At 45.1% G+C, this 72,089-nt stretch overlaps 1 long non-coding RNA gene and 2 gene segments (V, D, J or C); 2 read left to right on the top strand and 1 right to left on the bottom strand.

Moving 5' to 3' along the window:
• The first annotated feature begins 9,290 nt into the window (after positions 1–9,290).
• Positions 9,291–11,336, top strand: LOC140588269 (Ig lambda chain C region-like). The segment is given in 2 exon segments: positions 9,291–9,862; positions 10,790–11,336. Coding segments are annotated over 2 exon segments (375 nt in total).
• Positions 11,337–20,050: 8,714 nt separating this feature from the next.
• On the bottom strand, positions 20,051–24,508 carry LOC140588383 (uncharacterized). Its single transcript, XR_011989731.1, has 5 exons — positions 23,816–24,508; positions 23,589–23,717; positions 21,212–21,318; positions 20,869–21,047; positions 20,051–20,070 (listed from the first exon to the last, which is right to left on the bottom strand). It is a non-coding gene; the product is annotated as an uncharacterized lncRNA (long non-coding RNA).
• A 7,906-nt stretch (positions 24,509–32,414) lies between these two features.
• Positions 32,415–63,082, top strand: LOC140588268 (immunoglobulin kappa light chain-like). The segment is given in 3 exon segments: positions 32,415–32,737; positions 38,787–38,818; positions 62,534–63,082. Coding segments are annotated over 3 exon segments (555 nt in total).
• Positions 63,083–72,089: the final 9,007 nt, after the last annotated feature.

Here is a 72,089-nt window from a genome sequence, read left to right as displayed (position 1 = left end):
GTGACTGCACTGCTGCAGCTGGGACTCACTGCAGCTGCTGAGGGGGAAGTTAAACCAGAGCTCTATAAATTTCACTTTTCAGTGAGTGTAGCAGGGTTAAAATATACCTATAAAAGACATACAGTGATGGGAAAATCAAGCAGATTGCCAGGTATTTTTAGAAAAGCATCCAAAGATTTTTTAAAATTTTGTTTTTAGATTCAAACCCAAGAAGAAGGATCGAAAACCGGAGCATACCCTGCCCCTCCATCCTGTCCACTTAAGTTACAGTTTTAGAACTTAACTGAACACGACGACTGTTGCATAAGCACACATGTTCATCACTCGTCCATTACATAAGCACACATGTTCATCACTCGTCCATTACATAAGCACACATGTTTAAAAATATCAATCCATATTTTATAGCTGCTGATCCAGTGTAGGCACAAGGTCCTATTATTTTTTTTTAACAAAGCCCTGTGTATGTCTTGTATAGAGGCTGCTGGGATTGCTGCACTGTGAGGGAGTGGAGTAGACTCTGTGTGCACTTCTGTTGTGCGCCTGTAGAAGCGGTTGATAGGAATTATTTGGAAGTATATTTGAGTGTTTGTGTGCCAGTAGGGTTACGTGGGTGGTTGTTGTTACATTTTTCTTCTCGGTCGGTGTGAGTGCTTGTCTGTGTTTGTTAGTAAACAGTGCGAGTGTTACCGACAGCTGTGGGTGTCGCGTGAGCGGCGTTTCTGTCGCGTACCTTCGCATCAGACCCCCGCAGGGGTAATATCTAATATCGTTAACGTTAACTCGGAAAAGAACAGCTGCTCCTGAGCTTTGCTCAGTCGCCAGTCGGGACCCGAAGGACGTTTTCCACTTTTTCTCCCCAGTCCAGCAGTACCCTGCTATGAGAGGGTTTTTTGTGGTTTTTTTGGACTCCAAAAGAGCAACTTCGCTTTATTTTATTTACACATGATTCAGTAGGAAGTTATTCTTGGGTAAGTAATTATTCATTTGGTTATTTTAAAAGTTTAATTTCTAAGGTTATCTCTGACCCTATCGGATACTTTAAAAAGTTCAGTTTTAACGCAAGTTTAAATTTAGTGTTTTATTGTACTCTGCATTTTATTATATTAACTATATGTTAATTAAATCATGTAAAAGTTAAATACGCTATATGAAGATACTGGGCTGAGAATGAAGGTCAGAGAGGTCGAGAGAGCTGGGTGCTCTGCAAAATAAATTTATAGAAGTCGCAGATAAGCTTAGAAGCAGAACGGCTATGGAAGGAAAATTGGACATTGGTAGGCCTGAGAGGGGAGGCATTTTGGGTCTGTTATGTCTTAGGCTTTAGGCAAGAAGAGATTGTTTTAAATACTGTGTGACCTCGCTTCGTGATAGCTGCCTGCGGTTAGTTCCGCAGACCCAGAAGAGAGATCAGACCTTGGAGAGGCAGACAGCTGAGTAAAGGGGGGGAGAAACCACCTGCAGGAAGAGACTGGAAGCTGCCCCAACTGGTGCACAAAGAATTATAGCTTAATAAAATAGTTGCAGCAGACAATATACAATATGTTACGTGGTAGTGCAAATGTATAAGTAGTTGTTACATTAATCATATTAATAATATGTTAACCATGTATTTGCAGTAATTCAATGAAAATACATCAATGTATTAGTCATTAATCAATGGAACACCCAAACATTAACAGTGATTCAATGTCACATAATCAATATCTATATAAATATCTCAAGTAGAGTCTAGAAGTCGACACAGATTCCGGTAAACTGAGCAATACGGCTGGATTTTACCTTGCTACCAAGGTGAACCAATAGAGCAGGAGAATTGTGTTTGTTATACGTTTGAGCTTGGTTTGTGGGTGTTTTGTGACCAATCAGGTCTTAGAAACCATTATACGGAATTGGGAGTTATGGTTTATCAACTGTTTGCTCTTTGTGCTTGGGGTTACTTGGTACCGAGTGCCAGAATATGATGGGAGCGCTTTGCTGGATGGCTTGAATAAAAGAGATAACTTTGCTCACCAAACTGAGAGATCCAGATTTTTATTCAAAGTGGCTGAACTAGAGTTACCAGAGAGGTTGATTTATAATTTTTCTACCACAGTGTATTATACAGTACAGCTTGCACTGCTCTGCACTATTTTACTCCTGTATTCTATTACTTTATTTCTACTTACCTACACTGTAAAAAAAAAATCCGTCAAAAAACAGAAAATTACCAGCACATTTTCCGTTAACGGACTCTTCCTTCAAGTCTCAAGGAAAATACTGTAAATTCAGTTTTCCACAGTTTGTTGTTCCAAGGAATATTTCTTAACTAATAGTTTTACATTCTGCCAATGCAAAATTGTTTGTTTAATAAACGGTGTTGTTCACAAAACTACAAAAGTAATTTGAGAGTATAGTAATTCACTTTAGTCATTATTTTTCATGGCTCAAGAGCCCATAAACATGCAGTTATCTAGCAAAAGCTGGATTTGAACCAGCAACCTGTGGATTACAGGACCAAATACTTAGGCTACTGAGCCACACACTTATACTGACACTGTTCAAGTTGTAACTTTTCAAGTGGAATGAATTGCAACATATTTTAGCAGGACTGAAGGAAGGAGAGAGCTCCCCTAGTGGCTATGGGAGGGCACTTCCATAGAGCAGATATTATGGGTGGCAGCCTCATTTCTTTTAGAACACAAATTGGGATAGAAGAACAAATCAAATCAATTTGCTCATTTAATGTTTAATTTTTTTATTAGGCTTGATTTTTGGAAGCCCATATTTTGAAACCCACCACAACTGAAAATGGAATGCCACAGATATTAGTCTCTCCTATCGTATTATTAAATATGTAGTAGCCTGGAGTGATAGCTCTTAGGCTGGGGATCTGTATCAGTAATCATAATGTTGCTGGTTCAAATCCTGTGAATGCCAAAAGTAATCCTGCTCCGTTTGGTCCTTGAGCAATTTCTCTATCTTGGGTGTGATGTCAATCATCATCCAGCCTAGTAGGGAAGTTCAACATACAGAGAAAAATGAGGGACGGTAGCAGGATTAACACTCCAGCCATTAGAAATAAACCCACACTCATCCATAGGGAAGAGTATAGTTCTTGTGCCTGAGACTGTTTGTTACTGGGAGAGTGCAGAAATATTGATTTTTATTTTTCGTTTTACTCCATTCATATCCATCTTTAGAACTGCCACCCAACAAGTCCTCTCCAAGGAACACAAACCAATGGATCCTACTAAGATCCACTACTGTGGCAGCAGCCCCAATGTGTTGTCTCTGGGGTATTTATACTGTTGCCCTATTCAACACCATCAGGGTTAAAAGTGTCTCCTCTATGCAAATTACCATCCTGGGCCATCAGGCCCATAGAGTGAAGGTTAATGGGCCACCCTGGTCCCAGTCTGATGTATATATATGCAGTTAATCACCCTAGAGATAATCACTAAGTGATGCTGACTTAAGAAAACAGCTAAAATAGGCGAGATGCATGTCCTCACAAATATTAGTGCTTTAAATACCTGGGGGTCCACATGAACAGCAGCCTGGACTGGGTAGACACACAGAGAGCAGACCCTACTGTCTGAGGAAGCTCTGATCTTTCAGTGTGTGCAGCAAGCTGTTGGGGATGTTTTATCAGTCCTGAGTGACCAGCGTGATTTCCTACATCTACTTCCTGGGGGAAAGGATCTGATAGCCGTGTGTCTCTCTGTGTTACACAGACCCCCCCAAAGAGGCTGCCTGCGAAAGGACCCCTGTTACTGCCCCCCCCCCCCCCTCAGGCTGACTGGGACACCAGGGCCCCGTCCCAAGTCCAGCACTGTCCTCAAGCAGCCTGCCTTCAGTTAGAGCACCACACTCTTCTATATTGTTAATAAAGCCCCTCATTCCCAAGCTTCAATACATAAACATGTCACTCTAAAAGAAACCATTCAAAGATCACAAAAGATTAGCCTTTCTCTAGGGCATAGAGAAGTTTAAAAAAAAATAAAACTGTCAGTCAGGAGATACTTTGCATTTTCAGCTCATGCCTCAGTGCTCTGGGAGGGTTTATATTCCAGGAGGTTTAACACTTCATGACTGACAGCTGCCCTTCATCACAACAGACTCCAAACAAACATGACTTTGATCAGCCTCAGCATCTTGCTCTTCATCCTCACTCATGGTAAAATAGAACATGATGATTTACAACATATTGCTTAATGAACTTTGCTAGATATTTCAAATAGACAGATAGAAACCTGGAGCTTCCTTGTGTGACTTAAATTTAACTTTTGATTCTGTGTTAAATTTGTTTTTATTTTATTTTTCATTTCAGAATCCAGAGGACAGGTGACTGTTACTCAGACTCCTGAGGTGAAATCAGCTTCCTCAGGACAGACAGTCACTATAAACTGTAAAACCAACAGCCCAGTATATGATGCTGGATACTCTTATCCTCGCATGGCCTGGTACCAGCAGAAACCTGGAGAAGCTCCTAAACTCTTAATTTATGGTGCAACACACCGTAGCTCTGGGACTCCGTCTCGATTCAGTGGCAGCGGATCCAGTACTGACTTCACTCTGACCATCAATGGAGTCCAGGCTGAAGATGCAGGAGATTATTACTGTCAGAGTGAACATAACATTGGTAGTAATTGGCCGTCCACACAGTGATACAGAGCCGTACAAAAACCTCCCTCAGTCAGGCTGCACAATGACTGCACTGCTGCAGCCGGGACTCACTGCAGGTGCTGAGGGGGAAGAAAATGACTTTAGCCCTTTGCTAAATAGTCAATACATTTCGCAGAACCAGTTGCACCAGTAAAATAAGTTTTTACACCCTGATAGTGCTGCTGATGGTTAGAATAGAATCACCTGGTATTTGGTATATTTAAATATAGTATATATCTTAGCCTTGGGGCCATAGCTTCCACGAGAGGCTCCGGACCCCCCACAGCCCTGAATAGGCAAGTGGGCACAGAAAATAGATGAATGGAGGGAAAATATTTTATATTTGAAAAATCTATTGTGTGAAGGCGGGGGGCAGCTCAGTGTGTAGCACTGTTACCTCACACCTGCAGGGTTGGGGTTCCTATCCTGCCTCATGTCTTTGTGGGGGGAGTTTGCTTGCTCCCCCCATGCTGTGTGAGTTTCCTCTGGGGGCTGCAGCTTCCTCAGCCACCCAAAGACATGCAGCTCAGCTCCTCTGCTTCTGTAACCTGCATGTAGTGTTTCAGTGAGAGTGTGTATGCGGCCTGTGCAGGTTGTACCCCCCCGGGTCCATTAATGCCTGGGATAGCCTCCAAACCCACCAAACCCCGCTCCCCCCACCCCTGTCAGTGACCCTTTCCTGATAAGATGGACTGAAAGACGGACGGACGGATATTATGGGGAAGACGGAACAGATTAAGGACGTATACCGAGGTACCACTGTAATATTACTTTAACCATTTTCCCAGTTGTTAAAGGAGAAAGCCAAAGCTACATTTATATAACCACAGCAAAAAGCTAATGTAGGCTATAATTATACTCGGTCAATAAGTTAACAGAACATTAGGTGAAGTGCAATAGTTTTCTGGTGCGCAGAAATTATTTTATTACTATGATTACAGTTATTACTACTACTACAATTGAGCATGTGCTTCTTAACCTTTGTCTGAACTAAATGTGAATTACATTCATAATGAATTGAAATCAAACATTCTGTTACTGATGGCTGTTTTCAAAGGTAAACTCAATGTAGAAGGTGTAGGAATTATTAGCTCAGGCAATTTTAATATCTCCACCAATATGTTTGAAATTAATTAAAGTTTAATTAATTATTATTTAATGCTGATTATTAACCAATCGTTATGCCGAATGGTCGGCTCCTCCAAACTCAATTGCGGTATCCCTGTGAGTCTGTTAATGTGAGACTTAAATGGGATTCACTAATTACCAGTATCGCTTAGTAACCTGGGTTAGAGGGCTCGTCCAGCGAGCTGCGTCACCAGGTAATGTAAACGATTGGTAGCGAAGCTCCCCTCACGGCCAATGAGAGAGAGTCTCGCGATGTTTCAGGCGAGTTTGAGGTTCAGAGCGTGTAGCAAGATCGCACAGAGGCAGGGACTTTATTGTGAGACACTCAATGACGGAGGCTAAAGTTGTGTAAAAGACATGCATTTATTCCTAGCTAACACTACAACTAACATAAGACAGACATTACACCTAACACAAACAACAAACACGAAGTAACGGAATAAAACAAACGATGTAATTATGAAAATGCAATGACCGGATTTAAATGAGTAACCTTAAATGGGAAATACTGTTCTGCAAAGCAAGCATAGTTTGTGGAAACACGACCCTAAAGTCTTATAGCAGGTTAACAGAACAGCTTAAGTTGTTAGAATGAAAGGAAGTTGGTTTACTTGGTTGAAGAGTGGGGGGGGGGGGGGGGGTCTTGGCAGCTGATGGCAGAGCTGCTGAGCCGATGGCACTCAGGAAGGCGCGGCGTTTGGAGCAGTGGAGTGGAGTCCCTTTAGATTCTCTCTCCTGGTGAAGCTTTGTCTTGGGTGCTGTTCTCTGTTCAGCTGGGCCTTCACCGGAGGGTTTCTGGTGGGCTTCTCGTCTCCCGGGCTGATGGTCTTTCCTCGGGCTGATGGTTGTTCTCAGCGCACCTTTGTTCTGAGGTCCAGGTTTTTATGGTGTAAAGTTCATGAATAGGGGCCCAATGGCTGGCCATCCATTTGGCGGGCTTTTGGAAGGGGGTCTGTATCAGTCCTTTTGGGATTTATGACTTGACTGATTCTCCCTTTACTGATGATTTTCATTAAGCTGTTATAACTTTTGATACATCCACTTTTATGGTAATCACTGATTTGGAATCAGGGGTGATTAACAATCAGTTTGACACCAAACATGCCATACCAGCTTCACAGGTACATACCTCATACCATCTGCATTAATTGATTAAACAATTAATTATTTTATCTATGTGACTGATTCACATCAGTATGGGATACAGGTGTTTTGGGTTGCACCTCAACAGATGTTACACTTTGTGCAGATATTACATCAAATATTCATATTCCAAACAGCACATCTTATCCATAGATAAGCGTGGCCGTTAGTTTGTGGTAATATCAATATAAGTTGCACATCTGGAAACAACATATTTTGTTTGGTGTGGCTTATGCCAATTCATCTTCTCCAGAATGGATAAGATACACCTTAATTCAGTTCTTTTTACATAGTATGTTAGAACAAAGAAACTTGGTAACGGTCCACCAAGATCAGATAAGGACCACAAAGGAATGTTGGAAGAGAAGGGGGGTTGTTAACAAAGAAGACTCTCTAAAAGTTAGGACACATTGGTTACACTAATTTTCCAGATTCTTCTGGTATACCATGAGAACATATATACAATGGTAGCTATACCTATCTATTTATTTAAATTTATATGTGTTCAAGTGCAAAGGAGTAAAATAGGTGATACTCCGTGAACATGGTTATAAGGGTGGCACACAAAACACTAAGATTGTCTAAGGACACATACAAACATAACCTATCTGTATATTGAGACTAGTAGTCATGAGTAAATCAATATACAGGGTATACAAAAGCCAAACTTAAATGAAACTTCCTTTAGGGTGTTCGTCTGTTGAATGAGTGATATGTGAGGCAGAATGTATGGGGAGGGGGTTGTGTGCCAAGTCGAGGGACCCCTGTCCATTAGGTCCACTCTGCTTGTCTGTAGGTCCCTAAATCTTTGGGCAATCAAAGTTGGAGTGCTGGCCTCCCCTGTTATCTGTGTGTGTGTGTTTATGTGTGTAACCCCCCTTTGGTGCCTCTCGTACCAGGCTCGGCCTTGTCTCAGGCCACCTGGAATTTAGGCCCTGTGATATGTGCATGTGTGATCCTACAAAGGATAGGGTTTGCAATATCACAGCTGTGTGTGCGTTTCCCAATCGCACGTATAGTATGATGCATCGTTAATGCTAACTTCCGTCATTGTTTGGGAAACGCACCCCGTAGCAACAACGCAGGAAGTGTGAACAAATGCGTGGCTTTGCACCGCAGCGGCTCCGTACCGCACATACCACGCATGCAGTGTGACGCTGGTCTGACTGCGCCTCTCGTGGTTCACTTCGAACTCTTAGCTGCTCACGGCCTGGATCCTGTGATTTCTGCATTACGAGTGGATTCTAGGCAGAAGATACAGAAGATCATTATTATGAGGAGTGATTTGTTCAGACATTGTTAGTGAGCTGGAAGGGGAATATCAGATTTCACCATTAAGACGGCAGATAAATGCTGTGATACATTAACTCCTGAAGTGTTACATTTGGCAGAAAGAGGCGACCCAGGGAGCTTAAGGTCGGTACAGGCAGGTGTGTCAATGAGCCGGCGGTCAGCAGCAGCGTGTGGGAGTTTCTGCGCGACGGCAGCCAGTGGCCGGGGCTGGCGCCCCCCCCCCCCCCCCCCCTTTGAGATTGCTTGATTGGCTGACAGATTTTTTACCTGTCACCCAGGTGGAAAGATACATTTTAAGAGTGACAGGTGTATCTTAGTAGTTTATAATTATTATTCCAAATGTTTTTTTATCCAAATGCAAAATACAGCAATTACAGTTTTAAATGTATATCAGGGTATAAACACAAATAAAAAACATGTTGTTGTGGGCGCGGTTTTTAGCATTATGAGCGCGTGCCCCCGAGTACTGCGCAATTGCGCAAACGCGGAGCTTAAAGGGAACATTGATCACAAACCATAACAAGGAAAACCTCAAGGCTGCTGGCTGAGCCACTCAAACACGTGATTCCATTACAATACAATATCGTTTCTATGCAAATACTCCGTCTGGTTACAGTAGGTTCCTGTACATAGTTTCTCATTATGAAGACGATGCTGTGATCTTAATTGACATTTGGGAACCCTGTAATTCTAAAGCTTTGCAGTTTCTGTCATCTGGGTCGAAATTCACACATTATGTTTACAACACACTGGATCATTCTGAAGGACATTATGAAGAAATACCGGAAAACCTGGAACTTCGCAAAACTACGGCATTTAACAGAATCACAGGCAGAATTTACTGTTATTTCTGCAGAGCGATGCTGCATTTTACAGCCAGAATGATATAAATTGAAGTGATTCTTTATCTTATCAATTGTTGGTGTAATTAGCTAGGAATTAACCGTCCATTAATGTATTTACTACAACAAGAAACGCTGCTGTAGCGCTGGGAGGTTTTTGTACGGCGTGTCAACCGGTTTCAATCACTGTGGAGAACTTTCGGCGGCGGGACCAGACTGGATGTTGGTAGTAAGTATCCAGCTTTTAATCTATAATATGCACGTAGAAATATTTAATACACACTTCAGTTTCGTTATTACTGCAAAATACAGTGAAGATCCATTCCTTCAATAAGAAGAAGGATCTCAAGTTTCATCCAAAGTTTGGCGTGAGATCACGTCTGTTACGGGCGAAACGTGTCTCACGATCAATGCGTCAGACTTGGGAGCCCTGATAAGAATATGAATTGGATGAGTCAATGCAAGATATAGATATTTAAACCATCCATTTTATATCCAATTAGGTCAAATAATATATAAATTGTAATTTGTTAGCCTAATCGTTAATAATATAAAATAGTCGCCAAATTGAAGGCTATAGATTTGATTAGATTGTGTAGATATCAAACAGCACATTTCTACTTTAAGCGACAGAAAATACTATTTTTGACTTATTAGTTTTATACCCATAAACAAATGTTAGGTATATATACTTAAAGCTGTTTGCTAGTTGCCTGTACTGCGCTGCTGTGAGGTTTTTGTACGGCTGTTGATGCGCCGTGAATCACTGTGGTACACTTTCGGCGGCGGTACCAGGCTGGACGTTGGAAGTAAGTGCGTCTCTCTGTGTTATATTCTGATCTTGTTCGGGGGGAAAAAAGCAATCAACTCATTATACCGGTAACACTTTATTTGACGGGGCACAAATAAATAGTATTATGATTTTACTTATGTATTATTTAACCACTAAGTCTTAGTTACATACTGATCTCATGCTTGTTCGTCATTAAAGAATCATGACGCATCTTTTACCTCAAGCAGTTACTATATTTCGTACTATATCTATTAATTCTCCAAATCTTTCTTAACTACTGAAGGAATAAATAATGACTAACAGAAGTGAAATACTGATGGCATGTTTGTTATCATTTCTGAATCGTGACATTTCTTTTATTTAAAGTAGCAATTATTATATTTGTTAATAATTTGTTCACAATTTGTAATGCAGTAGTAACAGAGTTATTACTAAGTATTTGTGTAAGTGTTACCATTGTTATTCATAACGATGATCATTGTTCTGTAGACACAGCTTTGTAGTTTAACATTTGCGATGCATTTTTCATAGCGTATAGGACTTTGTTCAGTAGGAACTTCACATTATTTCACCCTGTTTTTAAGTGAGTAAATAAAGGATCCTACATGGAAAATAGATCTTAATCTTTATAAACAATTTGGTTATTATATAAAGTTGGATTATTATAACCAGTTGAACATAATAATCAGTGATACACATTTACATACCTCACATGTGTTTAAAACGTTCATTTGAAAGACCCACGTAAAGATGAATACACTGTGATACAGTAGGAAGGCAAGATTATTTACTTTAGATTTTATGGAAATGTCTGTCTTATCATATGAAGAAATATTAATGAAGTCATAGACTCAGTCAACTATGTCATACTGCAGTTAGTATATGTTGTTATACTTAAAGTTTGCCTTGGACTCTGACCTAACGTCCTTTTGGTGTCTTCTAGGTAACAAAGCCCCCACCCTGACGGTCCTGCCCCCCTCCAGTGTGGAGGTGTCCAGCAAGAACTCGGCCACCCTGATGTGCCTGGCCAACAAGGGCTTCCCCTCCGACTGGAAGCTGAGCTGGAAGGTGGACGGTAACAGCAAAGCCGCGGAGATGAGCCGCGGGCTCCTGGAGAAGGACGGCCTGTACAGCTGGAGCAGCAGCCTGAGCCTCACTGCGGACGAGTGGAAGAAGGCGGGCTCAGTGGTCTGTGAGGCCCATCAGGGCTCCCAGGCTGCTGTCACTCAAACGCTGAAGAGGGCCGACTGTTCAGAGTAGATGAACTCAGCGTCACCTGTGATGAGCGGCTGATTACTGTGTTTTTACTGTGCTGTGCTACACGCTTCTGATTTACTGATTACATAGAGATAATAATGTGCTTTGCTTGATCCAAGAGTGAAAATCATTACTAATGTTTTATAGGCTTTTGTGTCTCCTTGTATTATCTTGTGTGTTTTATTCCTGAATGCTGCAGAGATAAATAAATATTTCATTCTGTCTGACAAACATACTGCCATCAATGCTGGTTATTTTAACAAGCACACAGTGATGCCATCATGACACTGTTGTGAGGACATGATCCTGAACCTTTCAATGCCTTTAATGATTTTTAAAGTCTGAATATAAACACAGTTCTGTTTTTATAACAAAGGTACAAAATTATCCCATTGAGGTTTAGGTTTGAAAAGGTTCATACTGAGCAGTTCCTCTATATTAAGTTTATAAACCACATCATCGCCTCATTCTTCACAAAATGGAGGAAAACCTATTCTAATTAAACTCATTTAATCAATCATCATTATGTTAAATGGACAGAATATTGTCTCGTGAAATACATCATTGTCACAATGTAACTAAAATACATGAAACTGTTAACCCCATTTAATACAGTCAGTTATCATATGAGACAATCTGCTGCTCTCTGACACAGGGTGAGCCCCCACCTCACTCTAACCCCAGGGGGACTGGGGGACATTTGCCTGCTCTATTCTGGGGGCAGCAGAACCATCCTGCTCAGTTCATGCAAATATGGGTTTCGCTCCAACGGCTGAGAGTTTAGTTTCAGGTCTTAAAACAGGCTGGACTGGGGCAGCTGTGGGGGGGAGGGACTGAACCCATTTCTGATCAGGGGACAGGAAGCTGAAGTGTCAGGTACTCACTGGGTACATCAGTACTTTTTAAATTCAATAGGAACAAATATTTTTTGTAAGATCAGTCCCAGAATGCAGTTCACCTGCAGTAGTCCCCCTCCCCACCATGGACACGCCCACCTCCAGAGGATACTATTGTTTAATTATGCACACCTGAAATCAGTGTATTTTTTAAGCTAAGCCAAACCCTAATGCTGTCTATGCTTTCTGGGTTTTATATCTATTTATCATTAGTCGGTTCACTCCTTCTGTGATCTTTGGCCTGTACTACTAAACGGGGTTACTGGCTTATCGGGGTAACTTGTCGGATTTGAGGTACTGTACCACGGTTTAAATGGACTTCGTATTCATTCACTTACATTTTGCCCAGACTACCTTAAATCCCACAAGTTACCCCGATAAGCCAGCAACCCTGCTTTGTAGTACAGGCCACTGGATTTGTTTGATCAGCTCTGGTTTCCACTAGGGGTGCAAGTATCAAATATTTTGATATTCGATTCAACTAATAGTAGTTTCAGGAAGTGCATTGTTGAAAAAAGGCTTCTTTTCAAGACAATACAACAGCATTGAAAAGTAGGTACTCTTACTGTGCAAACATGACTTTCAATTAAGCTAACCGAAATAATCTCACAGAATTCGCCGATGCACCTGGACATTTCTGTTTCAAACACTCTTTCATGCACATCCTGCTGTTATGTCACGCCGGTTTATTTTTGCACTGTCTGCCATTCCTAACCGCCTTAATTTCCCTGCCTTTTCCTCTCCGTTTGAGGTGACTTGCCACTAGGTGACACCCCGTGTTCAGGGACGGATTGTGGGTTGTGTGGGCCCCTGGGCAAAACGTTCGCGAGGCCCCCCCCCCCCCCCCCAAAAAAAAAACAAAAAACAAAAAAAAGGCCAGCATTGTCTGGGATGGCTAGTTGCTACGGCATCATGCCACTTGTGGGTCCAAACTAGTGCGGCGTACCATGTTGTAAAAGCAGAATGATGTTGACAAAACTATCTTTTGCCGCTTTTTACCTCGGAAAAAGTGAAAAGAAGGTGGCTTAAGTTGATACAGTAAATTGGATCTCAAATTATAATCAGTACAGCCTAATCAATGCCATTACCTCACGTTAATGTTAGCACCAGGTTACCCATCTCTGTTTATAGAGACAGGTAGCAACGTAGCACAACCAGATCGTACCATAACAAACATTATTTGTTTGAATAATCCAGAATGTGCTAGTTCGAAATAGAAAAGGAAATGTCTATAAAAGTGAACCAAAATGCCATGTACCTGTTATAATCTGCAATTGTTGCTTTGCAGCTTTCCCAAAGAAGACAATTACATCCTCGTAGCTAGGGGGCAGTCATATCATGCGCAGGGCCAGGCATGCACCCATTTCCCTTTAAAGTTCCTATAGCAGGGCCGGGGGCCCCCTGAAAGCACTGATCCCCCCCCTCCCCCCCCCCCACCACCACCACCACCACCACCACAATTCAAGGGCCCCTGGCAGCCAAACGCCCTCCCTCCATGTTTCCATCAGAGGCCCTATAGGGTCAGGGGCCCTTGTAGGCAGAGGATCAAAGAATGTAGGCCCTCTAAAATAGACAAACGAAAATACATTGTTGATAAGCGTTGCAAATTGTTTTGGGCTAGGGGCCCCACGGGCCCCCTGCACCCCAAGGGCCCCTGGGCAGCGGCCCCGCTGGCCCGGTCCGTAATCCGTCCCTGCCCGTGTTAAAAGTACAGTCTGTTCAAGTCACCATTAAACATTACTGTAATTCATTTTCATTTTTAAATTTATCAAAATTATGAATATTTGCTGCAGCCCAAGTTTTCACCTTTAGTTCATTTTGTATTTCATATTAAATTGTTTTTTTTTATTATTCTAAATATATTGTATATAAGTATTATAAATACCTACGATGGGTTTGACACCCCACCCTGGGTTGCTCCCTGCCTTAATTGTGCCCATAGCCTCTGGGATAGGCTCCGGACCCCCCGCAACCGTAAATAGGACAAGTGGATGGATGGTATTACAAATACTATGGTTTTGTGTGTTTGTACAAAATTTTCAAAAAAAATTTAACTATGTCCTTCTACTGTCACAAAGCCTCAGAAATATCTCTTTCCACCAAATATTTGGATATAAAGTAGTCAGTCTCACTGTCACACTAGTTGAGTGAGGTAAAATGAGATTTACTTACCCAGTGCACATTGGGGGAACCTGGCACAGTGCCAGTTGCAAATATGTGTAAATGTGTAATAATTACAGTAGAGTCTGGCTTATCCGACATAAACGGACGGGAAGAACGTCGGATAAGTGAAAATGTTGGATAATGGGACGTGTTAAGACAAAGCCTATTAAACGTCAAACTATGTTATAATTTTACACATTACGAACCTAATAATCATGTTTCACAACAAAATAACAACGTTTGTCAAAATAACACACACAGACACATACGCATGTAACAGACGATAATCCGATCCGCATACAATGATAAACTGCCCTGCACTGAGTAGTGAGTAGTGACAGTGAGAGAATGAGGTTTGGGCGAATGACAGACACATGAGTCAGTCTAGACGGACGTGCCACTGTACAGTCGGGGTAAGTAATTAGCTGCGGTAGAGTCGGGAGCAACAAAAAATAGACTACACTCACGCTCGCAACTTGCTGTTCTTGTTGCCGGTTGATGCGTTTTTTTGTTTTTGTTTTTTTTTTCGCGGTGGGACGTTGGATTATATGGAATGTCGGATAAGGGAAGGTCGTATAAGCGAGACTCTACTGTAGTTTTAAATAGTGTGTATTGTGCTGTACTTATAATGTCATGTGTGTGAACTTGTTGTGCTTCATAATTATTGTGCTTGATGGGTGTGTTTACATGTCTACCGTATATGTGGGGCTAAGGGGGCTAACCCAGTAGGACTGTTGGTTACTGTCACCGGCAAGAGGGTGAAATTCTGGCTTCACTTGCAGCTGATCTCCAGTGCTATGTGTAGCATTGATACCCCAAGTATGCCTGCAGAAATCAACCATACTGACCGTGGTGGTGGAGCAAGCAGAAGATGCAGAGGGAATCCTGGCTGTGTCACACTGTGCACCATGGAGTCATGCTTGCATCAGGGAGTGTCCAGAAGTGGAAGACAGGGAGACCGTGGGCACTGCAATCCCAGCAGCTGGACAACGGTGCCACCCCCAGTGGGCACCCTCTGCTATTGCTATGGAGAACCAGAACACACACTCCTTGACTGTCCCATCCTGCTCCACGGCCATGCCCTGCACAGCAGTCAGGAAACACAAGTGGGAGGTGCTGTGAGGGGGGCGTCACCCATACCACACGCTATCTCAGCCCCTGTGTGGACACACCAGGTGGGCCGACTGGGAGAGAACCATGGGTTATACATCAACTGCCGCAGTGAGGACCTGATGGGGGAGCATAGAACCAGCTCAAAGCCTCCTGAGCTCTTATCAGGACATCATCTCTGCCAGGGACAAAGGTTGCTGTCCCACCTCACTCATGCAGCACAGCATCGACATGGGAGGGGCCCTGCCCATCTGCCTGTGACCTCATCGACAAGGACTAGAGCATTGGATCAAAAAGAGGCTGCAGCGATAGGAGCGATTAAGCCTTCTGACAGCCCATGGGCAGAACCCGCAGTCATCGTCAGGAAGAAGGATGTCCTGGCATTTGTGTGTCGACTACAGGAAGCTAAACCCTGTCACTCAGAAGGACTCCTACCCATGCTGTGAATAGATGACGAGGTGGATTACATGACCGGGGCAAAATGGTTCAGCTCCTTGTACCTCTGGATTGGGTACTGGCAGGTCGAAATGGCCCTGAATGCCCGGCCCAAGAGCTCCCTGTTTTAGATGTGCTGGTGGTACAACTTTGAGGTGCAGCACCGTCCCAGGAAACTGCACAGCAATGCGGACGCCCTTGCTGGAGGCGGAAGCTGTCAACTGCCGCCATTGTGGAGGACAGAGGAGAAGGACTGTCTCTACACAGTGGTGGCACCCCCACCGCCCTCGTGTTTGGCCGTCAGCTGCGGACCCCGATGGAGCTGGTGTTTGGTTTGTCCCCCAAGCAGGAGCTGCCGGTATGGAGGGAAATCCCGGACATTTTTCAAAAGGAATTGCAAATTGCATTTGCAATTGCGTTCTCCATATGTGGACGCATGAAGTGTGACATAATTTAAATGCAATTGCAAATTTTGCATTAACGTTTGCTTTTTCGCTTTCGCGAACGAACACTGACTGCCACATTTCAAATGAAAAAGCAAAGTCCATTTGCAATTGCATTTCCCATGTCAGGGGTGGGTCTATACTGTGGGGCGTGATTGTATGGGGAGTGGCGTCACTCGCAGTCGACGAACAAGAGGGGTGTGGAAGTAAATTAATGACAAAAGTCGTTGATGAAAAAAACATGTTGAATTACACTTATCGAATAATCCAAAATTAAGTTCCAAAACATACGTATTTTAAAGTGCATGAATTCAGTTAATTTAATTTCGCCTCAAAATAAATTTCAAAAGAACAAATTCAGTTGAAAATATTCCATGTGTTTTATTCAAGCAGTAACATTCAGTCCTCTTATTTCTGCTTTACAATATTCAGTCCCGTTATTTTCTCTGTTTCAAATACGCTGCCACAATTTCAGTGGTTTAAAATACGGTCCGAAATTCAACCCTCTACATCGGGGACTAGCAGGATGAGCTATAGACTGCCGATAGAGTTCTCTTCGATATAGTTATCTACCTATCTTAACTTATTGCGTCCCCCAACTCATAGGTTTTTATGTAAGTAATTCGCTAACTGCATTAATTATCACCAAACTTATCTTGCTAACGTAAGATGTCTGCGGACAACTACAAGCTGCAAGCTGGCCAGCTAGGTAGTTGGGATGGGATAGTAGTCGACTTGGGGACTGACAGAAGTATGTTTTGGAACTTCCAGTATTGAACTGCCAGTATTGCAAAGCAGAACTTAAATATCAGCACAGCACAATGCAATACAATTACATTTTAAAAGAAGATATTCAGGTTTGACAGACGCGCCCAACAATGTGAGGTTAGCCATATATGCCAGTTAGCTTCTCGGAGTAGCCTAGCCTGTCTTTGTCATCACTTTGACTTTAATTATTTTGCTTAACTTACTTTCTATAATTGCTGTATATCAAAATAATCACTGAAAACTAAGGTTATTAATTAATATTCATTCTTTTTTGTGTGAATATATTGTGTGTTGTGAATGAACAATACCACAAAATGTTCACATTGCGATATTTGTAGTTTTTGTGTTTATTTAGGAGTTGAAAATTAACTATATATAGCCAAATTGAAATTGTCTAACAAAGCCTCGCAAAAAAGTCCATTTATCCATGATATATCTGATATATGTGATCCAAGCATTTCAGAAACTATGGCTAAATATGGCCTTGAATTTGAGGATAAAGAGAAAAGACAAACTAGAACAGGATAAACTTTACTACTGCTGAATATATAATTGCAACAGTATGCATAGTACTGCTGCAGTAAAGCACAAACGTTCATTGTTGCTGCACAAACCAGAACAGACAAACAGAAGTCATTTTATTATTTTCTGATCATATGGGTGCCAGTGTCATGCAGGTATTTGAAACTGGCTGGGATGAGAATAGATTGAGTTCCTCAAGAGAACTTTCTGAGTTCTACCCTTGATCAAAATGAAATGCTAAAGTTGAGACTATTTGATGAGATCTCTTCTGAAACTTACAAGAGGCTGTTATGAGATTGTGTGTGTATTTTTGCTTGGGAAAAAAATGAGAGACAGGAGAAACTAATCATAGTCTGATTTTGGTGTCACACAGACCTCATAGTTGTCTAGGAGAAATAAATAATTTTGAGATCTCTTTTCTGATTGTCTTTTCCTCAGGGTTGGCATCCTTAGTTTGCAATATTGACACCACCATGTTTATATGAATGTGCAGAAACTAAAATTAAGACATCCCAAGTCAACTTATCAAGCTGATAATCACCTTCATAATTCCATTTTAAGATGAATGCGACAATCAGGGTTTGTTAACCTGGCTCTGTCAAGTTAAGTCTGTGGATGCAAAACTCAATTCATACTGCTCCACACAGGAGGGTGCACATAATTCAGTGGATTAACTGGAAAGTTTAGGGATGGGGTGTGGTCAGGGATCAAGCCCATCTACACACCTGCGAGCAACTGTTAAGATTATGAAGACAGAGAGAGAGAGAGAGAGAGAGAGAGAGAGAGAGAGCAGGAGCAGTGGCCCAGTCCCCTGGGGGGCTCCTGATGGATGCTGTCTGTGAAGAATTATAACTGGGGATGGGATCAGCAGTAATCTTACCCAGGGCCAGGAAGCCTCAGTCACAGCATCACTGGTGGCCCTTGCTGCAGCCAGTCACAGTGGGTCTACAGTTAGATGTGGCCCCTGTGGAATCTGCTGATGGTCAATTCCATCTGACAGTTCAGTTTTATTCTGATTCTCATTATTTCTGTTACCCATGAATTCATGAGGATTGTTCAATTTACAACTGTCTTTTTTCAATCATAAAGAAGTTTACACCTTCTGTTAGTAACTACATTTGAGCTCCTACAATTATTGTTTTGCATATTTTTGTACATAACTTAAAATTAACTTTATCTCGGGGGAAATTCTTCATAAAATTTATTATGAAATTAGAATATTTCATGCAAGGGAGAGGACAGGAAACATAGATATTCTATACAAGCATCCTCAATATATAATTCACAATGAAATAGATCATATCTGTGTGTATTCAGTCAGTCACACTGGTTTAATCTGCCCTGGGGGACTTTAGTTTAACTTGCCCCTCAGCACCTGCAGTAAGTCCCAGCTGCAGCAGTGCAGTCACTGTGCAGTCTGACTGAGGGAGGTTTTTGTACGGCTCTGTATCACTGTGTGGACGGCCAGTTACTACCAATGTTATGTAAACTCTGACAGTAATAATCTCCTGCATCTTCAGCCTGGACTCCACTGATGGTCAGAGTGAAGTCAGTACTGGATCCGCTGCCACTGAATCGAGACGGAATCCCAGAGTAACGGCTATTTGCTAAATATATTAGTAGTTTAGGAGCTTCTCCAGGTTTCTGTAGATACCAGGCTAAACGATTATTGCCATACACAGCCGGACTGACTTTACAGCTCACAGTGACAGTCTGTCCTTGGGGAACAGCCTTTACTGCAGGAGTCTGAGTCACAGTGATCTGACCACTAGATTCTGAAAATAAGATTAAAATGTAAACATGTTAGTAAAAAAAACAGCAAGTTAAATACTAATAAACCTTGATATTAGCTTTTGCATATCTAAACATGAATGACTATGTATGCAGTAGATCAACTTAAATTATCAATAATAAATGAATAAATGTATTTAGCCTGAACACAGTGAGTTTAAAAGTTATATTGACTCACACATGTAATTATTGAATTTCTGATTGAGTGACTAAAACTGTTATATATTTCCCAATAAAAAGTACAGAATATTACCTTGAGTGAAAAAGGCAAAGACCACAATGAAGATGCTGATAGACGCCATAGCTGTGTTGGTGTCTGTCGCTGTGAAGTACAGACAGCTGTCAGTCATGAAGTATTATGAACAGGATTATAAGCACCATCAAGGCACTGAAGCATGTGCTGCTTATGCAAAGTGTCTCCTCTATGCAAATTACCATCCTGGGCCATCAGGCCCATAGAGTGAAGGTTAATGGGCCACGCTGGACCCAATCCAAGCTCAAGTGGATCTGTAATTAATATAATATAATATAATATAATAAACCACCTCCTTTTTTTACTTTGGCCCAGCGCATCCTCATCAAACATTTCTTGGGTTAGGGTTATTGGTATAAAGTGGTATTGAAAGGGCAGTTCAACGCAAAACTGAAAGCGACGCTTTTGTGCTATGTATCCGTCAAGATTGTTCTTCTCTCGAATATAAGCAATGTCTCTTACCAGAATTCATGACCTGGTTAGTCAAGATAATCCACACTTTCTAGTGAGCCGTTTAGTGTAGGAACTATTTTCTTCTAACCTCCATACACCAATCGTATCATTGCACCGAAGTCATCGCCGAGGCCTATCAATCAATCAATCAAACAACCAATCAATCAATCAGTCAGTCATCTATGGCTCTTCCCACATTCAACATCTCCATTATTACATTTTACTCCTGATGCATCTGTAGTTACTAACCTGTAGCAGAGATAACAACTAATGCTCTAGTTAACAACATGGGCTCGGTAAGTAAATGGCTGTTGAACCATAACCTGTAAATACAATATGGTGAAATATGCGATTTTGGATGAAAATGCTGCCAGCTACTACCACTAGAGGGCAGCAAAAGAACACATTTTTAGTAATATGTAAACGTCAGAAAAATGTCGAAAGAGTGCTAATTGCAACCACTAGAGGGAAATAAAATTGCATTGAAAACAATTTTTTAATTGTTATACAACACAAACCTACATAAATTAATTAATGGCAGAAACAAGGTGTTCAATCTGCAGTCACAATATGGCATAACAATAAAGGTTAACGAGATAATTTATCAACACACTGTAAATTCTTCTATTACCAGTGAGATTAAGTCTCAGCACAGATAATGTCTCCAGTTAAATTAAAGAATATTAAATCATAGACAACAAATCACTTAATTAAGCTTTGTGCTGCACTTTGGGGATTTAAAAACTCCTCAGTTGGATTTGCCTTAGCACAATGCTATTTCATGCCATCATAAACAGTGAAAAAAGCTTGGAGATGTAATATTTGCTTGATCCGACACTTGAAGGAGCTGAATATGGGAATGGAGCCCTTTTAGAAGGAGCCCTAAAATGAACCCTGTTGTGCATGGTCTCCTGCCAGCTTCGTTACCAACCTTTTATAAACCGCAGATCCAAAAGGCAGCACATCCCCTCTGATCCGGCACCCATGAAGCAGGGAGAGGGAAGCTGATTGAAACACTGCTTCACAAATATGTGAAGACCATGTGGGCTCCCAGATGTTCCCAGATCTGCACTACAGCATTCAGGAGATCTGTACAGTTACTTTCTCAGTCTACAGCACAGTCAATAAAAGAACAAAACTTAAAATTAAAATATGCCAATAATACAATGAAATATAAAATGAGCAAATAAAAACCTTATACCTTTGTTTGATAATCAGCAACAATGTGAGGTGGGAAGCAGCCTAAGACACCGGAAAACAGCACAGATACTCACTGGGGAGCTTTTACTGGCTAACAGCCCATGTGGATATGAACTGTAGCATGTCTGGGGAAGACAGGCTTAGCAGCAGGGAGATGGATGTCGCTCTTCGCAGCGTTAGCCTGCAATAACATCACAATGTCAGAATTTTAAGTTGCTCTTTGAATAAATAAATGTGGGTTTCATTAGTCCATTTTTCTCTTGATGATCTCAGATCTTTAGTCTTTCAGAATAAGAAATGATTTAAAAATGTTGCCTAAAGTTAGGAATGCATGTTATATGCATTGATTGTTTAAACAAGTTTTTCCCAAGCCAGTCCTTGGGGAACCCCGGACAGTCCACATTTTGGCTTCCACTTAGCTCCCAGCGCACCTGTTCCAGGTATTCAGTGTTCCTGATTGGCTGGGAGCTGAGAGGGAGCAAAAACGTGGACTGTCCAGGGTTCCCCGAGGACTGGCTTGGGAAACACTGGTTTAAAAGAATGCACTACTATTGTTAAGAATTTACTGCGTTATGTTTAAATATACAGCCATGGAAAAAAATGAGACCACTCTACATATTTAAACAAATCTGCATTTTTAAATCGTGGTCTAACAGTAGGGGGCAGTATGGTGGTGCAGTGGTTAGCACTGTTGCCTCACACTTCTGGGACCTGGGTTCCATGTGTGGACTTTGCATGTTCTCCCTGTGTTGTCGTGGGGTTTCCTCTGGGTGCTCTGATTTTCCCACACATTCCAAAAACATCCTGAGGCTGATTGGAGTTGCCAAATTGCCCGTACGTGTGCCTGTATGATTGAATAGTGTGTGAGTGACTGGTGTGTGACTGAGCCCTGCGATGGGTTGGTGCCCCATCCTGGGTTGTTCCCTGCCTTATGCCCATAGGCTCTGGCCCCCCTGCAACCATAAATAGGATAAATGGATACAGGAAACGGGTGGGTGGCTCCTAGAAGCAGGACTGAAGTCCCATTAAGCAAGGAAGACACCCTTCATTAATAAGAAGCAGAGAAGAACCAGGAGTTTGCAAGAAATGTATATTATTCACAGATGCACAACCACAACCTTCCAACTCTGACTGTCCAGGATCTCAGTTCTGTATTAAACTATGTGTGGTTAAAAAACAGCTGTTTTGGGCAACAAACGGCAAATTACCATTAACACTCTTTTATTAATGGTCACGAACAAGGTCGAGTCTTCAATCTAATATAAAGACATTTGACAGTCAAACAACAATAATTCCATCTACAGGTATCATCCATTCAGCCTTAAGAGGTCTGAGAAGGTCTTCTATAATATTAAAGCACAAAGACTGTAGTTTAATGCATTTGTTCTGCTTGTTTGTCTCTTACACCCATTTCACCTACAGTTCAACTACGGTCATATTGAGAGGTTTTCATAAATTTAAACAACACAAGTTTCATGTTTCCTCTGTAGTTATGATGTCAGTCGGAAGGTACTTTGCATTTTCAGCTCATGCCTCAGTGCTCTGGGAGGGTTTATATTCCAGGAGGTTTAACACTTCATGACTGACATCTGCCCTTCATCACAACAGACTCCAAACAAACATGACTTTGATCAGCCTCAGCATCTTGCTCTTCATCCTCACTCAACGTAAAACAGAACAAGCTTGATGATTTAGCAACATATTGCTTGATGAACTTTGCTAGATATTTGAAATAGACATCTTGTTTAGACTGCTGCCCCCACGACCTGTCCCGGAAAAGCGGTAGATGATGGATGGATGGATGGATGGATGGATTCAGTATTAAACATGTTCTTATTTTGTTTTCTTTTTCAGAATCCAGAGGACAAGTGACTGTGACTCAGACTCCAGAGCTGATATCAGCTTCCTCAGATCAGACAGTCACTATAAACTGTAAAACCAGCAGCTCTGTGTATACTGATAGTAATGGCCCCCACATGGCCTGGTACCAGCAGAAACCGGGAGAAGCTCCTAAACTCCTAATATATTTAGCAAATAGACGTAACTCTGGGATTCCGTCTCGATTCAGTGGCAGCGGATCTAGTTCTGACTTCACTCTGACCATCAATGGAGTCCAGGCTGAAGATGCAGGAGATTATTACTGTCAGAGTTACCACTACATCAGTAGTAAAGCTGTGTTCACACAGTGATACAGAGCCGTACAAAAACCTCCCTCAGTCAGGCTGCACAGTGACTGCACTGCTGCAGCTGGGACTCACTGCAGGTGCTGAGGGGGAAGTTAAACCAAAGCTCTATTAAGTTCACTTTCCTGTAAGTGTAACAGGGTTAAAATGCATCTATAAAATATAATTTTCACCAAAATTAACTCTCATTATTTATATAGGCCTATGCACCTTTCATTTTGTTCTAATAGAAGCGACATTGATACATCACAACATTGCTGTTACTTACTTTGCTCTTGTAACATATAACAGATGTTCATCACTTTGTCCTACTTCCAAACAACCATCCATATATTATATCTGCTGATCCAGTGTAGGGTCACTCTGGCCTGGATCACATCCCAGGAAGCAGAGGGTACTGGGCAGGAGACACTGTGTATAAGATGCCCGTCCATCACAGGTGTCAGGCAGAGAGGGGAACAGACGGACAAGGATCCAGGGATGCAGGGAAATTACCGGTTTATTGAGGGAACAGCGGCAACGCCGAGGCGGTCACCAACCGGAACTGGTGGTGCGGGGCAGGGGATCCCGAGGCGGTGCTCAGGGGAGGGGAAAGGCAGACGGAACTTGGAATCGGCAGGCGAGAATCGTAATCGGTAGACGTGGGCGATGGTCGGTACCAGGAAGAGCTGTCCAACACTGAAGCACAGGCACAGGGCACGAAGGGGGACGACGAAGAGGAAGGCGGAGGACGTCGGGACTGGAGGATCAGGTATGACGAGGACACTGAGGAGGGAAGGCAAACAGGTGAGGCACAGACAAAGGTAGGACAGGCAGATCCGGGAAGGTAGGGCAGACGGAAGACAAGTAGATTGCTTGGTATGGCTGTTAAACATCGGCTCAATACTTCGCAATGTCCTTCTGTTCAATAGGTTCTTTTATCCTGCGGTTTGATTAGCGCTAATTGGCGTCACTTGCGGGGTTCCGCCCCCCGGGGGCGTGACAACAGGGCACAAGGCCCTATTTTTTATTTTTTTTTACCAAGGTTGAATGTATTTTTAAAGATGAATTTTGGTGATAAATATCCAAATCATCCACACATTCACAGCAGAAAAAGAAGATTTTGCAGGTGAACACAGGTGCAGCTCATGAAGGGCAAGAAGTTCAGACTAAATAATCCATCTGAAGGACATCAGGTTTGGGCCTGACCAGTACATGGGTGGGAGACCAACTATGAAAGCTGGGTTGCTGCTGGAAGAGGTGTTGGTGTGGCCAACAGGTTAACCTGTCCTGTGGTCAGTGTGGATCCCAATGTCCCAGTGCAGTGACAGGGACACTGTGCTGTAAAAATGGTGCCTTCCGTCAGATGAGACATAAAACCAAGCTCTTGATTCTCAGAGGTCCTAAAAAAAACTCCTGGGCATATTTCTGAAGAGTAGGGGTGGTACCCTGATGTCCTGGCTAAATCTGCCCACTTTGGCCCTATCAAATCTGGTCTAATCATCCCCTGTATCTTATTGGTGAATTCTCTCCTGCCCCTTCACCACCTTAGCTACTGTGTGGTGAGTGTACTGGTGCAGAATGGCTGCTGTCGCATTATCCAGGTGGGGGCTACACAGTGGTGGGGGTTGAAGTGGCTCCTCATTGCCTCTGTAAAGTGCTTTGGGCTAAGAAAAGAGGGATTAAAATAGTGTTGTTAAAAACTGTGACCTCACAGCATGAATGTGCACCAAAGTTTGCTTTCCTATCGCCATGGAAACAGATGCATCACATGTATTTGCATGAAAGACACACTTTGCATTGGCAGCACGTCCCTCAGTGACCTGTGGCAGCTTATAAGCCTGTGAGATTAACACTCTGTTACTCACAGCCGTCCTTCAGAGCAACACAGTGCACAGGAACAATGACTTTAATCACCATCTTCATCTGGACGCTCACCCTCTGCATCCAAGGTCTGAAAGCATCATCAATATTCACACTGAAAATCAGGTGTTTTCATAGAACCTAGAACTATGGTAATTATATGATCATATTTGTTCAATATTTCAAATAATGTTATTTCTGTTTTTTAGAATCTAGAGGCCAGATCACTGTGACTCAGACACCTGCAGTAAAAGCTGTTACTGTAGGAGAAACTGTGACCATAAGCTGTAAAACCAGCAGTCCTATATCAGGATGCAGCAATTGTGTGTCATGGTACCATCAGAGGACAGGAGAGCCTCCTAAACTCCTCATCTACTATATAAATAACCGTCAGTCTGGGACTCCAGAACGATTCACTGGAGGTGGATCTAGCTATGGGTCTGACTTCACTCTGACCATCAGTGGAATCCAGGCTGAAGATGCAGGAGATTATTACTGTCAGAGTTTCCACTACCCCAATAGTCAATACGTGTTCACACAGTGATACAGAGCCGTACAAAAACCTCCCTCAGTCAGGCTGCACAGTGACTGCACTACTGCAGCTGGGACTCACTGCAGCTGCTAAGGGGAAGTTAAACCAAAGTTCTATAAAGTTGACTTTTTAGTGAGTGTAACAGGGTTAAAATATACCTATAAAAGACATATAGCAATGGGAAAATCAAGCAGATTGCCAGGTATTTTTTAAAAAAGAATCCAAAGATTTTTTTAAACTTTGTTTTTAGACTGAAACCCAAGAAGGAGGATAGAAAACCAGAGCCTACCCTAGTCCCCCATTTAAGTTTACATTTTAGAACTTAACAGAACACGACAACTGTTGCATAAGCACACATGTTCATCACTCGTCCATTACAAGCACACATGTTCATAAATATCCATCCATATTTTATAACTGCTGATCCAGTGCAGGGTCACTCTGGCCTGGATCACATCCCAGGAAGCAGAGGGTACTGGGCAGGAGACACTGTGTATAAGATGCCCGTCCATCACAGGGCACAAGGCCATATTTTATTTTATTTTTTTTTTAACAAAGGTTGAGTGTATTTAAAAAATGGAAATAGCCCCATGTATGTTTTGTATATAGCCCTTGTTTGTATTTGTTAGTATAAATACTTGTGCTGTGTATCTGGTTGTCACCTGTACCTTACATGTGTTAATACTCGATCCTTGCCTGATCCTGACGTGTCTTAGCCATTGTGTAATTACCTATGTGTGTGCCTTACCGTCTTCAGTGTAACGTCCCTGTGTTTCCCTGCCATTCATTGTCTTGCTGTGTTGTTGCTTGTGTCCAGAGAGCCTTTTAAGGATTGATAGAAATCGTAACTTTGTGTCAATCCATCTCTCTTTGTCCTCATTCACTGCCGCTGCGATGCCTCAGTCTTCCTGGTGCCACAATATTTTAAAAATGAATTGTGAGGAAAAACATTCAGATGAAATATCTTCATAGTTACAATAAAGAAGAATTTGCAAGTGAATACAGGTGCAGTTTATGACCCGCAAGAATTAAAAAGGATAAAAGAATAATTAAAACAGTGATAATAAAAACTGTGACCTCACAGTGTGAATGAGCACCAAGCTTTGCCTTCCCATCACCACAGAAACATGCATCACATGTATTTGCATGAAAGACACACTTTGCATTGGCAGCACGTCCCTCAGTGACCTGTGGCAGTTTATAAGCCTGTGAGATTAACACTCTGTTACTCACAGCCGTCCTGCAGAGCAACACAGTCCACAGGGACAATGACTTTAATCACCATCTTCATCTGGACGCTCACCCTCTGCATCCAAGGTCTGAAAGCATCATTAATATTCACACTGAAAATCAGGTGTTTTCATAGAACCTAGAACTATGGTAATTATATGATCATATTTTTTCAATATTTCAAATGTTGTTATTTCTGTTTTTTAGAATCCAGAGGCCAGATTACTGTCACTCAGACACCTGCAGTAAAAGTTGTTTCTATAGGAGAAACTGACCATAAGCTGTAAATCCAGCAGTCCTATATCAGGATGCAGCAATTGTGTGTCATGGTATCAACAGAGGACTGGAGAGCCGCCTAAACTCCACATCTACTATATAAATAACCGTCAGTCTGGGACTCCAGAACGATTCAGTGGAGGTGGATCTAGCTATGGGTCTGACTTCACTCTGACCATCAGTGGAGTCCAGGCTGAAGATGCAGGAGATTATTACTGTCCTGGCTAAATCTGCCCGCTGTGGCCCTATCAAATCTGGTCTAATCATCCCCTGTATCTGATTGGTGAATTCTCTCCTGCCCCTTCACCACCTTAGCTACTGTGTGGTGAGCGTACTGCTGCAGAATGGCTGCTGTCGCATCATCCAGGTGGGGGCTACACAGTGGTGGGGGTTGAAGTGGCTCCTCATTGCCTCTGTAAAGTGCTTTGGGCTAAGAAAAGAGGGATTAAAATAGTGTTGTTAAAAACTGTGACCTCACAGCATGAATGTGCACCAAAGTTTGCTTTCCTATCGCCATGGAAACAGATGCATCACATGTATTTGCATGAAAGACACACTTTGCATTGGCAGCACGTCCCTCAGTGACCTGTGGCAGCTTATAAGCCTGTGAGATTAACACTCTGTTACTCACAGCCGTCCTGCAGAGCAACACAGTCCACAGGAACAATGACTTTAATCACCATCTTCATCTGGACGCTCACCCTCTGCATCCAAGGTCTGAAAGCATCATCAATATTCACACTGAAAATCAGGTGTTTTCATAGAACCTAGAACTATGGTAATTATATGATCATATTTGTTCAATATTTCAAATAATGTTATTTCGAATCTAGAGGCCAGATCACTGTGACTCAGACACCTGCAGTAAAAGCTGTTACTGTAGGAGAAACTGTGACCATAAGCTGTAAAACCAGCAGTCCTATATCAGGATGCAGCGATTGTGTGTCATGGTACCGACAGAGGACTGGAGAGCCGCCTAAACTCCTCATCTATTATATAAGTAGCCGTACGTCTTGAACTCCAGAACGATTCACTGGAGGTGGATCTAGCTATGGGTCTGACTTCACTCTGACCATCAGTGGAGTCCAGGCTGAAGATGCAAGAGATTATTACTGTCAGAGTTACCATAGTGGTCCTGTGTTCACACAGTGATAAAGAGCCGTACAAAAACCTCCCTCAGTCAGGCTGCACAGTGACTGCACTGCTGCAGCTGGGACTCACTGTAGGTGCTGAGGGGGAAGTTAAACCAGAGCTCTATAAAGTTCATTTTCAGTCAGTGTAGCAGGGTTAAAATATACCTATAAAAGACATACAGCGAAGGGAAAATCAAGCAGATTGGCAGGCATTTTTAGAAAAGCATCCAAAGATTTTTAAAAATTTTGTTTTTAGATTCAAACCCAAGAAGAAGGATCGAAAATCAGAGCATACCCTGCCCCTCCATCCTGTCCACTTAAGTTACAGTTTTAGAACTTAACTGAACACGACGACTGTTGCATAAGCACACATGTTCATCACTCGTCCATTACATAAGCACACATGTTCATCACTCGTCCATTACATAAGCACACATGTTCATCACTCGTCCATTACATAAGCACACATGATCATCACTCGTCCATTACATAAGCACACATGTTCAAGAATATCCATCCATATTTTATAGCTGCTGATCCAGTGTAGGCACAAGGCCCTATTTCTTTAACAAAGCCCTGTGTATGTCTTGTATAGAGGCTGCTGGGATTGCTGCACTGTGAGGGAGTGGTGTAGACGCTGTGTGCACTTGTGTTGAGCGCCTGTAGAAGCGGTTGATAGGAATTATTTGGAAGTATATTTGAGTGTTTGTGTGCTAGTAGGGTTACGTGGGTGGTTGTTGTTACATTTTTCTTTTCGGTCGGCGTGAGTGCTTGTCTGTGTTTGTTAGTAAACAGTGCGAGTGTTACCGACAGCTGCGGGTGTCGTGTGAGCAGCGTTTCTACCCGCGTACCTTCGCATCAGACCCCCGTGGGGGGTAATATCTAATATTGTTAATGTTAACTCGGAAAAGAACAGCTGCTCCTGAGCTTTGGCCGGTCGCTAGTCGGGGCCCGACGGACGTTTCCCACTTTTTCTCCCCACTCCAGCAGTACCCTGCTATGAGCGGGTTTTTTTGTGGTTTTTTTGGCCTCCAAAAGAGCAACTTCGCTTTATTTTATTTAAACATGATTCAGTAGGAAGTTATTCTTGGGTAAGTAATTATTCATTTGGTTATTTTAAAAGTTTAATTTCTAAGGTTATCTCTGACCCTATCGGATACTTTAAAAAGTTCAGTTTTAACGCAAGTCTTAATTTAGTGTTTTATTGTACTCTGCATTTTATTATATTAACTATATGTTAATTAAATCAAGTAAAAGTTAAATACGCTATATGAAGATACTGGGCTGAGAATGAAGGTCAGAGAGGTCAAGAGAGCTGGGTGCTCTGCAAGATAAATTTATAAAAGTCGCAGATAAGCTTAGAAGCAGAACGGCTGTGGAAGGAAAATTGGACATTGGTAGCCCTGAGAGGGGAGGCATAGTGGGTCTGTTATGTCTTAGGCTTTAGGCAAGAAGAAATTGTTTTGAATACTGTGTGACCTCACTTCGTGATAGCTGCCTGCGGTTAGTTCCGCAGACCCTGAAGAGAGATCAGACCTTGGAGAGGCAGACATTAACAGTGATTCAATGTCATATAATCAATATCTATATAAATATCTCAAGAAGAGTCTAGAAGTCGAGACAGATTCCGGTAAATTGAGCAATACGGTTGGATTTTACCTTGCTACCAAGGTGAACCAATAGAGCAGGAGAATTGTGTTTGTTATACGTTTGAGCTTGGTTTGTGGGTGTTTTGTGACCAATCAGGTCTTAGAAACCATTATAGGGAATTTGGAGTTATGGTTTATCAACTGCTTGCTCTTTGTGCTTGGGGTTACTTGGTACCGAGTGCCAGAGTGTGATGGGAGCGCTTTGCTGGATTGCTTGAATAAAAGAGATAACTTTGCTCACCAAACTGAGAGATCCAGATTTTTATTCAAAGTGGCTCAACTAGAGTTACCAGAGAGGTTGATATATAATTTTTCTACCACAGTATATTATACAGCTTGCACTGCTCTGCACTATTTTACTCCTGTATTCTATTATTTTTTTTCTACTTACCGACACTGTAAAAAAAAAAATCCATCAAAAAACAGAAAATGTACTGGCAGAAAATTACCAGTACATTTTCCGTTAACGGACTCTTCCTTCAAGTCTCAAGGAAAATACTGTAAATTCAGTTTTCCACAGTTGTTCCAAGGAATATTTCTTAACTAATAGTTTATTTTCATTTTTAATTTTACATTCTGCCAATGCAGAATTGTTTGTTTAATAAACGGTGTTGTTCACAAAACTACAAAAGTTATTTGAGAGTATAGTAATTCATTATTTTTCATGGCTCAAGGGCCCATAAACATGCAGTTATCTAGCTGAATCTGGATTTGAACCAGCAACCTGTGGATTACAAGACCAAATACTTAGGCTATTGAGCCACACACTTACACTGACTCTGTTTAAGTTGTAACTTTTCAAGTGGAATGAATTGCAACATAATGTAGCAGGACTGAAAGGTGAGAGCTCCCCTAGTGGCTATGGGAGTGCATTTCCATAGAGCAGATATTATGCTCTATGGAAATATTAGCCCATATTTTGAAACCCACCGCAACTGAAAATGGAATGCCACAGATATTAGTCTCTCCCATTGTATTATTAAATATGTAGTAGCCTGGAGTGATAGCTCTTAGGCTGGGGATCTGTATCAGCAATCATAATGTTGCTGGTTTAAATCCTGTGAATGCCAAGAGTAATCCTGCTCCGTTTGGTCCTTGAGCAATTTCTCTATCTTGGGTGTGATGTCAATCATCATCCAGCCTAGTAGGGAAGTTCAACATACAGAGAAAAATGAGGGATGGTAGCAGGATTAACACTCCAGCCACTACAAATAAACCCACACTCATCCATAGGGAAGAGTATAGTTCTTGTGCCTGAGACTGTTTGTTACTGGGAGAGTGCAGAAATATAGATTTTTATTTTTCGTTTTACTCCATTCATATCCATCTTTAGAACTGCCGCCCAACAAGTCCTCTCCAAGGAACACAAACCAATGGATCCTACTAGGATCCACTACTGTGGCAGCAGCCCCAATGTGTTGTCTCCGGGGTATTTATACTGTTGCCCTATTCAACACCATCAGGGTTAAAAGTGTCTCCTCTATGCCAATTACCATCCTGGGCCATCAGGCCCATAGAGTGAAGGTTAATGGGCCACCCTGGTCCCAGTCTGATGTATATATATGCAGTTAATCACCCTAGAGATAATCACTAAGTGATGCTGACTTAAGAAAACAGTTAAAATAGGCGACATGCATGTCCTAACAAACATTAGTGCTTTAAATACCTGGGGGTCCACATGAACAGCAGCCTGGACTGGGCAGACACACAGAGAGCAGACCCTACTGTCTGAGGAAGCTCTGATCTTTCAGTGTGTGCAGTCTAGAGTGGCCAGTGTACTTTTCTACATCTACTTCCTGGGGGTAAGGATCTGATAGCCGTGTGTTTCTCTGTGTAACACAGACCCCCCAAAGAGGCTGCCTGTGAAAGGACCCCTGTTACGCCCCCCCCCCCCCGGGACACCAGGGCCCCGTCCCAAGTCCAGCACTGTCCTCAAGCAGCCTGCCTTCAGTTAGAGCACCACACTCTTCTATATTGTTAATAAAACCCCTCATTCCCAAGCTTCAATACATAAACATGTCACTCTAAAAGAAACCATTTAAAGATCACAAAAGATTAGCCTTTCTCTAGGGCATAAAGAAGTAAAAAAAAAAAAAACTGTCAGTCAGGAGATACTTTGCATTTTCAGCTCATGCCTCAGTGCTCTGGGAGGGTTTATATTCCAGGAGATTTAACACTTCATGACTGACAGCTGCCCTTCATCACAACAGACTCCAAACAAACATGACTTTGATCAGCCTCAGCATCTTGCTCTTCATCCTCACTCACGGTAAAACAGAACAAGCCTGATGATTTAGCAACATATTGCTTAATGAACTTTGCTAGATATTTGAAATAGACGGATAGAAACCTGGAGCTTCCTTGTGTGACTAAAATTTAACTTTTGATTCTGTTTTAAATTTGTTTTTATTTTGTATCTCATTTCAGAATCCAGAGGACAGGTGACTGTCACTCAGACTCCTGAGGTGAAATCAGCTTCCTCAGGACAGACAGTCACTATAAACTGTAAAACCAGCAGCTCTGTGTATACTAATAGTAATGGCCACCACATGGCCTGGTACCAGCAGATACCAGGAGAAGCTCCTAAACTCTTGATCTATTATGCAAGTACCCTTAACTCTGGGACTCTGTCGCGATTCAGTGGCAGCGGATCTAGTTCTGACTTCACTCTGACCATCAGTGGAGTCCAGGCTGAAGATGCAGGAGATTATTACTGTCAGAGTTACCACTACATCAGTAGTAAACATGTGTTCACACAGTGATACAGAGCCGTACAAAAACCTCCCTCAGTCAGACTGCACAATGACTGCACTGCTGCAGCCGGGACTCACTGCAGGTGCTGAGGGGGAAGAAAATGACTTTAGCCCTTTGCTAAATAGTCAATACATTTCGCAGAACCAGTTGCACCAGCAAAATAAGTTTTTACACCCTGATAGTGCTGCTGATGGTTAGAATAGAATCACCTGGTATTTGGTATATTTAAATATATTATATATCTTAGCCTTGGGGCCATAGCTTCCAGGAGAGGCTCCGGACCCCCACAGCCCTGAATAGGCAAGTGGGCACAGAAAATAGATGAATGGAGGGAAAATATTTATATTTGAAAAATCTATTGTGTGAAGGGGGGGGGGGGGCAGCTCAGTGTGCAGCACTGTTACCTCTCACCTGCAGGGTTGGGGTTCCTATCCTGCCTCATGTCTTTGTGGGGGGGTTTGCTTGCTCCCCCCATGCTGTGTGAGTTTCCTCTGGGGGCTGCAGCTTCCTCAGCCACCCAAAGACATGCAGTTCAGCTCCTCTGCTTCTGTAACCTGCATGTAGTGTTTCAGTGAGAGTGTGTATGCGGCCTGTGCAGGGTGTACCCCCCCCCCAGTCCACTAATGCCTGGGATAGCCCCCAAACCCACCAAACCCCACTCCCCCCACCCCTGTCAGTGACCCTTTCCTGATAAGATGGACTGAAAGACGGACGGACGGATATTATGGGGAAGACGGAACAGATTAAGGATGTATACCGAGGTACCACTGTAATATTACTTTAACCATTTTCCCAGTTATTAAAGGAGAAAGCGAAGGCTACATTTATATAACCACAACAAAAAGCTAATGTAGGCTATAATTATAGTCGGTCAATAAGTTAACAGAACATTAGGTGAAGTGCAATAGTTTTCTGGTGCGCTGAAATTATTTTATTATTATGATTACAGTTATTACTACTACTACAATTGAGCATGTGCATCTTAACCTTTGTCTGAACTAAATGTGAATTACATTTATAATAAATTGAAATCAAACATTCTGTTACTGATGCTTGTTTTCAAAGGTAAACTCAATGTAGAAGGATAGGGTTTGCAATATCACAGCTGTGTGTGCGTTTCCCAATCGTACGTATAGTATGATGCATCGTTAATGCTAACTTCCGTCGTTGTTTGGGAAATGCACCCCGTAGCAACTCCTCCTTGGATTGCCACCTTATCGTGGTGGAGGGGTTTGCGTGCCTCCGTGAACCTGGGGGCTATGTTGTCCGGGGCAATAGCCCCTGGTAGGGTCTCCCAAAGCAAAAAGGTCCCAGGGGAGGGGCCAGACAAAGAGCAATCCAAAAGAACCCCATGAACAAGTTTAATAGCAAAGTCCCGTTTCCCTCGCCCGGACTAGGGTCACCGGGGCCCCACCCTGGAGCCAGGCCTGGGGGAGGGGCCCGTTGGCGAGCGCCTGGTGGCCGGGCCTTGGCCCGTGGGGCCCGGCCGGGCATAGCCCGAACGAGGCACGCGGGACTGTCCCCAGGTGGGCCCACCACCCGCAGGGGGAATGTCGGGGGTTCGGTGCTTTGTGGATCGGGTGGCGGCCAAGGGAGGCCCTGGCGGTTCGATCCCCGGCTGACAAAACTGGCTTTCGGGACATGGAATGCCACCTCTCTGGTGGGGAAGGAGCCTGAGCTTGTGCGTGAGGTTGAGAGGTATCGACTAGATATAGTCGGGCTCACCTCAACACATGGCTTGGGTTCTGGAACCAATCTCCTGGAGAGGGGCTGGACGCTCTTTTACTCTGGAGTTGCGGCGGGTGAGCGACGCCGGGCTGGGGTGGGGCTATTGGTGGCCCCACAGCTCGGTGCATTAACAACGGAGTTTACCCCGGTGAACGAGAGGGCTGTCTCTCTGCGCCTTCGGGTCGGGGATAGGTCTCTGACTGTAATCTGCGCTTATGCGCCGAATGTCAGTTCGGAGTACCCGGCCTTCTTGGATTCCCTTAGCGGTATGCTATTTGGCGTGCCGCGGGGGGATTCCATCGTTTTGCTGGGGGACTTCAACGCTCACGTGGGCAATGACAGTGTGACCTGGAAGGGGGTGATTGGGAGGAACGGCCTCCCTGATCTGAACCCGAGTGGTGTTCTGTTATTGGACTTCTGTGCAATGCATGGTTTGTCCATAGCATAAGGATGTCCATAAGTGGACATGGTACGAACATGCCTGGGGCTACAGGTCGATTATCGATTTTATAATCGTATCGTCTGATCTGCGGCCTTCCGTCTTGGACACTCGGGTAAAGAGAGGGGCAGAGCTGTCAACTGATCACCACCTGGTGATGAGTTGGCTCAGGTGGCAGGGGAGGAAGCCGGTCAGACCTGGTAGACCCAAGCGCATAGTGAGGGTATGCTGGGAACGTCTGGCAGAGGCTCCTGTTCGCTGGAGCTTTAACTCGTGCCTCTGGCAGAATTCCAACTGCATGCCGGGGGAGGTTGAGGACATTGAGTCTGAATGGACCCTGTTCCGGACCTCCATTGTGGAAGCGGCCGTACGGAGCTGTGGCTGCAGGGTGGTCGGTGCCAGTCGTGGCGGTAACCCCCGTACCCGATGGTGGACACCAGAGGTGAGGGGGGCCGTGAAGCTGAAGAAGGAGGCTTACCGGGAATTATTAGCCCGGGGGTCTCCGGAGGCAGCTGACTGGTCCCGGCGGGCCAGGCGGAACGCAGCTCGGGCGGTCGCAGATGCAAAAACCCGGGCGTGGGAGGAGTTCGGTGAGGCCATGGAAAGTGACTTTCGGTCGGCCTCAAAAAGGTTCTGGCAAACCATCCGGAGTATCAGGAGGGGGAAGCAGCTCCTGGTTCCTACTATTTATAGTGGGGGGGGGCTGTTGACCTCACCTGGGGACATCACCCGGAGGTGGAAGGAGTACTTTGAGGACCTCCTCAACCCTGCCTCAAATACATCTACGCACACTGCCTTTGAGACATCTGAGGGCACGGAGCCCGAGGGTGCTGGGGGGGGGCTTTCCCATCACTGGGGCTGAGGTGGCCAGGGTGGTTAAAGAGCTACATGGTGGCCGGGCCCCAGGGGTGGACGAGATCCGCCCAGAGTACCTGCAGGCTCTGGATGTTGTGGGGCTGTCGTGGCTGACACGGCTTCTCAACAGTGCGTGGAGGTCAGGGACAGTGCCGCTGGATTAGCAGACCGGGGTGGTGGTCCCCTTATTTAACAAAGGGGACTGGAGGGTGTGTTCCAACTACAGGGGGATCACACTTCTCAGCCTCCCTGGGAAAGTCTATTCCGGGGTACTGGAGAGGAGGGTGAGATCGATAGTCGAATCTCGGATTCAGGAGGAACAATGCGGTTTTCGTCCTGGCCGTGGAACACTGGACCAGCTTTATACCCTTGCAAGGGTACTGGAGGGGGCCTGGGAGTTTGCCTATCCAGTCTACATGTGTTTTGTGGATTTGGAAAAGGCTTACGACCGGGTTCCCCGAGGTGCTCTGTGGGGGGTGCTTCGAGAGTATGGGGTCCGGGGTCCGCTGTTGTGGGCGATCCGGTCCCTGTACGAATGGAGCAGAAGCTTGGTCCGCATTGCCGGCAATAAGTCGGACGTGTTCCCGGTGCGTGTTGGGCTCCGCCAGGGCTGCCCTTTGTCATCGGTCCTGTTTATAATATTTATGGACAGGATTTCTAGGCGCAGCCAGGGTGTCGAGGGTGTCCAGTTTGGTGACCTCAGGATTGCCTCGCTGCTTTTTGCAGACAATGTCGTCCTGTTGGCTTCATCTGCTGGGGATCTCCAGCATGCACTGGGGCGGTTCGCAGCCGAGTGCGAAGCGGCAGGGATGAGGATTAGCACCTCCAAGTCCGAGACCATGGTTCTCAGCCGGAAACGGGTGGTTTGCCCTCTTCGGGTTGGGGAAGACATACTGCCTCAAGTGGAGGAGTTTAAGTATCTTGGGGTCTTGTTCACGAGTGAGGGTAGGCGAGATCGGGAGCTGGATAGACGAATCGGAGCGGCGTCTACAGTTCTGCAGGCGCTTAACCGGTTCGTCGTGGCTAAGAAAGAACTGAGCCAAAAAGCCAAGCTCTCGATCTATTGGTCCATCTTTGTCCCTACCCTCACCTATGGTCATGAGCTATGGGTAATGACTGAAAGAACGAGATCGCGAATACAAGCGGCCGAAATGAGGTTTCTCCGCAGGGTGTCTGGGCTCTCCCTTAGGGATAGGGTGAGAAGTTCGGATATCCGGGATGGCCTCAGAGTAGAACCGCTGCTTCTTCACGTCGAAAGGAGCCAGTTGAGGTGGTTTGGACATCTGGTGCTGATGCCTACTGGGCGGCTACCCGGAGAGGTTTTCTGTGCATGTCCTACAGGGAGGAGGCCCCGGGGCAGGCCCAGGACTCACTGGAGGGATTATATCTCTCGGCTGGCCTGGGAACGCCTCGGTGTCCCCCCCGAGGAGCTGGTGGAGGTAGCTGGGGAGAGGGAGGTCTGGGTGCCTCTCCTGAAGCTGCTGCCCCCGCGACCCGAACCCCGGACAAGCGGCAGATGATGGATGGATGGATGGACCCCGTAGCAACAATGCAGGAGGTGTGAACAAATGCGGGGCTTTGCACTGCAGCGGCGCACATGCCACGCATGCAGTGTGACCCGGGCCTGACTCTGCCTCTCGTGGTTCACTTCGAACTCTTAGCTGCTCACGGCCTGGATCCTGTGATTTCTGCATTACGAGTGGATTCTAGGCAGAAGATACAGAAGATCATTAGTATGAGGAGTGATTTGTTCAGACATTGTTACTGAGCTGGAAGGGGAATATCAGATTTCACCATTAAGACGGCAGATAAATGCTGTGATACATTAATTCCTGAAGTGTTACATTTGGCAGACAGAGGCGACCCAGGGAGCTTAAGGTCGGTACAGGCAGGTGTGTCACTGACCCGGCGGCCAGCAGCAGTTGTCACTGCACAGAAACTCCCACACACTGCTGCTGGCCACCGGGTCAGTGACACACCTGCCTGTACCGACCTTAAGCTCCCTAACATTGATCACAAACCATAACAGGGAAAACCTCAAGGCTGCTGGCTGAGCCACTCAAACACGTGATTCCATTACAATACAATATCGTTTCTATGCAAATACGCCGTCTGGTTACAGTAGGTTACTGTACATAGTTTCTCATTATGAAGACGATGCTGTGATCTTAATTGACATTTGGGAACCCTGTAATTCTAAAGCTTTGCAGTTTCTGTCATCTGGGTCGAAATTCACACATTATGTTTACAACACACTGGATCATTTTGAAGGAGATTATGAAGAAATACCGAAAAACCTGGAACTTCGCAAATCTACGGCATTTAACAGAATCACAGGCAGAATTTACTGTAATTATTTCTGCAGAGCGATGCTGCAATTTACAGCCAGAATGCTATAAATTGAAGTGATTCTTTATCTTATCAATTGTTGGTGTAATTAGCTAGGAATTAAGCTAATTGGTAGTAAGTATCCAGCTTTTAATCTATAATATGCACGTAGAAATATTTAATACACACTTCAGTTTTGTTATTACTGCAAATGACAGAATTTCTTGTTTCATCGTGAAGATCCATTCCTTCAATAAGAACAAGGATCTCAAGTTTCATCCAAAGTTTGGCGTGAGATCACGTCTGTTACAGGCGAAACGTGTCTCACGGTCAATGCGTCAGACTTGGGAGCCCTGATAAGAATATGAACTGGATGAGTCAATGCAAGATATAGATATTTAAACCATCCATTTTATATCCAATTAGGTCAAATAATATATAAATTGTAATTTGTTAGCCTAATCGTTAATAATATAAAATAGTCGCCAAGTTGAAGGCTATAGATTTGATTAGATTGTGTAGATATCAAACAGCACATTTCTACTTTAAGCGACAGAAAATACTATTTTTGACTTATTAGTTTTATACCCATAAACAAATGTTAGGTATATATACTTAAAGCTGTTTGCTAGTTGCCTGTACTGCGCTGCTGTGAGGTTTTTGTACGGCGGCTGATGCGCCGTGAATCACTGTGGGTCACTTTCGGCGGCGGTACCAGGCTGGACGTTGGAAGTAAGTGTCTCTCTGTGTTATATTCTGATCTTGTTCGGGGGGAAAAAAGCAATCAACTCATTATACCGGTAACACTTTATTTGACGGGGCACAAATAAATGCCTCCTGTTCCTGCTGCGCCCCTGTTGGTCCAGTGCCTGTGGCGCCTGCTGCGCCCCCTGTTGGTCTGGATCCTGTAGTGCCTGCTGCGCCCCCCAAGGCTCCGGAGGCGCCTGCTGCGCCCCCCGAGGCTCCGGAGGCGCCTGCTCCAGCTGTACTACCCCCTGCTGGCCCGGAGTTGGCGCCCCCTGCTGGCGCGCCGCCCGAGACGACTCCTGTGCTCCTCGCTCAGCCCCTTGTGACTTCTGTGCTCCCTGTGACTCCTGCTCAGGTCCCCGTGACTCCTGTGCTCCCCGAGGTTCCTGAGGCCCCTGTTGCTGCTGCTGCCCAGTCCCCTGAGCTCCCCGCTCGATTCCCCGTGGCCCCTGAACTCCCCGTTCGATTCCCCGTGGCCCGTGAACTCCCCACTCAACTCCCAGCGGCCCCTGCAGTGTTCCCCGCGGCTCCTGCTCTGGCGCCTGAGGCCCCGGCCCTGGCTCCGCCCGCGCCATGCCTGTCGACTCCGGTCCCGGTGGCCGACACGCCACCCCATGAGGGTCTCACCACGGCAGTCGAGGGCCCAGTCTCCCCGGTCCCGGCTCCCTCGGCCTCAGTCTCCCCGGTCCCGGCTCCCTCGGCCTCAGTCTCCCCGGTCCCGGCTCCCTCGGCCTCAGTCCCCGAGGTGGTCCCTGACAACCTAAACCCCGCTCCTTCCTCCACAGTGGAGTTGGAGGAGGAGCTGGAGTGGGACCCCTCGGGGACCACCCTGACCATGCCTGTGGACCCCCCCAGGGGGTCACCCCAACCACCTGCACCTCTTCGAGGTGGTTCACGGCCGGGTTCCCGCTTCTCGGTCTCCCAGAAAGGGAGGGGACACCGAAGGCGGGGTAGACTCCCTGGTGCCCCTTCACACCCCCAGGTCCCATCTCGGCGGTTGGCCCCGGTCTCACCCAGGGCTCCTGGGTAGCCGGCCACAGACCGACCACCGCCGTCCCTTCGACGGCCTGCGGGTCCCTCGCCCGTGGCTCTCCCCACAGCTCCCTCCTTGCCACCTCCACCAGCCCCTTTACCTACATCCTCACTACCCTCAGCCCCTGTTCCAGTCCCGCAGAGGCCTGCTGCCCCAGGGTGCCCTACTTCCCAAGCCCCGAAGGTCCCCTCTGCTCCCTGTTGCCCCCTGCCCTTAGATCCCTTGGCCCCTGTGTTCACTCCCCATCCTTTGTCACCGTCGTTCCCTTCTGGTTCCTTTGTGCCCTCCATGTTTGCTCCTCGTCCTTCCCTGCCATTGCTCCCCTCTGGTCCCTTTGGGTCCTCCATGTTTCCCCTTCGTCCCTCAGTACCTTTGTCTTTGGTTGGTCCCTTTGTGCCCCCTGCGGTTCCCCCTCGTCCCTCGGTGTCCTCTAGTCCCTTTGTTTCCCCCACGTTTTCTCCTCGTCCTTCTGTGCCTTTGTCCCCTTTCGGTTCCTTTGTGCCTCCTGTGTGTCCTTCCCGTCCGTTTGTGCCCACGCCCCCTGTTCGTCCCTGTGTGCCCCCTGGTGTGGTCCCTCCATTGTCCCCTTTAGTGTCCCCGGGTCCCATGTTTCCGTCGTTGGTGTCTTTGTGTTTGTCTGCGTTCCCCGTGGTTTGTGGCTTATTGTTTGAGTTGTCCGCCTTGTGCCAGTTCTGTGTGTCCATACTGTTCCCTGTGCCCCGTTGAGTTTTTTTTGCTTTTGTCTCTCCAGGTCCCGTGTCCCCAGTCTCGTCGCGTCCGTCGCCTCCCCTGGGGCGCGCCTTTGGGGGGGGGGGTTCTGTCATGCCCCGATCGTCCGCTCCTCTTGTGTGCCACGCCCCCTCATTAACCACATGTGGATTCCCCGTGTTTACCAGCTGTTCCTGATTGTTGTCATTAGTTCATTGTATTTAGTCCGCGTTTCCGTTTGTTTCCCCAGTCCGGTCATTGATGTTGTAGTGTCATTCTGTGTTCTTGCCTGCTGTTGTGCTGCAATTAAACACCGTGTTCCTGATCCCTGGGTTCCTGCCTGTTTGTCTACGCTCCGGGCGCGCACGCGTCGTAACAATAGGACTTTGTTCAGTAGGAACATTTCAGTTTGTTCATCCAGGGTTTACGGTTGGGGTAGACCCGGACCCGTGTTTCCGTGGTGACAGTGTCCATGCAATGCGTGATGTAACCCAACACTGCAGCTGTGTAAGTCTCTAGGTCGTCATGTTCGAAGACACTCCACTCTGTGAGGGCAAATCAGTCCTGCAGCTGAGCCAGAGCTTCATCAGACAAGGTGTTAATGGTTCTGGTGATGGGCTTTGTCCTTTTCCTAAGTGGTGTGTATGCCGGGACAGCGAGCAAGGAGAGGTGATCAGACATACCCAGGTGGGGGAGGGGAACAGATCTGTAGGCTTGCTTGATATTTGTGTAAACATGATCCAAGGTGTTGTTCCCTCTCGTGGGGCATTTCACATGTTGAACAAATTTAGGCAGCACAGTTCTTAAGCATGCTTTGTTGAAATCCCCTGTGATGATGTGTTCTCCCTCTGGATATGTCTGTTGCTGTTCAGCAATTGAGTCATGCAGGTAGGCAAGGGCTGGGCTAACAATAGCATCCGGTGGTATGTAGACAGCAGTTATTAGCACAACAGGCAGTTCTCTAGGCAAGTAGAATGGTCTGCATATAACAGTCATTGCCTCTATGTCCGGAGAGCAGACAGTGGTGATGATCTTAGTGTTAGTGCACCAGTTGTTATGTGTGTAAATGCACAAACCTCCACCTCTGCTTTTTCCAGCTGTAGTCTTTCTGTCGCTGCGGTGCATTGTGCGGATTGCTAGTTGCATCGAGGCGTCGGGAATATCCTCTCGTAGCCACGTCTCCATGACGACCAAGGCACAACAATCGCGGACGAGTGGATGTCCGGCGAGAGGTGATGTTTATAATATATAATATAATATAATATAATATAATGTAATATAATATAATAAAATATAATATTAATTACAGATCCGATTGAGTCCAGCGTGGACCATTAACCTTCACTCCATGGGCCTGATGGCCCAGGATGATAATTTGCATAGAGGAGACACTTTGCATAAGCGGCACATGCTTCAGTGCCTTGATGGTGCTTATAATCCTGTTCATAACACTTCATGATTGACAGCTGTCTGTACTTCACAGCGACAGACACCCACACAGCTATGGCGTCTATCAGCATCTTCATTGTGGTCTTTGCCTTTTTCTCTCAAGGTAATATTCTGTACTTTTTATTGGGAAATACACTCACCTAAAGGATTATTAGGAACACCTGTTCAATTTCTCATTAATGCAATTATCTAATCAACCAATCACATGGCAGTTGCTTCAATGCATTTAGGGGTGTGGTCCTGGTCAAGACAATCTCCTGAACTCCAAACTGAATGTCAGAAAGGGAAAGAAAGGTGATTTAAGCAATTTTGAGCGTGGCATGGTTGTTGGTGCCAGACGGGCCGGTCTGAGTATTTCACAATCTGCTCAGTTACTGGGATTTTCATGCACAACCATTTCTAGGGGTTACAAAGAATGGTGTGCAAAGGGAAAAACATCCAGTATGCGGCAGTCCTGTGGGCGAAAATGCCTTGTTGATGCTAGAGGTCAGAGGAGAATGGGCCGACTGATTCAAGCTGATAGAAGAGCAACTTTGACTGAAATAACCACTCGTTACAACCGAGGTATGCAGCAAAGCATTTGTGAAGCCACAACACGCACAACCTTGAGGCGGATGGGCTACAACAGCAGAAGACCCCACCGGGTATCACTTATCTCCACTACAAATAGGAAAAAGAGGCTACAATTTGCACGAGCTCACCAAAATTGGACAGTTGAAGACTGGAAAAATGTTGCCTGGTCTGATGAGTCTCGATTTCTGTTGAGACATTCAAATGGTAGAGTAAGACTTTGGCGTAAACAGAATGAGAACATGGATCCATCATGCCTTGTTACCACTGTGCAGGCTGCTGGTGGTGGTGTAATGGTGTGGGGGATGTTTTCTTGGCACACTTTAGGCCCCTTAGTGCCAATTGGGCATCGTTTAAATGCCACGGCCTACCTGAGCATTGTTTCTGACCATGTCCATCCCTTTATGACCACCATGTACCCATCCTCTGATGGCTACTTCCAGCAGGATAATGCACCATGTCACAAAGCTCGAATCATTTCAAATTGGTTTCTTGAACATGACAACGAGTTCACTGTACTAAAATGGCCCCCACAGTCACCAGATCTCAACCCAATAGAGCATCTTTGGGATGTGGTGGAACGGGAGCTTCGTGCCCTGGATGTGCATCCCACAAATCTCCATCAACTGCAAGATGCTATCCTATCAATATGGGCCAACATTTCTAAAGAATGCTTTCAGCACCTTGTTGAATCAATGCCACGTAGAATTAAGGCAGTTCTGAAGGCGAAAGGGGGTCAAACACCGTATTAGTATGGTGTTCCTAATAATCCTTTAGGTGAGTGTATATTACAGTTTTAGTTACTCATTTAGAAATTCAAAAAGTACAGGTACAGGTAAATATAACTAGTAAACTCACTGTTATCTGGACAAATACATTTATTCATTCATTTATTGTTGATAATTTAAGTTGATCTACTACATAGGGAGTCATTCACAATCAGGGTTTATTATTATTTGAACTGCTGTAATTTTTTTTTTTTTACTAATTGTATGTTTGTTTTGATCTTATTCTCAGAATCAAGTGGTCAGATCACTGTGACTCAGACTCCTGCAGTAAAGGCTGTTCTCCATGGACAGACTGTCACTATGAGCTGTAAAGTTAGTCAGGCTGTGTATGGCAATAAGAACTTAGCCTGGTACCAGCAGAAACCTGGAGAAGCTCCTAAACTCTTGATCTATTATGCAAGTACCCTTAACTCTGGGATTCCGTCTCGATTCAGTGGCAGTGGATCTAGTACTGACTTCACTCTGACCATCAGTGGAGTCCAGGCTGAAGATGCAGGAGATTATTACTGTCAGAGTGCCCATAGTGGTCCTGTGTTCACACAGTGATACAGAGCCGTACAAAAACCTCCCTCAGTCTGAATGCACAGTGACTGCACTGCTGCAGCTGGGACTCACTGCAGGTGCTGAGGGGGAAGTTAAACCAAAGCTCTATTAAGTTCACTTTCCTGTAAGTGTAACAGGGTTAAAATGCATCTATAAAATATAATTTTCACCAAAATTAACTCGCATTATTTATATAGGCCTATGCACCTTTCACTTTGTTCAAATAGAAGCGACATTGATACATCACAACATTGCCGTTACTTACTTTGCTCTTGTAAGTTTGTGCCCCTTTAACCCAGATTGTCCTCAAGTGGGAAAATCGAGCAGATTGCCAATGACACTGATAAAAATGAAAAGAAACTGAAGATTTTTTTAGAATCAAACCCAAAACATGATCATGAGCTGAACCAATTCCTTCAGTCTGTCCATTTAGTTTAAATTTTAGAAGATAAAACACGTTACATAAGCAAACATGTTCATCTTTTATATAACACATGTTCATCACTTTGTCCTACTTTCAAACAACAATCCATATTTTATAGCTGCAGATCCAGTGTAGGGTCACTCTGGCCTGGATCACATCCCAGGAAGCAGAGGGTACTGGGCAGGAGACACTGTGTATAAGATGCCCGTCCATCAAAGGGCACAAGGCCATATTTTTATTTATTTTTTTACCAAGGTTGAATGTATTTTTAATAATGAATTTTGGTGATAAATTTCCAAATCATCCACACATTCACAGCAGAAAAAGAAGATTTTGCAGGTGAACACAAGTGCAGTTTATGATGAGCGATAAATTCAGACTAAGTAATCCATCTGAAGGACATCAGGTTTGGGCCTGGCCAGTACAGTGGGAGACCAACTAGAAAAGCTGGGTTGCTGCTGGAAGAGGTGTTGGTGTGGCCACCAGGTTAACCCATGCTGTGGTCAGTGTGGATCCCAATGTCCCAGTGCAGTGACAGGGACTCTGTGCTGTAAAAATGGTGCCGTCCGTCAGATGAGACGTAAAACCAAGCTCTTGATTCCTGGGCATATTTCTGAAGAGTTGGGGTGGTACCCTGATGCCCTGGCTAAATTGAACACTGTGGCCCTATCAAATCTGGTCTAATCATCCCCTGTATCTGATTGGTGAATTCTCTCCTGCCCCTTCACCTCCTTAGCTACTGTGGGGTGAGCGTACTGGTGCAGAATGGCTGCTGTCGCATCATCCAGGTGGGGGCTACACAGTGGTGGGGGTTGAAGTGGCTCCCCACTGCTTCTGTAAAGTGCTTTGGGCTAAGAAAAGAGGGAGTAAAATAGTGTTGTTAAAAACTGTGACCTCACAGTGTGAATGAGCACCAAGGTTTGCCTTCCCATCACCACAGAAACATGCATCACATGTATTTGCATGAAAGACACACTTTGCATTGGCAGCATGTCCCTCAGTGACCTGTGGCAGCTTATAAGCCTGTGAGATTAACACTCTGTTACTCACAGCCGTCCTGCAGAGCAACACAGTGCACAGGAACAATGACTTTAATCACCATCTTCATCTGGATGCTCACCCTCTGCATCCAAGGTCAGTCTGAATGCATCATCAATATTCACACTGAAAATAAGGTGTTTTCATAGAACCTAGAACTATGGTAATTATATGATCATATTTGTTCAATATTTCAAATAATGTTATTTCTGTTTTTTAGAATCTAGAGGCCAGATCACTGTGACTCAGACACCTACAGTAAAAGCTGTTACTGTAGGAGAAACTGTGACCATGAGCTGTAAAACCAGCAGTCTTACATCAAGCTGTAATGATTGTGTGTCATGGTACCAGCAGAGGACTGGAGAGCCACCTAAACTCCTCATCTACTATATAAATAACCGTCAGTCTGGGACTCCAGAACGATTCACTGGAGGTGGATCTAGGTATGGGTCTGACTTCACTCTGACCATCAGTGGAGTCCAGGCTGAAGATGCAGGAGATTATTACTGTCAGAGTGCTCACTATATCAGTAATAGCTATGTGTTCACACAGTGATACAGAGCCGTACAAAAACCTCGCTCAGTCAGGCTGCACAGTGACTGCACTGCTGCAGCTGTGACTCACTGCAGGTGCTGAGGGGGAAGTTAAACCAGAGCTCTATAAAGTTCACTTTTCAGTGAGTGTAGCAGGGTTAAAATATACCTATAAAAGACATACAGCGATAGGAAAAACAAGCAGATTGCCAGGTATTTTTAGAAAAGAATCCAAAGATTTTTTTAAATTTTGTTTTTAGATTCAAACCCAAGAAGAAGGATCGAAAACCGGAGCATATCCTGCTCCTACATCCTGTCCACTTAAGTTACAGTTTTAGAACTTAACTGAACACGACGACTGTTGCATAAGCACACATGTTCATCACTCGTCCATTACATAAGCACACATGTTCATCACTCGTCCATTACATAAGCACACATGTTCATCACTCGTCCATTACATAAGCACACATGTTCAAAAATATCCATCCATATTTTATAGCTGCTGATCCAGTGTAGGCACAAGGCCCTATTTTTTTTTTTAACAAAGCCCTGTGTATGTCTTGTATAGAGGCTGCTGGGATTGCTGCACTGTGAGGGTGTGGTGTAGACGCTGTGTGCACTTCTGTTGTGCGCCTGTAGAAGCGGTTGATAGGAATTATTTGGAAGTATATTTGAGTGTTTGTGTGCCAGTAGGGATACGTGGGTGGTTGTTGTTACATTTTTCTTTTCGGTCGGTGTGAGTGCTTGTCTCTGTTTGTTAGTAAACAGTGTGAGTGTTACCGACAGCTGCGGGTGTCGCGTGAGCGGCGTTTCTGTCCGCGTACCTTCGCATCAGACCCCCGCGGGGGTAATATCTAATATCGTTAATGTTAACTCGGAAAAGAACAGCTGCTCCTGAGCTTTGCTCAGTCGCCAGTCGGGGCCCGAAGAACGTTTTCCACTTTTTCTCCCCAGTTCAGCAGTACCCTGCTATGAGAATGTTTTTTGTGGTTTTTTTGGCCTCCAAAAGAGCAACTTCGCTTTATTTTATTTAAACATGATTCAGTAGGAAGTTATTCTTGGGTAAGTAATTATTCATTTGGTTATTTTAAAAGTTTAATTTCTAAGGTTATCTCTGACCCTATCGGATACTTTAAAAAGTTCAGTTTTAACGCAAGTCTTAATTTAGTGTTTTATTGTACTCTGCATTTTATTATATTAACTATATGTTAATTAAATCATGTAAAAGTTAAATACGCTATATGAAGATACTGGGCTGAGAATGAAGGCCAGAGAGGTCGAGAGAGCTGGGTGCTCTGCAAGATAAATTTATAGAAGTCGCAGATAAGCTTAGAAGCAGAACGGCTATGGAAGGAAAATTGGACAGAAGGAAGTTGAGAGCTCCCCTAGTGGCTATGGGAGGGCATTTCCATATTATGGCTGGCAGCCTCATTGCTTTTAGATCACAAGTTGGGAAATCAATTTGCTCATTTAATGTTTAATTTTTTTTATTAGGCTTGATTTTTGGAAGCCCATATTTTGAAACCCACCGCAACTGAAAATGGAATGCCACAGATATTAGTCTGTCCTATCGTATTCTTAAATATGTAGTAGCCTTGAGTGATAGCTCTTAGGCTGGGGATCTGTATCAGCAATCATAATGTTGCTGGTTTAAATCCTGTGAATGCCAAGAGTAATCCTGCTCCGTTTGGTCCTTGAGCAATTTCTCTATCTTGGGTGTGATGTCATCATCCAGCCTAGTAGGGAAGTTCAACATACAGAGAAAAATGAGGGACGGTAGCAGGATTAACACTCCAGCCACTACACTCATCCATAGGGAAGAGTATAGTTCTTGTGCCTGAGACTGTTTGTTACTGGGAGAGTGCAGAAATATTGATTTTTATTTTTCGTTTTACTCCATTCATATCCATCTTTAGAACTGCCGCCCAACAAGTCCTCTCCAAGGAGCACAAACCAATGGATCATACTAGGATCCACTACTGTGGCAGCAGCCCCAATGTGTTGTCTCTGGGGTATTTATACTGTTGCCCTATTCAACACCATCAGGGTTAAAAGTGTCTCCTCTATGCAAATTACCATCCTGGGCCATCAGGCCCATAGAGTGAAGGTTAATGGGCCACCCTGGTCCCAGTCTGATGTATACATATGCAGTTAATTACCCTAGAGATAATCACTAAGTGATGCTGACTAAAGAAAACAGTTAAAATAGGCGAGATGCATGTCCTCACAAACATTAGTGCTTTAAATACCTGGGGGTCCACATGAACAGCAGCCTGGACTGGGCAGACACACAGAGAGCAGAGCCTACTGTCTGAGGAAGCTCTGATCTTTCAGTGTGTGCAGTCTAGAGTGGCCAGTGTACTTTTCTACATCTACGTTCTGGGGGATAGGAGCTGACAGGCGTGTGTTTCTCTGTGTAACACAGACCCCCCCAAAGAGGCTGCCTGTGAAAGGACCCCTGTTACTGTCCCCCCCCCCCACCCCCTCAGGCTGACTGGGACACCAGGGCCCCGTCCCAAGACCAGCACTGTCCTCAAGCAGCCTGCTTTCAGTTAGAGCACCACACTCTTCTATATTGTTAATAAAGCCCCTCATTCCCAAGCTTCAATACATAAACATGTCACTCTAAAAGAAACATTCAAAGATCACAAAAGATTAGCCTTTCTCTAGGGCATAAAGAAGTTTAAAAAAAAAAAACTGTCAGTCAGAAGATACTTTGCATTTTCAGCTCATGCCTCAGTGCTCTGGGAGGGTTTATATTCCAGGAGGTTTAACACTTCATGACTGACAGCTGCCCTTCATCACAACAGACTCCAAACAAACATGACTTTGATCAGCCTCAGCATCTTGTTCGTCATCCTCACTCACGGTAAAACAGAACAAGCTGGTCTATTTACATCATATTGCATAATGAGTATATACTGTATGTCTGGAGCTTCTTATTTAGTTTTAAATATGTTCTTACTTTGTATTTCCTTTTCAGAATCCAGAGGACAGGTGACTGTCACTCAGACTCCTGAGGTGAAATCAGCTTCCTCAGGACAGACAGTCACTATAAACTGTAAAACCAACAGCCCAGTAAATGGTGCTGGAGGCTCTTATCCTGATATGGCCTGGTACCAGCAGAAACATGGAGAAGCTCCTAAACTCTTGATCTATTATGCAAGTACCCTTAACTCTGGGACTCCGTCGCGATTCAGTGGCAGCGGATCCAGTACTGACTTCACTCTGACCATCAGTGGAGTCCAGGCTGAAGATGCAGGAGATTATTACTGTCAGAGTTACCATAGTGGTGGTGTGTTCACACAGTGATATAGAGCCGTACAAAAACCTCCCTCAGTCAGACTGCACAATGACTGCACTGCTGCAGCCGGGACTCACTGCAGGTGCTGAGGGGGAAGAAAATTACTTTAGCCCTTTGCTAAATAGTCAATACATTTCGCAGAACCAGTTGCACCAGTAAAATAAGTTTTTACACCCTGATAGTGCTGCTATTGGTTTGAATAGAATCACCTGGTATTTGTAGCTTCCCCGATAGGCTCCGGACCCCCCACAGCCCTGAATAGGCAAGTGGGTACAGAAAATAGATGAATGGAGGGAAAATATTTTATATTTGAAAAATCTATTGTGTGAAGGGGGGGGGGGCAGCTCAGTGTGTAGCACTGTTACCTCACACCTGCAGGGTTGGGGTTCCTATCCTGCCTCATGTCTTTGTGGGGGGAGTTTGCTTGCTCCCCCCATGCTGTGTGAGTTTCCTCTGGGGGCTGCAGCTTCCTCAGCCACCCAAAGACATGCAGCTCAGCTCCTCTGCTTCTGTAACCTGCATGTAGTGTTTCAGTCAAAGTGTGTATGCGACCTGTGCAGGGTGTACCCCCCCAGTCCACTAATGCCTGGGATAGCCCCCAAACCCACCAAACCCCACTCCCCCCACCCCTGTCAGTGACCCTTTCCTGATAAGATGGACTGAAAGACGGACGGATGGATATTATGGGGAAGATGGAACAGATTAAGGACGTATACCGAGGTACCACTGTAATATTACTTTAACCATTTTCCCAGTTATTAAAGGAGAAAGTGAATGCTACATTTATATAACCACAGCAAAATCTAATGTAGGCTATAATTATACTCGGTCAATAAGTTAACAGAACATTAGGTGAAGTGCAATAGTTTTCTGGTGCGCTGAAATTATTTTATTATTATGATTACAGTTATTACTACTACTACAATTGAGCATGTGCATCTTAACCTTTGTGTGAACTAAATGTGAATTACATTTATAATAAATTTAAATCAAACATTCTGTTACTGATGGCTGATTTCAAAGGTAAACTCAATGTAGAAGGATAGGGTTTGCAATATCACAGCTGTGTGTGCGTTTCCCAATCGTACGTATAGTATGATGCATCGTAAATGCTAACTTCCGTTGTTGTTTGGGAAACGCACCCCGTAGCAACAACGCAGGAGGTGTGAACAAATGCGTGGCTTTGCACTGCAGCGGCTCCGTACCGCACATACCACGCATGCAGTGTGACCCGGGCCTGACTCCGCCTCTCGTGGTTCACTTCGAACTCTTACCTGCTCACGGCCTGGATCCTGTGATTTCTGCATTACGAGTGGATTCTAGGCAGAAGATACAGAAGATCATTATTATGAGGAGTGATTTGTTCAGACATTGTTACTGAGCTGGAAGGGGAACATCAGATTTCACCATTAAGACGGCAGATAAATGCTGTGATACATTAATTCCTCCCCTCCTGGAGCCGACACCTTATCGTGGTGGAGGGGTTTGCGTGTTCCAGTGATCCCAGGAGCTAAGTTGCCCGGGGCTTTATGCCCCTGGTAGGGTCACCCAAGGCAAACAGGTCCGGGGTGAGGAACCAGACAAAGTTCGGCTCAAAAGACCCCATATGATGAAAAAGATTTTGGAAACACGTTTTCCCTTGCCCGGACGCGGGTCACCGGGGCCCCCCCCTGGAGCCAGGCCTGGGGTTGGGGCTCGATGGCGAGCGCCTGGTGGCCAGGCCTATACCCATGGGGCCTGGTCGGGCACAGCCCGAACAAGGCACGTGGGTCCCCCTTCCAATGGGCTCACCACCCGTAGGAGGGGCCATAGGGGTCGGGTGCATTGTGAGCTGGGCAGTGGCCAAAGGCGGGGACCTTGGCGGTCCGATCCTCGGCTGCAGAAGCTAGCTCTTGGGACATGGAATGTCACCTCTCTGATGGGGAAGGAGCCTGAGCTGGTGCGCGAGGTTGTGAAATTCCGGCTAGATATAGTCGGGCTCACCTCGACGCACGGCTTGGGCTCTGGAACCAGTCTCCTTGAAGGGGGTTGGACCCTTTTCCACTCTGGAGTTGCCTGGGGGGAGAGGCGCCGAGCGGGGGTGGGCATACTTATTGCCCCCTGGCTGGGCGCCTGTACATTGGGGTTTACCGCGGTGGACAAGAGGGTAGCCTCCCTTCGCCTTCGGGTGGGGGGACGGGTTCTGACTGTTGTTTGCGCTTATGCGCCGAGCGGCAGTTCAGAGTACCCACCCTTTTTAGAGTCTCTGGAAGGGGTGTTGGAGAGCATTCCTTCTGGGGACTCTCTTGTTCTGCTAGGGGACTTCAATGCTCACGTGGGCAATGACAGTGAGACCTGGAGTGGCGTGATTGGGAGGAACGGCCCCCCCGATCTGAACCCGAGTGGTGTTCTGTTGTTGGACTTCTGTGCTCGCCACGGATTGTCCATAATGAACACCATGTTCAGGCATAAGGGTGTTCATATGTGCACTTGGCACCAGGACACCCTAGGCCGCAGTTCGATGATCGACTTTGTAGTCGTGTCGTCGGACTTGCGGCCGCATGTCTTGGACACTCGGGTGAAGAGAGGGGCGGAGCTGTCAACTGATCACTACCTGGTGGTGGGTTGGCTCCGCTGGTGGGGGAGGAAGCCGGCCAGGCCTGGCAGGCCCAAGCGTATAGTGAGGGTCTGCTGGGAACGTCTGGCTGAATCCCCTGTCAGGAGGAGTTTCAACTCCTACCTCCGGCAGAACTTTTCCCATGTCCCGGGGGAGGCGGGGGACATTGAGTCCGAATGGGCCATGTTCCGTGCCTCCATTGTGGAGGCGGCTGACCGGAGCTGTGGCCGTAAGGTAGTCGGTGCCTGTCGCGGCGGCAATCCGCGAACCCGCTGGTGGACACCAGTGGTGAGGGATGCCGTCAAGCTGAAGAAGGAGTCCTATCGGGCCTATTTAGCCTGTGGGACTCCAGAGGCAGCTGACGGGTACCGGCAGGCCAAGCGGGATGCGGCTTCGGCGGTCACTGAGGCAAAAACTCGGGTTTGGGAGGAGTTTGGTGAGGCCATGGAAAACGACTTCCGGACGGCTTCGAGGCGATTCTGGTCCACCATCCGGCGGCTCCGGGTGGGAAAGCGGTGCAACATCAACACTGTTTATGGTGGGGATGGGGTGCTGCTGACCTCAACCCGGGACGTTTTGGGTCGGTGGAAGGAATACTTCGAAGACCTCCTCAATCCCACCGACACGCCTTCCGATGTGGAAGCAGAGTATGGGGACTTGGGTGTGGACTCCCCTATCTCGGGGGCGGAGGTCGCTGAGGTGGTTAAAAAGCTCCTCGGTGGCCGAGCCCCGGGGGTGGATGAGATCCGCCCAGAGTTCCTGAAGGCTCTGGATGCTGTAGGGCAGTCTTGGTTGACACGCATCTGCAGCATCGCGTGGACATCGGGGGCAGTGCCTCTGGACTGGCAGACCGGGGTGGTGGTCCCCCTCTTCAAGAAAGGGGACCAGAGGGTGTGCTCCAACTATAGGGGGATCACACTCCTCAGCCTCCCTGGTAAGGTCTATTCGGGGGTTCTGGAGAGGAGGGTCCGCCGGATTGTCGAACCTCGGATTCAGGAGGAGCAGTGTGGTTTTCGCCCCGGCCGTGGAACAGTGGACCAGCTCTATACTCTCCGCAGGGTTCTGGAGGGTTCATGGGAGTTTGCCCAACCAGTCTACATGTGTTTTGTGGACTTGGAGAAGGCATTCGACCGTGTCCCTCGGGCAGTCCTGTGGGGGGTGCTCCGGGAGTATGGGGTGCCGGGCTTCCTTTTAAGGGCTGTTCGGTCCCTGTATGACCGGTGCCAGAGTCTGGTCCGCATGAGCGGCAATAAGTCGGACTTGTTTCCGGTGAGGGTTGGACTCCGTCAGGGCTGTCCTTTGTCACCGATTCTGTTCATAACTTTTATGGACAGAATTTCTAGGCGCAGCCAGGGCGTTGAGGGTGTCCGGTTTGGTGACCTCAGGATTAGGTCTCTGCTTTTTGCAGATGATGTGGTCCTGTTGGCCTCATCAGACCGTGACCTTCGGCTCTCGCTGGGACAGTTCGCAGCCGAGTGTGAAGCGGCTGGGATGAGAATCAGCACCTCCAAATCCGAGACCATGGTCCTCAGCCGGAAAAGGGTAGAATGCTCTCTCCGGGTCGGGGATGGGATCCTTCCCCAAGTGGAGGAGTTTAAGTATCTCGGGGTCTTGTTCACGAGTGGGGGGACGATGGAGCGGGAGGTCGACAGGCGGATCGGTGCGGCGTCCGCAGTGATGCGGGCGCTGCATCGGTCTGTCATGGTGAAGAAGGAGCTGAGCCAAAAGGCGAAGCTCTCGATTTACCAGTCGATCTACGTTCCTACCCTCACCTATGGTCACGAGCTGTGGGTAGTGACCGAAAGAACGAGATCGCGAGTGCAAGCGGCCGAAATGAGTTTCCTCCGCAGGGTGGCTGGGCTCTCCCTTAGAGATAGGGTGAGGAGCTCGGTCATTCGGGAGGGACTCAGAGTAGAGCCGCTGCTCCTCCGCATTGAGAGGAGTCAGATGAGGTGGCTCGGGCATCTGATTAGGATGCCTCCAGGACGCCTCCCTGGTGAGGTGTTCCGGGCATGTCCCACTGGGAGGAGGCCCCGGGGAAGACCCAGGACACGCTGGAGGGACTATGTCTCTCGGCTGGCCTGGGAACGCCTCGGGATTCCCCCAGAGGAGCTGGAGGAAGTGGCCGGGGAGAGGGAAGTCTGGGTTTCCCTGCTGAGACTGCTGCCCCCGCGACCCGACCTCGGATAAGCGGGAGAAAATGGATGGATGGATGGACATTAATTCCTGAAGTGTTACATTTGGCAGACAGAGGCGACCCAGGGAGCTTAAGGTCGGTACAGGCAGGTGTGTCACTGAGCCGGCGGCCAGCAGCAGTGTGTGGGTGTTTCTGTGCAGTGACAGCCAGTGACTGTCGTGTAGTGGGTCCACACAATAAACACTGCCTTCAGCTTCGGTAAATATCTTTACTGAGCACCTTCTAAAACGTATGCAAAAACCCCGAACATCCGGTTACATCCCGGTCCCGCCAATAATGCCCCTGACCCCCCGTGACATCATCGGGTCAAATGGCAACAGGTTACATTACACCACATCCCCCTTTCTTCAAAGACAGGTGAACATTAACTAGGTTCTGTTCATTATAATTTCCCTGAAACCGTTACTGTAAACGTTTTACTAACTTAACACATGCTTATGTGTACTTCAAACACTGAACTCAACATTTCGTTTTATATATATATACACTCACCTAAAGGATTATTAGGACCACCTGTTCAATTTCTCATTAATGCAATTATCTAATCAACCAATCACATGGCAGTTGCTTCAATGCATTTAGGGGTGTGGTCCTGGTCAAGACAATCTCCTGAACTCCAAACTGAATGTCAGAATGGGAAAGAAAGGTGATTTAAGCAATTTTGAGCGTGGCATGGTTGTTGGTGCCAGACGGGCCGGTCTGAGTATTTCACAATCTGCTCAGTTACTGGGATTTTCACGCACAACCATTTCTAGGGTTTACAAAGAATAGTGTGCAAAGGGAAAAACATCCAGTATGCGGCAGTCCTGTGGGCGAAAATGCCTTGTTGATGCTAGAGGTCAGAGGAGAATGGGCCGACTGATTCAAGCTGATAGAAGAGCAACTTTGACTGAAATAACCACTCGTTACAACCGAGGTATGCAGCAAAGCATTTGTGAAGCCACAACACGCACAACCTTGAGGCGGATGGGCTACAACAGCAGAAACGCCACCGGGTACCACTCATCTCCACTACAAATAGGAAAAAGAGGCTACAATTTGCACAAGCTCACCAAAATTGGACAGTTGAAGACTGGAAAAATGTTGCCTGGTCTGATGAGTCTCGATTTCTGTTGAGACATTCAAATGGTAGAGTCAGAATTTGGCGTAAACAGAATGAGAGCATGGATCCATCATGCCTTGTTACCACTGTGCAGGCTGGTGGTGGTGGTGTAATGGTGTGGGGGATGTTTTCTTGGCACACTTTAGGCCCCTTAGTGCCAATTGGGCATCGTTTAAATGCCACGGCCTACCTGAGCATTGTTTCTGACCATGTCCATCCCTTTATGACCACCATGTACCCATCCTCTGATGGCTACTTCCAGCAGGATAATGCACCATGTCACAAAGCTCGAATCATTTCAAATTGAACATGACAATGAGTTCACTGTACTACAATGGCCCCCACAGTCACCAGATCTCAACCCAATAGAGCATCTTTGGGATGTGGTGGAACGGGAGCTTCGTGCCCTGGATGTGCATCCCACAAATCTCCATCAACTGCAAGATGCTATCCTATCAATATGGGCCAACATTTCTAAAGAATGCTTTCTATCCTTGTTGAATCAATGCCACGTAGAATTAAGGCAGTTCTGAAGGCGAAAGGGGGTCAAACACTGTATTAGTATAGTGTTCCTAATAATCCTTTAGGTGAGTGTATATATATATATATATATATATATTTATCTCTTCTCACAGATTTAGTCTCTGTGGTTTTATTACTTCTCTGCCTGATCTTGTCTTTATGACACTGAGCGTGCTGTGAGATTTCACCTCTGGGAACAGAGTCTCTGATCTTGTCCCTGTAGAGGGGTCCCCCTCTGGTGGGCCGACGGGTTGGTCCTCGTTGTGTGACTGAAGCACAGGTATAGGCACAAGGTGGCGGCGGTTCCTCCTCAGTGTACCTGATGGTCCGCTGATCAGATAGGACCGTGGGCTATGGTGCAGCGATGTCACTGTGCCCTGTGCTCTTGTGTCAGAGATCCAAACTTGGTCCCCAGGTACCAGCTGTGACAAAGCCCTCGCTCTGTGTCTCCGATTAAAGTGTTTGACTGCCATCTGTCTCTTTTCCCCCTCCTTGTGGCGAATTTGTACCCGGTCAGGGAGAGACGGTCGCAGGAACAGTGGTGCGAAGGCGACGTCCCATCAGCAGTTGGTCAGGGCTGTAGCCATTGCTCAGTGGTGTGGTACGGTAAGCCAATAAGGCACGGTATGGATCTGTAGCCTTCTTCAGCAGGTTTTTAATTGTTTGGACAGCACGCTCAGCCTCACCGTTACTCTGGGCGTATCTAGGGCTACTGGTCACGTGGACAAATCCATAGTCTGCTGCAAATATCTGCATCTCGCGCCCTGAGAACTTAGGGCCATTGTCGCTTAGGAGAATCTCAGGGATGCCATGTCGAGCGAACATCGACTTCAGGTAAACGATCACATCCATGGACCTTGTTGGGTTGAGCTGTGCTATTTCTATATACCTAGAAAAGTAATCAACTACCAACAGGTAAACCTTGTCTTTAAGGGTGAACAGGTCTGCACCCAGCTTTTGCCAGGGTCTTTCTGGAAGTTCGGTTGGCATGAGGGGTTCTTTACAGCTTGATCTCTCTTTGATGCATGCTCTGCATTTGAGGACAAGCTCCTCTATCTGACTGCTTAGGCCAGGCCACCACACAGTCTGACTGGCACGTTCTCGGCACTTTACCACCCCCTGATGCCCTTCGTGTATTTTCTCCAATACATCATTCCTCATGGTAGCAGGTATAACTAACCTTGTGCCCCGCAGCAGAAGTCCGTCATGCACGCTCAGAACCGCTCGTTCTTGCCAGTACTGCCTGACTGGTCCTTGCAGTTGGTTCCTGTCTGGCCAACCTTCCAGACAGAATTTCATGACCTGTGCGCAAACGCTGTCTGCACACAACTGCTCGCGAAGCTTGGTTTGGTACCTGTCGCTTGACGGGAGGTTGTCTAACACACATTCAACATATATATTAGTATCTTCCATCAGGTCGGTGTCTGCGTGTGTAATGCAGTTCCGGAGTGGGGAGCATGAGAGCGTGTCGGCTGTTGTGAGGCTCTTACCCGGTGTGTGTATAATGGTATAGGAGTACCTCATCAAGTGCATCCTGAACCTCTGTATCCGTGGTAGCAGAGAGTCCAGAGCCCGTCCTCCCAGCAAACTCACGAGTGGCTTATGATCTGTTTCAAGGTCGATATGCACACCCAGGATAAAGTCACTGAACCTTTCACAGGCCCAGGTGAGAGCTAGCGCTTCTTTTTCCAGCTGGGCATAGCGCTGCTCTGTTGCTGTCAGTGACCTGGAGGCCTAAGCAACCGGAGCCCATATCTCACCCTGTTTTTGTAGCATCACTGCCCCCAGCCCGTAGGATGAGGCGTCAGCTGATAATTTGAGGGGCTTATTAGGGTCGTATAATTGAAGAACGGGTGCGGACGAAAGCTCATGTTTGAGGCTGCTGAACGCCTGCTGCTGTTCATGACTCCAATGCCACAGATTCATTTTGGAAAGCAAGTCTCTTAGAGACTTGTCCTTCTTCGGCAGGTTTGGTATGAACTTCCCCAGCTGATTTACCATTCCGAGGAAGCTCCTAAGCTCGCTCACATTCGTTGGCTCTTTCATGTCCAACACTGCTCTGGTTTTGTCTGGATCCGGCCTCATGCCATTTGCAGAGACAATATAGCCGAGAAACTTCACCTCACTTTTCCCAAACTCGCACTTAGACATGTTGAGTGTGACTCCCACCTTTTCGATCCGTTCCAAGACAGCATGCACTCTCTCGTCGTGCTGCTCCTGGGTGGACCCCCAGATGATAATGTCGTCCATGTGGCAGACAACCCCTTCCAGACCTGCAATAACCTCAGACACCATCATATTCTGGAAATGTTCTGGGGCAGAGGAAATGCCAAAGGGCAGACAATTAAAGTGGTAGCGCCCAAATGGCGTAATGAAGGTGGTATAGAGAGCTGACTCTTCTGACAGTGTTATCTGCCAGAAGCCCATGTTTGCATCCAGTTTGGTGAAGTGCCGCGCTCCTGCGGGCATGCCAAGGGTTTGATCGACAGACGGGAGGATGAACTTTTCGCGACACACAGACTCATTTAAAGGAGTCAAATCAACGCAGATACGGACTTCTGCTTTGTCTTTTTTCGGGGCCACCACCATGCCGCAACACCAGTCTGTTGGTGCCTCTACACGACTTATGACCCCTAGTCTCTCCATCCTCTCCAATTCGTTTTTTACCTTGCCCATGAGTGGCAATGGGACCCTCCTTGGCACTTTAAGGGAAAAGGGCTTGGCGTTAGGCTTAAGGACAATGGTGTAGGGCTTTTGAACGCGCCCAAGTCCTTCGCAGAGCTTGGGGTAGGCCTTTTTAACATCATCTTGGTCTATAGTGTCAAGTCTGGCTACAAGCCGAAGTTTCACTGAAGCTGGTCTGCTTAACAGCGCCACCTGCAGATTTCTGACTATAAAGATTGTCTCTGCGGTGCTCCTCTCCTTCTATGACAGCGTTTCGATAGCTGACCCCACAACGTTTAGTTCCATACCGCCCGGCCCGTAAAGTGGTTTCTGTGACTTTTGTAGCTGTTTATCACCTTGTGTAATTAGTTGATAAACATGTTCAGGGACAGCTGTAACATCGGCTCCAGCATCGATTTTAAATGTTACCTCACGGTCTCTTATATTGATGTCAGCCATCCATGGATCATCTCCGGAAATCACCTCTCCGAGAAACAGCTCATCCATATCCTCAGCAACCTCGTTCACGGTGCAGTTTGACCTGCAGACCTTAGCATAATGTCCCCTTTTACCACATTAGTGGCATTCTGTGCTCTTAGCAGGACACTCATATGCTGGGTGAAATGGTGATTTACCACATTTACTACATGTTTTATGTCCCGTCACGGTCTGCGCAGTTCTCGTGCCTTTTACTTGTCCTAGTGTCTGTTTTTTTAATTTATCCTTGTGCTGCTGTGCTCTCTTAACCCGAACTGTGTCGATGGCTATTTTAGTTGCACCCATCTCCCCTCTCAGGTCAGTCTGTTGCCTTTTTATTTCCTCTGACTGTCTTGCCATTGTAATGGCTTTCGTCAGGATAAGGTCTCTATCCAGTTGCATCCGCTCCGACAATGATGAATCCCTAAGACCCACCACTAATCTGTCCCTGAGTAGTTCATCATGTAATGCGCCATATTCACAATTCTCAGCCAATGCATAAAGAGCCGTGAGAAATGAGTCCACCGATTCCGAGTTTTCCTGCACCCTCTTATTGAACTTGGCCCGTTCATATATCACGTTTTTCTTTGGGACAAAGTACGTGTCAAACCCTCTCTTAACTGCATTGTACTGCTGGCGCTGCTCGCCGGTTAAATCGAGCCCCTGTAGCACGTCGTCAGCCTCGTCACCCATGCAGTATACTAATGTATTTACCTGATTGGCTTCAGAGGAATTAGCCAGGTCACTTGCCAGTCTGAAGCGCTCGAATCTCCGGATCCACTTCTCCCATTCCTGCGGTTTCGAAAAATCGAACGGTTCCAGAGGTTTTATTGTGAAGGTCGCCGTCGGCGGTGCCGCTAGACCAGGGGTCTCCAACTCCGGTCCTGGAGAGCTACTACCCAGTCGGTTTTCTATCCTACCCGGCTTCTGATGAGCCACACCTGTTCTCAGGTAAATACCAGGAGCAGGTGTGGCTCATCAGAAGCCGGGTAGGATTGAAAACCGACTGGGTAGTAGCTCTCCAGGACCGGAGTTGGAGACCTCTGCGCTAGACCCAGCTGCACCGGCTCGTCCACCATGTCTGCTCGCGCACCTGCTCTTTTTTTTTTCCGACCGTTTTCGTTTCGCACCGTCACCGCCGGTCCTCCAGCCCGATGCTCAAAGCAGCTCCACTTCTGACACCATGTCGTGTAGTGGGTCCACACAATAAACACTGCCTTCAGCTTCGGTAAATATCTTTACTGAGCACCTCCTAAGACGTATGCAAAAACCCCGAACATCCGGTTACATCCCGGTCCCGCCAATAACGCCCCTGACCCCCCGTGACATCATCCGGTCAAATGGCAACAGGTTACATTACACCACAGTGACCAGGGCTGGTGGGTAATAAGCTTGATTGTCTGACAGATTTTATACCTGTCACTCAGGTGGAAAGATACATTTTAAGAGTGACAGGTGTATCTTAGTAGTTTATAATTATTATTCCAAATGTTTTTTATCCAAATGCAAAATACAGCAATTACAGTTTTAAATGTATATCAGGGTATAAACACAAATAAAAACCATGTTGTTGTGGGCGCGGTTTTTATCCTCCTGAGCGCGTGCCCCCGAGTACTGCGCAATTGCGCAAACGCGGAGCTTAAAGGGAACATTGATCACAAACCATAACAGGGAAAACCTCAAGCCTGCTGGCTGAGCCACTAAAACACGTGATTCCATTACAATACAATATCGTTTCTATGCAAATACTCCGTCTGGTTACAGTAGGTTCCTGTACATACTGTAGTTTCTCATTATGAAGACGATGCTGTGATCTTAATTGACATTTGGGAACCCTGTAATTCTAAAGCTTTGCAGTTTCTGACATCTGGGTCGAAATTCACACATTATGCTTACAACACACTGGATCATTTTGAAGGAGATTATGAAGAAATACCGGAAAACCTGGAACTTCGCAAATTTACGGCATTTAACAGAATCACAGGCAGAATTTACTGTTATTTCTGCAGAGCGATGCTGCATTTTACAGCCAGAATGATATAAATTGAAGTGATTCTTTATCTTATCAATTGTTGGTGTAATTAGCTAGGAATTAACCGTCCGTTAATGTATTTACTACAACAAGAAACGCGGCTGTAGCGCTGGGAGGTTTTTGTACGGCGTGTCAACCGGTTTCAATCACTGTGGTGGACTTTCGGCGGCGGGACCAGACTGGATGTTGGTAGTAAGTATCCAGCTTTTAATCTATAATATGCACGTAGAAATATTTAATACACACTTCAGTTTCGTTATTACTGCAAATGACATAATTTCTTGTTTCATCGTGAAGATCCATTCCTTCAATAAGAACAAGGATCTCAAGTTTCATCCAAAGTTTGGCGTGAGATCACGTCTGTTACGGGCGAAACGTGTCTCACGATCAATGCGTCAGACTTGAGAGCCCTGATAAGAATATGAATTGGATGAGTCAATGCAAGATATAGATATTTAAACCATCCATTTTATATCCAATTAGGTCAAATAATATATAAATTGTAATTTGTTAGCCTAATCGTTAATAATATAAAATAGTCGCCAAGTTGAAGGCTATAGATTTGATTAGATTGTGTAGATATCAAACAGCACATTTCTACTTTAAGCGACAGGAAATACTATTTTTGACTTATTAGTTTTATACCCATAAACAAATGTTAGGTATATATACTTAAAGCTGTTTGCTAGTTGCCTGTACTGCGCTGCCGTGAGGTTTTTGTACGGCGGCTGATGCGCCGTGAATCACTGTGGGTCACTTTCGGCGGCGGTACCAGGCTGGACGTTGGAAGTAAGTGCGTCTCTCTGTGTTATATTCTGATCTTGTTCGGGGGGAAAAAAGCAATCAACTCATTATACCGGTAACACTTTATTTGACGGGGCACAAATACATAGTATTATGATTTTACTTATGTATTATTTAACCACTAAGTCTAGTTACATACTGATCTCATGCTTGTTCGTCATTAAAGAATCATGACGCATCTTTTTCCCCAAGTAGTTACTATATATATTTCGTACTATATCTATTAATTCTCCAAATCTTTCTTAACTACTGAAGGAATAAATAATGACTAACAGAAGTGAAATACTGATGTCATGTTTGTTATCATTTCTGAATCGTGACATTTTTTTATTTAAAGTAGCAACTATATTTGTTATTAATTTGTTCACAATTTGTAATGCAGTAGTAACAGAGTTATTACTAAGTATTTGTGTAAGTGTTACCATTGTGATTCAAAACGATGATCGTTGTTCTGTAGACACAGCTTTGTATAGTTTAACATTTGCGATGCATTTTTCATAGCGTATAGGACTTTGTTCAGTAGGAACTTCACATTATTTCACCCTGTTTTTAAGTGAGTAAATAAAGGATCCTACATGGAAAATAGATCTTAATCTTTATAAACAATTTGTTTATTATATAAAGCTGGATTATTATAACCAGTTGAACATAATAATCAGTGATACACATTTACATACCTCACATGTGTTTAAAACGTTCATTTGAAAGACCCACGTAAAGATGAATACACTGTGATACAGTAGGAAGGCAAGATTATTTACTTTAGATTTTATGGAAATGTCTGTCTTATCATATGAAGAAATATTAATGAAGTCATAGACACAGTCAACTATGTCATACTGCAGTTAGTATATGTTGTTATACTTAAAGTTTGCCTTGGACTCTGACCTAAAGTCCCTTTGGTGTCCCCTAGGTAACACAGCCCCCACCCTGACGGTCCTGCCCCCCTCCAGTGTGGAGGTGTCCAGCAAGAACACGGCCACCCTGATGTGCCTGGCCAACAAGGGCTTCCCCTCCGACTGGAAGCTGAGCTGGAAGGTGGACGGTAGCAGCAAAGCCGCGGAGACGAGCCGCGGGCTCCTGGAGAAGGACGGCCTGTACAGCTGGAGCAGCAGCCTGAGCCTCACTGCGGACGAGTGGAAGAAGGCGGGCTCAGTGGTCTGTGTGGCCAATCAGGGCTCCCAGGCTGCTGTCACTCAAACGCTGAAGAGAGCCGACTGTTCAGAGTAGATGAGCTCAGCGTCACCTGTGATGAGCGGCTGATTACTGTGTTTTTACTGTGCCGTGCTACACGCTTCTGATTTACTGATTACATAGAGATAATAATGTGCTTTGCATGATCCATGAGTGAAAATCATTACTAATGTTTTATAGGCTTTTGTGTCTCCTTGTATTATCTTGTGTGTTTTATTCCTGAACGCTGCAGAGATAAATAAATTTTTCATTCTGTCTGACAAACAAACTGCCATCAATGCTGGTTATTTTAACAAGCACACAGTGATGCCATCATGACACTGTTGTGAGGACATGATCCTGAACTTTTCAATAATTTTAAAGACTTTTAAAGTCTGAATATAAACACAGTTCTGTTTTTATAACAAAAGTACAAAATGATCTTATTGAGGTTTAGGTTTGAAAAGGTTCATACTGAGCAGTTCCTCTATATTAAGTTTATAAACCACATCATCGCCTCATTCTTCACAAAATGGAGGAAAAACTATTCTAATTAAACTCATTTAATCAATCATCATTATGTTAAATGGACAGAATATTGTCTCATGAAATACATCATTGTCACAATGTAACTAAAATACATGAAACTGTTAACCCCATTGAATACAGTCAGTTATCATATGAGACAATCTGCTGCTCTCTGACACAGGGTGAGCCCCCACCTCACTCTAACCCCAGGGGGACTGGGGGACATTTGCCTGCTCTATTCTGGGGGCAGCAGATCCGTTTCTGCTCAGTTTATGCAAATATGAGTTTTGCTCCAACGGCTGAGAGTTTAGTTTCAGGTCTTAAAACAGGCTGGACTGGGGCAGCTGTGAGGGGTTGGGACTGAGCCCATTTCTGATCAGGGGACAGGAAGCTGAAATGTCAGGTACTCACTGGGTACATCAGTACTTTTTAAATGATTTAATATGAACAATTTTTTTTTCTAAGATCAGTCCCACAATGCAGTTCACTAGTTACCTGCAGTAGTCCCCCTCCCCACCATGGACACGCCCACCTCCAGAGGATACTATTGTTTAATTATGCATACATGAAATCAGTGTATTTTTTAAGCTAAATCAAACCCTAATGCTGTCTATGCTTTCTGGGTTTTATATCTATTCATTGTTAGTTGTATCACTCCTTTTGTGATCTGGATTTCTTTGATCATGCAGCTCTGATTTCTACTAGGGGTGCAAGTATTAAATATTTTGATATTCGATTCGCCTAGTAATTCTTTCAGGAAGTGCATTGTTGAAAAAAGGCTTCTTTTCAAGACAAAACATCAACACTGAAAAGTAGGTACTCTTACTGTGCTAAACATGACTTTCAATTAAGGTAACCGAAATAATCTCACAGAATTCGCCGAAGCACCTGGACGCTTCTGTTTCAAACACTCTTTCATGCACATCCTCGTGTTATGTCAAGCCGGTTTATTTTTGCATATTTCACAACACATGTGACCACTCCACAGCTATGTGAAAAACTCCAGACCACTCACTGTCTGCCATTTTTGATCGCATTAATTTCCCTGCCTTTCCTCTCCGTTTGAGGTGACCTGCGACTAGGTGACACCCCGTGTTAATAGTACAGACTGTCACCATTAAACATTATTGGATTTCATTCGAATCATTTTCATTTTTAAATTTATCAAAAGTATAAATATTTGCTTCAGCCCAAGTTTTATTTTTTGGTTCATTTTTTGATTTAATATTTAATTGTTTTCATATTCTAAATATATTTTATATAAGTATTATAAATACCTACGATGGGTTTGACACCCCACCCAGGGTTGCTCTCTGCCTTAATTGTGCCCATAGCCTCTGGGATAGGCTCCGGACCCCCCGCGACCGTAAATAGGACAAGCAGTTATAGAAAGTGGATGGATGGTATTACAAATACTATGCTTTTGTGTCTTTGTACAAAATTTTCACGTTAAGATATTTCTGCTGTCACAAAAGACTCAGAAATATCTCTTTCCACTCAATATTGCAGGGGTGTCAAACTCCAGTCCTGGGGGGCTGGAACCCTGTGTGTCTCAGTTCTTTCCCTGTTCCACCATAAATGATTCAGCTCTAGAGCTGTGTGGTAATTAGCACAAGGAGTTTAATCATGTGTGTTAAATGAGGGTGAACCAAAAACTGTGCAGCTAGGGCTCCGGCCCCCCAGGACTGGAGTTTTACATCCCTGCAATATTGCATATAAAGTAGTCAGTCTCACTGTTGCACTAGCTGAGTGAGGTTAGATGAGATTTACTTCTAACTTGACTACAAACCTCACTTTTAAATGGGACATATTCCTGTGGTAATTAACTCTGCACAACTACCCTGCTTGGAATATGTTTAAATGCAGGGTTCTGGATTAAAAATGGCGTAGATCCCATTCATTCACCAAAAACGTACTGTGGTGCCGTGCAGGGCTTGGGGAACACCCAGTGCACATTGGGGGAACCTGGCCCAGTGCCAGTTGCAAATATGTGTCATAATTATTTGTAAATTGTGCTGTAATTATGTCGTGTGTGAACTTGTTGTGCCTCATAATTATTGTGCTTGATGGGTGTGTTTACATGCCCACCGTGTATGTGGGGCTAAGGGGGCTAACCCAGTGGGACTGTTGGTTACTGTCTCAGGCAAGAGGGTGAAATTCTGGCTTCATTTGCAGCTGATCTCCAGGGCTATGTGCAGCAGGGCTACCCCAAGTCCTCCTGTGCAGTGCAGAAAGTTCTCAGTGCTTTTCTGCAGACACTCTTCCCTGAGAAACTACACCAGCACACTTGCAGAAATCAGCCACACTGCCTGAGGTGGTGGAGCAAGCAGATGATCCTGGCTGTGTCACACTGTGCACCATGGAGTCATGCTTGCATCAGAGAGTGTCCAGAAGTGGAAGACAGGGAGACCGTGGGCACTGCAATCCCAGCAGCTGGACAATGGCACCACCCCCAGTGGGCACCCTCTGCTATTGCTATGGAGAACCAGAACACACACCCCTTGACTGTCCCATCCTGCTCCACGGCCATGCCCTGCACAGCAGTCAGGAAACACAAGTGGGTGGTGCTGTGAAGGGGGTGTTCCCCATAACCCCCCCCCCACACACACACACACAAACACACTCAATCTCAGCCCCTGTGTAGACACACCAGGTGGCCCAACTTGGAGAGTCCCATGGGTTCACGTGGGCTGCATGTGGCTCAGTGGACTAAGCCTGTGTACCTGCAATCAGAAGGTTGCTGGTTCAAACCCAGCCTCAGCAGGTCCTTAAGCAAGGCCCTTAACATCCAGCTTCCTAGGCGCTGCTATAGGTGGCTGCCCTTCACAGACAGCTTACTCTGCAAAAAATAAAAAGAGCAAGTTGAGAGACGTGTAAAGACAATTTCCCCATGGGAATCAATAAAGTATTGATTATTATTATATATCGATTGCCTAGTGGAAGACATCCCCTGCTGAGCCCTGGTACTAGAGCTTAGATCGGGCCCAAAAAATTAAACCCGACCCTACCCGAGCCCGTGCACCTTGTGTCCGAGCCCGACCCGGTCCGACACATTAACTGTAATTATGAGCCCGAGCCCGATTTAAACCCGACTATTTTTTAATACGTGAGCCGTTGTAACAGACGTTCTCAACTACAATTCTAAGTTGTTTGAACTACAGAAATTAGTTTAGATTTATCTTAATGAAAAATGCAACAAGGACGAAGCATGTAAACTGCATTGTTTGTTTATTCAGAATGGATTTTTGAGACACGTTTAGAAGAAAAGCACGTTTTCACTTATCCAGTTCGCTTGCTGCTGGAACCAGTTTGTGTGCTCGGCATCGAACTTTAAGTAAAGGGTTAAGAAAAAGGTTAAATCCTTCCGTAAGCAGCCAACGAGGTATGTGTTAATTAAGTTTTAGTTAAGTTTGTTGTATTTAGCCATGTAAATGTAAATGCTAACTGAGGTTCGTGTTAACTGTATATGAATTCTCTAAGCTGTCTTTATTGTTATTTATGTTTATATTTCATTTGAATTTCAATGTTTGCTAGCTAATATTGTAAGTAAATGTGCTTGATTTTGTGTTTCCGTATCTGTATTTAGTTCTCACGTCTGCCATGATGGTGATAATAACGAAGCCACTGTCTTTCGAATAAACCGTCGGCTCAGTTAAATGCAAAGGACTCTTGTGCTCGTGTCTTACGGGAGGGAGCTACATTTATAATTATGGCATAGCTCTCCACCCAATTAGGCTAATTAAGTAATGATTTAAAAAAAAAAAAAACCACACACAAATGCTTGATCATGGCCCCGCCCAGCCCGGCCCGGCCCGGCCCGGCCCGAAGATAGTGGCAGGAAATATCGGCCCGACCCGGCCCACGGGTCGGGTCGGGTCGGGTCTGGGCTCGGGCTCGGGCAGAGAATCTAAACTCTACCTGGTACCCACAGGGTCCATCATTACCTGGATTTGTCCAGTAGAGAGTGGTCCCAGTTCCCAAGAGAAGACGCCTGTTTCCGTTTCCCCCAACATGCCAGGACCCCCCAGCTGTGAGGCAGCAGCTTTGCCCAAAAGGGGACCAGACAGCAGCGCAGCCATGGGACCGTCTCCAAAGACAGTGCAGGCTGCCCACCAGCTGTGGCAGAGGAGCAGTGAGGATCTAATGGCGGAGCAGCAGAACCAGCTCAAAAGCCTCCTGAGCTCTTATCAGGACATCATCTCTGCCAGGGACAAAGGCTGCTGCCCCACCTCACTCATGCAGCACAGCATCGACATGGGAGGGGCCCTGCCCATCTGCCTGTGACCTCATCGACAAGAACTAGAGCAGTGGATCAAAAAGAGGCTGCAGCGATAGGAGCGATCAAGCCTTCTGACAGCCCATGGGCAGAACCCGCAGTCCTCGTCAGGAAGAAGGATGTCCTGGCATTTGTGTGTCGACTACAGGAGGCTAAATGTTGTCACTTGGAAGGACTCCTCACATGCTGTGAATAGATGATGAGCTGGATTACATCACTGGGACAACATGGACAATACCTGGCCCAAGACCGTCTTCATGATCGGTCAAAGACTGTGTCACTTCCGGTCAATGCCGTTTAGCCTTTGTAATGCATCCGGACTCATGTACCCTGGTCCCAGTGCATCGTGTACCTCGGGATGATCGATACTGGTGTAACCATGTGGTACTAGGTCAAAGTGTACATAGGAGACCAGACTGCGCCACCTAAGGCCCTGTCCCTTAAGATGTATGATTACTGTTATCCTCAGGATTCCCCAGGCACAGCTACGTCGCATAAACGACACAGACTCATATCCCAGTAACTGGGCAATGTTTATTAACACAATAAAGCTTATGAAAGGCTATAAATATAATAAATTAACAAAGTATTAAAACATAGCTAATACCACAGATCACAATCCAGGAAGGGGAGGTTCGGTTACAAAACCCAGAGTACTGGCCGTCCAATTCTATATGCAAATCTAAGCCATTCTGCAAGCCAGTGAGAGTGGTTACCTGGAGAAAGAAGGGAAGGGAAGGGAAGGGAAGGGAAGTACAGCACAGCAAACACACCAAGAGCTCAAGTATCGAGGTGATAGTCACTAACACACACACCAAGTCACACAGCAAACCACAGCATAGGGTGAGTGCTCATTGATTCACACCTTAAATCACTCCATGCAGTGCAGAAAAGGCCACAGCAAACACCCCCAAGACACCAGGACCACGTTCTCCGACTCTATAGATCGAAAGAGGTTAAAGGATAAATACCCTCAGGACTCTGCAATTAGACCATTCAGTACTCCATAGCTAAACGTAGTAGTTGCCACTTAATCGTTCACAACAACCACAAAACATACCAGAAAAACAACAAACCACATCACCTTATCGCAAACAGAAGGGGGGGGTCGTGGGTGGGACTGGGGGGCTCGCTGTCTGTCCCCCCTCTGCGGGCCTCCTTATATGGGGGTTGGCACCCCCTTAGTCCCTCGCGGGCTCCCTCTCGGGTTGGGCGGGTGGTTGTCTCGGGGACACGTGGCTGTCGGTCCTTATGCCGGGGGGGCGGCGGGGTGGCCTCGGTTGCCTGGTTCTCCCTGCCTTCGCCTTGGGCCCGGGGGGGGGGCACTGTCACACCCCCCGACGGCATCAACTACCAGCATATACAATGATAAATCAGTTCACACCTACACTTGCACACACAAAAATGTGCGCATACGAGGTTGAGCGATCGATATCATTATTATTATAACTTTTTAGAGAGGCTGATAGTTATAGGAATTGAAATATACGTGTATATGTGTATGTTACATATATATAATACCTATTTGTAACATTATTTCAGACACGGGTAGCCAATCTTATCCAGAAAGGGCCATTAGTAAATAAGTAGTAATCTAAATAATTAGATTACTAATTACTGGACTGATTTGCTGGAGAGATCTCTCACCAGGGTTTGAACAGCTGACCTAAAGGTTATCCCAAAAACCTGCAAACATTCTGGACCTTTATTATTTAACAACAGAGTCTAGCAAATAAGTTGCCGGTGCCTTGAGTTGTGCCAGCAGACACAAAGGAAACCTCACAGCATCACTGGTGGCCCTTGCTGCAGTTAGATGTGTCTACAGTTAGATGATGGCCAGTTGCATCGCACTGTTAGGTTGAGTATGATTCTGATTCTCATTATTCCTGTTACCCATGAATTCATTAGGATTATTCAATTTATGACTGTCTTTTTCAACATTAAGAAGCTTCCACCTTCTGCTAGTACCTGAGGTTATATTCTGTTAACTAGCAGCAAAACACTGTCAAAGCACTGTCCTACTCAAATGATACATGAATAACTAACAACTTCATACAAACACTTGTGCAAAACTTCTGTAAACACCAAAATGGAACAACGACTTCAAAATGTCATTCCAGATGGTTTGGTTCCATTGGACTCCTACAGCAGGGATCCTATATTCAGTTAACTACATTTGATCTCCTATTATTATATGTCCCAATTATTGTTTTGCATATTTTTGTAAGTAAGTGAAGATTAACTTAATTTTTCCCAGAGGGAAATTCTTTCATTTTTGAAGAGATTAGATGTTTTATGTAAGGTATACAGGACCGGGAAAGTGAACATACAAATACTACCCAAGCATTCTCAGTATGCAATTCACAATGAAAGAGATCATATCTATGTGTTTTCAGTCAGTCAGACTAGTTCAATCTACTCTGGTTTAACTTCCCCCTCAGCACCTGCAGTGAGTCCCAGTTGCAGCAGTGCAGTCACTGTGCAGCCTGACTGAGGGAGGTTTTTGTATTGCTCTGTATCACTGTGTGAACACAGGACCACTATGGAAACTCTGACAGTAATAATCTCCTGCATCTTCAGCCTGGACTCCACTGATGGTCAGAGTGAAGTCAGAACTAGATCCGCTGCCACTGAATCGAGAAGGAGTCCCAGAGTTACGTCTATTTGCTAAATATATTAGGAGTTTAGGAGCTTCTCCCGGTTTCTGTTGGTACCAGGCTAAGATATTATTGTTATACACAGCCTGACTAACTTTACAGCTCATAGTGACAGTCTGTCCATGGAGAACAGCCTTTACTGCAGGAGTCTGAGTCACAGTGACCTGGCCACTTGATTCTGAGAATAAGATCAAAACAAATATACAATTAGTAAAAAAAAAAAAAAAATTCAACAGTTCAAATAATAATAAACCCTGATTGTGAATGACTCCCTATGTAGTAGATCAACTTAAATTATCAACAATAAATGAATGAATGTATTTGTCCAGATAACAGTGAGTTTACTAGTTATATTTACCTGTACCTGTACTTTTTGAATTTCTAAATGAGTAACTAAAACTGTAATATATTTGCCAATAAAAAGTACAGAATATTACCTTGAGAGAAAAAGGCAAAGACCACAATGAAGATGCTGATAGACGCCATAGCTGTGTTGGTGTCTGTCGCTGTGAAGTACAGACAGCTGTCAGTCATGAAGTGTTATGAACAGGATTATAAGCACCATCAAGGCACTGAAGCATGTGCTGCTTATGCAAAGTGTCTCCTCTATGCAAATTACCATCCTGGGCCATCAGACCCATAGAGTGAAGGTTAATGGGCCACGCTGGACTCAATCGGATCTGTAATTAATATTATATTATATTATATTATATTATAAACATCACCCTTTTTGACTTAGCTAGTCCACATCGAACATTTCTTGGGTAATGGTTAAATTTATGGTGTAAGGTGGAATTAAAAGGGCAGTTCACCGCAAAACTGAAAAAATATGCGATTTAGTGCTATCTATCCGTCAAGCTTGTTCTGCTGGGAGTTGCCAAATTTTGGGGATATCGGCACTGAATTGTCGGTCTTATGTCGAATATATTGGTACCGAATGGCATTCTTTCAAATACATTTTGAAAAATTCAACAGCGATGTCTCTTGCCAGAATTCATGGCCCGCGGTATCTATCAATCTATCTTATCTATCTATCGCTGGCTCTTCCCACATTCAGTATCTCCATTATTACATTTTGCTCCTGATGCACCTGTAGTTACTAACCTGTAGCAGAGATAACAACTAATGCTCTAGGTAACAACATGGGCTCGTAAGTATATGGCTGTTGGAGCATAACCTGTAAATACAATATGGTGAAATATGCGATTTAGGATGAAAAAGACTGCCAGCTACTACCACTAGAGGGCAGCAAAAGAACACATTTTTAGTAATATGTAAACGACAGAAAAATGTCGAAAATTTAAAAGAAGAGTGCTAACTGCAACCACTAGAGGGATATAAAATTGCATTAAAAACAATTTTTTATTTGTTATACAACACAAACCTACATAAATTAATTAATGGCAGAAACAAGGTGTTCACTCTGCAGTCAAAATATGGCATAACAATAAAGGTTAATGACATAATTTATCAACACACTGTAAATTCTTCTATTACCACAGATAATGTCTCCAGTTAAATTAAAGAATATTAAATCATAGACAACAAATCACTTCATTAAGCTTTGTGCTGCACTTTGGGGATTTAAAAATTCCTCAGTTGGATTTGCCTTAGCACAATGCTATTTCATGCCATCATAAACAGTGAAAAAAGCTTGGAGATGTAATATTTGCTTGATCCGACACTTGAAGGAGCTGAATATGAGAATGGAGCCCTTTTACCAACCTTTTGCAGATCCAAAAGGCAGCACATTTTATTTGATCTGGCACCCATGAAGCAGGGAGAGAGAAGCTGATTGAAACACTGCTTCACAAATATGTGAAGAGCATGTGCGC

Source organism: Paramormyrops kingsleyae, chromosome 3 (assembly GCF_048594095.1).
Source record: "Paramormyrops kingsleyae isolate MSU_618 chromosome 3, PKINGS_0.4, whole genome shotgun sequence".
Classification (NCBI taxonomy): domain Eukaryota; kingdom Metazoa; phylum Chordata; class Actinopteri; order Osteoglossiformes; family Mormyridae; genus Paramormyrops; species Paramormyrops kingsleyae.
This window is presented reverse-complemented; position numbering and strand designations above follow the sequence as displayed.